The following is a 72,089-nucleotide window of genomic DNA, read 5'->3' as shown; positions in this document are numbered from 1 at the left end:
GAAGATTGTGACTTTTTCGTTTTATATATTCCTGTTTACTGTTTCTTGGTTTGCTGTATTAAGATTTTGATATGTGCATCTTTATTGAGCTTAAGACTCACTCACGTAACTTATATTATATGAACCAACTACGGGATTAACCTTTAACCTTTAATGAATACAACAAAACCACATTACTGAGCATTGTATTATCTCAACAATTTAGTATTTTTGGATACACTCTGGTTGCACAACTTTATGTTTCGTCAATTAATCCTTTTCTCTTCCTCGGTCCCTTAAAAGTGTAACATACCAGGATTCAGTGAATAGTGTTGGATATTCAATGCTAAAAATCTGCAAACAGATGTTTCCTGAATCTGTTGTCTATTTTAAACAAGCAATTTGTGAGCATGAAAGAGAACAAATGTCACCAGTACATAATTATCATCTATTTATATAGCGCCACTAATTCCACAGCGTTGTAAAGAGAACTCATTCACATCATTCCCTGCCCCATTGGAGTTTACAGTCTAAATCAGGAATGTCCAACCTGCGGCCCTCCAGGTGTTGTGAAACTACAAGCCCCAGCATGCTTTGCCAGTAGACAACCAGTTGATAGCTGGAAGGACATGCTGGGACTTGTAGTTTCACAACACCTGGAGGGCCGCAGGTTGGACAGGCCTGGTCTAAATTGCCTAACATACACACACGCACAGACCGAGGGAGAAACTAGGGTCAATTTGATAGCAGCCAATTAACATACCAGTATGTTTTTGGAGTGTAGGAGGAAACCAACGCAAACACGGGGGGAGCATACAAACTCCACACAGATAAGGCCATGGTCGAGAATCGAACTCATGACCCCAGTGCTGTGAGGCAGAAGTGCTAACCACTAATGTACTGATGTAATGTTATTACCTACTGTACATCAGTGATGTAAATAAGATTATGTGCAAATGTTGGCAACACTAACAGAATAGAACTTCCTTCTATTGTGGAGTATGGGTTTCATCCAGGTATATCACTGAAGCCTTAAAAGTACAAAAATAAATAAAACACACTTGGAAGTGCTTCAAACTTGTACCAGGGAACTGGTAAATAATCCTGCAGTTCTGCTCCTACATGCTCACAAAAGTTTCATAAGACTTCCATAGCCCTGGCTACTGTCTTATACTCAGTGAACTAATTAAAAATGTAGCTATTTCAGAGCTTGTTATTTGCAAATACACTTTTTCGTTAATGCATGTGATGTTTTCTATTTGGGGTACTAGGAAATGGGTTTAAATAGTTTTAAAAGCAAAGTACCCTTAACAGTGTCCAGAACACAACCCCCTTTTACAATATTATTATTATTATTAATTTTTATTTATAGGGCGCCACAAAGTATCCGTAGCGCCGTACAAGGACAAACAATGGCACAGTACAAGGTGAAACAGCACAGTACAAGTAACAGTAAGCACTATAACTCTGGGGGCTCAGGCACAGCATGAAAGAGAGGGAGGGGAAAAGTGAGTACAGGCAGGTAACTATGGCCCAAGAGGGTGGGCACGGATGACAGGTTGAGAGTCACTGAGAGTCACTGAGGGTCACTATACATATACCCATACCGATTGTGGTTATTATGATAATGATGGATTTTATTTGCCAGCCAATCAGTTTCAGTAATCTGATGACCTATGTTACAGGCCCCGAAAAGACGCATTAAGGAATGTAAGAACAGTATTTAAATTCCAAACAGGGATTGTTCCATTAGTGAGAGAGCTGGGTGAAATGTTTTGTACCAAACTTGAACAAGTTTATTTATACATACACAATGGATGAAGTAGCTCAAAAGTTGTGCAGCCAGACAACTGCCCGCATAGAATCCTGACAATCCCCTACTGTTCCCTTGGTAATAGTGAGATCATGCCAAAGGTTTTCCAAAAATGTGTCTCTGTGAAAGTTTCGTCTTTAACTAAACAGTTTTGCTATTGTCGTTCACTTTTATGCTATGGTTACCTATGTCACACATGCTGGTTAGCAGCTACTGGAACAGAGCTCCATTGGTGCTCAGTTTAGCAGCAGGTAAAAAAAAATTTGCTGTGCAGTATCTGGAACATTAACTTGTGTACTTAGCAAACAGCTTGGGACTATTCTAGTCCAGCAACAACATTGCTCTTGTCATGTTGCCAAGTTCCATGTCAGCACAGATACTGAAATGAGTTTATATCTGTATTCGACTCATATTCCTCACATATTTGGTTAATGAATCAGGTTGTGTTAAAACTATGCTGTTTTTACATCTGTCTTTTTTCCATTTGCTGGTATTTTATATCATGTAAAAGACAATTTTCTCCCCAATGCTAAACAACAACTCGGTGAAAATAGGAAATGTACAGTTACATTTCTATTTAATTACTACCGTAAGATCAAAATAGAAAGGTGTAAAATGAAATTATGACTGTTCGAAAAGATCCTCACTTAAGAAAAAGGCCTATAGTGGGGTCATGTAGAGATGGACATACAGCTGTTTTATTTGCATTAAGTACGCATATGTGCATATATAGCTTTTGACGTTTCTCACATGTATGTCTCCTTACAACTGGAGACGTGGAAAGGAGGAGGGCATGGGCAGGCAAGCAGCGCCGCCTTCAGAAATGGTGGGTTGTAACAGGCATGACCCCCCTCCTTCCTTCTCTCCCCCACCACCATTTTTAAATTATCTTCTACCCAACATTTTTCAAACCCCCCCCCCCCTTATTCTCTCCAATCACCTTCCATCCTCGGTTCTATCGAACCCCTGCAGTATTTTACTTACCTCTCTGCTAATCAGATTCTTATTGCTGGCTCCATTTGGCTCCTCTTTGTTGAAAGTGTTGTGACATCATTAATTACATGACATTAGTGACACTGCACAGATCCTCTCTGCCTTGAGCTGCTCTCTGGTAGCCAGATACCTCTCTCTTGGGAAGATGTGCTCCTGGGGGCTGGGACTGGACCATATGTGGCCCCCACATCTTAGGAATGGAGGTGCATGCGTTGTATACAAAGGGCTCGCTGCTGAATCCATTAATTCAATGCAGAAACCCCGCACCCCACCCCTCACATCTCAGAAGCAGCTGCTGTCTAGAAGTGGAGCCCGCTACGTCCCTTAATTCACTATGGAGGCCAACCTCCCCTAATAAATCTGTTTGGGCCCAGGGCTGGAGGGGCCTCATACTGCTGTGCTCCCTGTACCTCCCTGATGGTGACCCTGCAGTCAGGCATAAGTTGGTTACAGTAAGACCTGAATGCAGACACATTTACAGCTGGCAAGAAGTGCACCTATTACAGATACTGGAGGACTGGTGCAACAAGGCGCAATGATAATAATGACAGTCGGCAGCTATCTGCTTCTGATCATCTGCAGATTAGCACTGAGGTGTTCCTGTATTATAGTATCAAGTTGATATAATTTAGATCATTAGTGTGGCTGCTATATTATAAGAAGGCACCACCGTCTATCTGTATTATTTAATTGATATTTCCAATTGGACTGTGGCAGGAAAGAAAATTCCCATTTAATTTTCAAAGGGAAAAACAACGAATGTTTATATTTATTTGAATTTAATTTGTATTTGTGTATGTATCACATTTTATATGGTTACTGTAAGTTTTAAATTTATTAATTACACTCAAGACACTATTCTCTCATTACATTATTATATTCTGTAAAGCTATTATACTTTTCACATGTACAATTAACACTGTCAACCATCTCTATGCTTTCTCTATGTAATCATGGGACATAAGAAGTATACATACTTGCTGCTTCTGATGTACAGCTGGCACATATGCTAGCGATGTACGGCACCTCTGACTGCACATATACACATAAATGCACTTATTTTTGCAGGCTTATTTTCCTGTTTATAGTGTTGGTGCCAATGCGTCAAATGTAGCCCCAGATGTATAGAGTCTCCTTCACATGATATTCTAACATTTATCCGCTAATTTACATATGAAAGCAATACTATATAAAAACACTATCAAAAGCCATGATGATAATTAATATGTAATAGATAATAAACATGATGAAATAAATTAATGCTTGACCATACTGGTTTGATTTTAAAGATATTTATGGGTTGTGTATGCTTTAACGTTGCCGAAAATTCCAACACCGAGGAGACCTACAACTAAAATCAAAATTTCTGAAAAAATTATTTCAATATAAACAAACTTAAAAGTGACGCTGCAGATCCCCTATCGCACCAGCATGCTGACCGCAAGTTATTCCGAATGGACAGCTCTCCGGCACTACACTTTCACTACCTCTATGAATCGTAATTTAAAGTGGCAATGTCGGGACACCGCAGGTTAAGTGTTTAAACACATAAGCCGACATTGCTGCTTTAAATTAACATCCACTCACTTATGAGTGTAATCTTTAAAAACATATAGTTACCTTTTCTGTGGATAACATTTTGTAAACAAAGATTTTTGTGTCTGTTTTACTTTTGGATCTGCTGTTGTTTTTTCTGTGGCTTCTCTCCCAATTGACTTGTCAACTCGGCTGGATTTTAAGGGTATCTTGAGCACACTGTGTATTTCCTGGTGTGTCTGCACATTGTGAAACAAATCTAATATCAAAATGTTGTAGTTTAATTTCCTTGACTTTTTTTTCACAGTTTACTTTAAACCAAGATAAGCGATTTGAGCAAATTCTTTAAATAAAAATAGAACTAATTGATCACTAGTTGAAAATCACTTCACTTGAAGAAATGTAGAAAGTTTGGTTATCTAGGCTGCCTAGCTTACATTGCCTTTTCAAGTCCAGCACAGGATAAACTGACTATGACATAATCTTATGTCAATGTTAACAAGGTCAGCAAAATGTAATCTAAGGCAAACTGGCATATCTTGCTGAAATAATTGAAAGGTTCAAAGAGAGACTCACAGGATAACTCTAAAGAGTCAGATAGATCAATGGTTCTTAAACCCAGTCTACCACTTTTAAAAGTGATTTTCTAATAACAAAAGGTAAAGAGATAAGGACAACAGGCCAGGAGCAATCATATTCAAAAAAAACTACTTAATGACTACATGGTATATTGCTTATTTCTATTTCTATAAATTATACACAAAAGCAAAATTTTAGTTTGGCACCAATTCCTCCCATGGAATTCCACCATAACCAATCATATTGTAGCCACTAATTGACAACTAGGAAAGAGATGACAGCAGCTGACAGTACTGGCAGTGAGAACTGGGCTACTCAAATTCTTGCTCAATAGGTAAATAGTGAGTACGTTTCCTGAATTTATGGGCTTCCCAGGAACTGCATTCCCGCACACCCTTCTCAAGCATCTGTGGCTGGTTGGGTTCACGAGCTATATATGTCATATATCAGCGGGAGCAGTGGTTGTATTCCAGTAACTGTGGGAGTGCAAGGAAGGAGACCCGCAATGGAGGGGTACATTGAAAGTGTGGGTTTGGGTGGAAACACCAGATATTGCATGGTTTTAGGAGACTCACTTTACAGATGTAGCCCTTCCACACTGTTCTGATAAGCACTTTACACAAGGTTATTTTGCCAATGTCTCCCGTAAGATTTGTCTGTTTGCAGGCCACATTTTAGAACCTGTATCCAACCCTAAGTCTTCCTTTGAAGCTCTCCATGAAAATTAGTTGCCTTCGGTAAAGTATCTTACTATAAATGACAGTGTTCTCCCCAGAAAATGTTGCCAGACGGGTGGCATTAAGAAGTAGTAGGGTGGAGGCAGTTGTTATACTTTGCAATAATATTGAAAAATTTTGGAGCTTATTGCTCACACCTGCCAGGACTGGTCAGACTGGTGGTCCGTGGTCTAACACGCTGTAGTGCTCACATATTGCCTGTTATACTAGGAGAAACAATGGTACATTGACATATTTAAACTACACATAATGTTCCCATCTTCCTCTTTGCTGGAGAAGCTAGGAAAATAGAAAGGGACTTGACCATATTTATTGGCACTACGCAAGGATCATCACGATTTGATCCACAATATTCCAATCTTCAACTTAACAGGTACCTGTTTTGTCCTGGATATTTCTCTAGTTCTAATCTCCAGTTTCCTATATAAGGGAAGAGGGGGTCCAAACAATGTCCACAAATAAAATAATTAAATGCGTGGCTCATAAATCACTTTAAGAAAATGGTTCAAGCTTAAATCCCTCTTCAGCAGCAGTCTATGGACAATTTACACACATTGGGCCTGATTCATGATGGAAAGTAAGGTAACAAAATGAGTTTGTTTTCTCCTTGTTACAATGCAAGGGGTGCAAATTAGTTTATTATTTTGCACATAAGATAAATATTGTTTGATATAGAACATGACTTACCCAAACTATAAATAGGCCATCAGATTTTAAATTTGCCTCCCCCTCCAATGCAACATGGTTTTGCCAAGGTGCAAAGTTACTCATTTTTCTTTGCTTTACTTTCCTTAATGAATCAGGCCCATGGTCATATGTTTGTGAAATGCTGATGAGAACCTTCGCAAGTCCCTCTGCATTCTCACATTCCTTGCACACAAATAAGAGATAGGTATTGTGACAATGACAGAAAGCAAAAAGGTACCAAGTTTAAACAGGTCAAGGAAATCAAATCTATTTCACAATGTCCTAACAAAAATGCAAGGTCAGCCAAGATACACCAACACCACAGACAAAGAAGTAGTCAAACAAAAAAAAGTTATTGTGAGTTTGGAGACTATTTGCACTTCGTTTGGGAAAATAGCAAGCATTAGATGCACTAATCCCAAAATACAAATTGCCTTACTAGATGAGCTATCATAACCTTCACAAATATATAAGTAAAATAGCAGACAGTGAACTGTTTTCTTTAAAAAAGTGATAGCAGTAGTGTCCTTCAAACCGTCTTCCCTTGATCACAAATTTATCGCAAATATCTTAAATTTTGATAAACTGATTTTTTTATATATATAATATAGAAGGCTTTGTAAACTACACTGTACTTGGGCACATACTTACAATTCCCCCTTAACAGCAGCGATAATAGCGTTGCTTATGTCAGTGACATCATGAAGTCGAGCCAGCTTCTTCCTTCATCGGGATTGGTTCCAGTTGGTCGCCAGAACAGTCGTCATCGATCCTCATCGGGAAGGAGCCATTCGGAGTCAAGATGTCAGGGTAACTCTTGACGAATTAGTCATCAGTGTACCCCGTATATATATATATATATATATATATATATATATATATATGTATATGGATAATATTTGTAAATCTTGATAAAACTTGAATGACATTGCAAACTCATATTTAAGGTTTAGTAGTTACTAAGCTTCAATTACCTGGACCTGAACATAGGTTATTGAAGGACAGAAAATCAGGTAGTGTAAGTATTTACCTGAAGAAAAAAATGGACTCTTGTTCTTTCAAAGCACTTGTTTATATTTCCAATGAAAACTCGACTTCTTTTTAACTGTCTGAAGATTAGTAGGGAGAAAAAAAATCCCAGTTTTCTAAGAAAATGATGCTTAGTCTTGTAAATAATATCTGTATCAATCATTTCTCATGTCATAACCTATAATTAGTGAGTTCAGATGTCATTGTTATACTGTTTATCAGGGAAACCTGTGTATTATAAGCAGTGTTGGACTGGGGCATGAAGGGCCCACCGGGGGACTGCAACGTTAGGGGCCCACCAGAGGGGGTGTGGCCAGCCATCATAGAGGCGAGTCCAGACACTAGAGGGGGAGTGGTCAGCCCACGAAGGACAGCTAGCACCATAGTGTAGTATACAAAGAATACAGTGTGTATATAAAGAGTACACAGTCTTGTCCTGCCCCTTAGATTGGGCAGAACAGTCACCAAAAATCAGGATTGTCCCACTAGACCAGGCTTGGCTAACCTGTGGCACTCCAAGTGTTGTGAAATTACAAGCCCCAGCATGCTTTGCCAATATATAGCAGCTTATTGCTGGAAGCGTATGATGGGACTTGTAGTTTCACAACACCTGGAGTGCCACAGGTTAGCCAAGCCTGCACTAGACGCAGAACATTTGACAGACTGTCCTACCTGTTTTGTCACTTTTACAACCTGTGGCTGCTGGTTTCTTTAGTTGTGGCTTGTCTGGATCCTGGAATGTTGGGGGCCCTATTTGGAAAAAATAATACGTACATTTAAAAAATTCCAACCAGCCCTGGCGTTAAATCAATAGGACTCACAATTAATACTTAGGCGTTCCTCCAGGCCCAACATTAAAGTAATAGTATTCTCATTTAATAAACCTATTTCCCTCCCTCCAGATAGCCCCTGCAATAAGTTAATCGCTTTTACGTATAATAAATATACCTATTTCCCGCAACTGTCACTGCCATTAAGTAATTCATATCCACATTTAATAAATAGACCTCATGCTCTTCAAACTCAGCCCCACATTCCATTAATAGCCCCCAAACCACCCCATCTTAAATTAATAGTCCCCACTATTATTATTATTATTATTATTATTATCCTTTATTTGTTGGGCGCCACAAGGTTTCCGCAGCGCCGTACACAGTACAAACAGTAGTACAAAACAGGGTGACAAAGTACAGAACAATAAACACAAAGTACCAATGCTTCAAGAACTCCAGGAAGACATATGGAGTAAAGACAGAGCAGAAGAACCGGTATGGAGACAGGAGAAGAGGGGGTCCCTGCTCATAAGAGCTTACATCCTAAGGGAGGGTGAAACAAAAACAGGCACGAAAGGGAACCAAAAGCAGGGGGAGAGAAGAAAGGGGCCAGGGGAGAAAGGGAGAACGAAAAGAGTGGATGAGGGTTAGGTGGCTGGTTGGTAGGCTTTAAGGAACAGGTGGGTTTTAAGTGCCCGTTTGAAGAGGCACAGGTTGGGAGAGAGACGGATGGAACGAGGGAGGTCATTCCAGTGTAAGGGTGCAGCTCGGGAGAAGTCCTGGATTCTAGAGTGGGAAGAGGTGATCAGAGTGGAGGAGAGGCGACGGTCATTGGCAGAGCGCAGGGAGCGGACCGGAGTGTAGGTGGTGAGGAGGTTAAAGATATAGGGGGGCAGTAGACTGGGAGAGAGCTTTGTAAGTGGTGGTGAGGAGTTTGAACAGGATCCTGTAGGGGAAGGAGAGCCAGTGAAGGGCGTGGTAGAGAGGGGAGGTAGAGGAGGAGCGGCGTGAGAGAAAGATGAGTCGAGCAGCCGCATTGAGAACGGATCGGAGGGGGGCAAGGTGGGAGAGGGGGAGGCCAGTGAGGAGAAGGTTGCAGTAATCGAGGCAGGAGATGATGAGAGAGTGGATGATTGTTTTGGTGGCATCTTGAGAGAGGAATGGCCATATGCGGGCGATGTTGCGCAGTTGGAAGCGACAGGCTTGGGCAAGGGATTGGATATGGGGGGCGAAGGAGAGAGAGGAGTCAAGAGTGATGTTACGGACTTACCTTATCCCCGCCGCTCCGTCCAGCCGCACTTCCGCATTCAGGACCATGTGACCGCACCCGGAGGCGGTCACATGACCACAACCTAGAGGCGGGGATTTTGAATCCCCTTCTGTATAAAAACCTCACTCTGACACTCGCTGAGTGTCAGAGCAACACTTACCTGTTCCTGGCTCCTGCTCTTCGTGGATTGCAGTGTCTTCCTGTTCCTGTGTCTCCTGTGTGCTGATCTCTGCCTGTTTGACTTCCCTGGCTCTCTATTCCCTGTGTACCGACCCGGCTTGCTGACCATTCTCCTATTCTTGTGACCCGTGTACCGAACCTGGCTTGTTGACTCCGAGTTGCCTTCTGATTCTGCCTGACTCCATTCCTGTGTACCGAACCGGCTTGTTGACTCCGCTACCACCGCTTCACTCCGCTGTACTACATCTTGAGGTGAACCTGGGGACCGCGACCTGCGACTCCTGGCAGCGAAGCCCACCCCGCCTTGCGGCGGTTCTTGGTGAACACCGGGGAGATCGTTAGACTCCGCACCTCAGGTAAGCCAGCGCTAATCAAGATTAGTAATATAGTATCCAGAATCTGTTACAGTTTGCTCTGACCATGGATACCACAGCTAAAGATCTGTTGGAGCATTTAGTAGGAAGGATGGATAAACAAGAAGCTAACCAAGAGCAACTTTTAAAATTCCTCAATAGTCTATCCACTCGCTTGGATGTTGTCCAGAACACCCTAGTGGCTGGTGGATCACCTGGGCCGGCAGTGGCCCCTGTACCTCAGGCCGCAGCAGCAGCTTCTTCCTCGCAGCTACGGTTGCCTAACCCACCTAAGTTCGATGGAGACCCTAAAAATTGCAGAGGTTTTTTAAATCAATGCTCCATACAATTCGAGCTTCTACCTGGGAACTTCCCCTCCGGAAAAACGAAAGTGGCCTATGTGATTTCGTTATTGTCCGGTCAAGCTTTAGCATGGGCTTCCCCCTTGTGGGAGAGGGACGACCCCATTCTACATAACTTCAACCTCTTCTTGTCCACCTTCAAGAAAATATTTGATGAGCCAGGAAGGGTGTCCAATGCCGCTTCCGGCTTACTACGTCTCCGCCAGGGAAACCAGTCTGTGGGGCAGTATGCGGTCCTCTTCAGAACCATGGCCTCTGAACTTCGCTGGAACGATGAGGCTCTAGTAGCTACATTCTGGCAGGGCCTTTCAGACCGAATCAAAGACGAGTTGGTATCCCAGGAACTCCCTACGTCTTTGGACGACATTATCTCCCTCTGTGTCAAAGTTGATTTGCGTTTCAAGGAACGTAATTCTGAGAAGGAACAGTCGCGGCGTAGCATGATTCGCTTGGCCCCCAACTTCCAAACCCCTGTTCTTCCCCCTGAAGAGCCCATGCAACTTGGGAGGACCCGCTTATCAGCCGAAGAGAGGGAGAGGAGATTTCGGAACAAGCTGTGTTTATATTGTGGAGAGAGTGGCCATCTTCTGAGTTCTTGTCCCAAACGCTCGGGAAACGACAGGGCCTAACGAGTTCCGGAGCTGTGTCGTTGGGCCTCTTTTCTCAGTGTCAGTCAGTTCCCAATAGTAATGATTGCCTGTCTATTCCCATTTCCCTTCAGTTAGGACAAAAGACCTTCCCGCAGTCGGCTCTTCTAGATTCCGGAGCCGCAGGAAATTTCATTTCCGCCACAGTAGTTAAACAATTCGCTATTCCCACACAAGCCTTGGAACAACCCATCTCTCTGATGGCCATTGATGGGGGAAGAATCCCTGAGGGGTCCATCCTGGTACGCACTATTCCTCTTCTACTTCAGATAGGAGCACTTCATCGGGAGAAGATTTCTTTTTTAGTAATACAAAGATCTACCAACCCAGTCATCCTAGGACTTCCTTGGTTTCGTGCCCACTCTCCCACTTTGGACTGGAAATCTGGTCACATATTGTCCTGGGGACAGTCCTGCTTCTCTCGCTGCCTACAGAGAGTGGTTCCCCCGAATAGTCCCAGACGTACCCAAGAATTTCCTGTGACTCTCCTGCCTGAGCCATACCAAACCTTCTCTGATGTTTTCTGTCAACAAGAGGCCACTAGACTTCCCCCTCACAGAATCTGGGACTGTGGCATTGATCTGATACCTGGTAAACCCATTCCCAGGGGCCGTGTTTACCCCCTTTCCCTCCCGGAATCTAAGGCTATGGAGGAGTACATCCAAGAAAATCTAAACAGGGGCTTCATCCGCAAGTCTGCCTCCCCAGCTGGGGCTGGCTTCTTCTTCGTAAAAAAGAAAGATGGGGGCCTCCGCCCTTGCATTGATTACAGAGGTCTGAATGCCATTACCGTTAAAAATCGGTATCCACTGCCACTGATTTCTGAACTATTCGACCGGATCAAGGGTGCCACCATCTTTTCTAAACTTGACCTCAGAGGAGCGTATAACCTTATACGCATTAAGGAGGGGGATGAATGGAAGACGGCGTTTAACACCCGAGACGGCCACTTTGAATATCTGGTCATGCCTTTCGGGCTATGCAATGCCCCAGCCATATTTCAGAGCTTTATGAATGAGCTGTTTCAAGACCTCTTGTACCAATCTGTAGTCATCTACTTGGACGACATTCTCATCTTTTCTCAAGATCTAGCATCTCATCGTACTCATGTATTGGAGGTCCTCTCTCGTATCCGAAGAAATCAGTTATTTTGCAAATTGGAGAAATGCACCTTCGAGCAGAGACAAATTCCCTTCCTGGGATATATTATTTCGGGCACCGGTCTACAGATGGATCCCACAAAATTGAAAGCCATACTTGACTGGCCCCAACCTTCAGGCCTTAAAGCCACTCAACGCTTCCTAGGATTCTCCAACTATTATCGTCAATTTATCAAGGGGTACTCCTCTCTCGTGGCTCCCATCACAGCATTGACCCGCAAATCTGCTGATGCTGGTATTTGGTCCTCTGAGGCTATCCAAGCCTTTATATTATTAAAGTCTCTCTTTTCATCCGCACCCATTCTTCAACAGCCAGATTGTTCTCGTCCCTTTGTCCTGGAGGTAGACGCCTCTTCTGTTGGCACAGGAGCCGTACTATCACAGCGAGGTCCTTCTGGAAAACTTCATCCCTGCGGATTCTTTTCCCGTCGCTTTTTACCTGCTGAGAGGAATTATGGGATTGGCGACAAAGAGCTCCTGGCCATCAAATTGGCTCTCTCCGAATGGAGACATTTACTAGAAGGAGCGCAATTCCCTATCACCATATATACCGACCATAAGAATTTGCTTTACTTACGCACTGCCCGATGTCTAAATCCTCGTCAAGCAAGGTGGTCCTTATTCTTCTCACGCTTTGATTTCAACATCACTTTTCACTCAGGATCTAAGAACACGAAGGCAGACGCCTTATCTCGCTCTTTTGATCCAGCTGACATGGAATCCTCGGAAGATAAGAAATTCATTGTAAATCCATGTCAAGTATTGGCAGCTACACACCTGAAAAAGGGTTGTCCTCCAGGCAAAACATTCATCTTGCCACATCTACGCACCCGGCTCCTTCACTGGGCTCATCACTCACTCTTCTCTGGGCATGCTGGCATTCGCAAGACCTGGGACTTATTGTCCCGAAGCTACTGGTGGCCTTCCTTGCTGGAGGATGTGAAGAGATTTGTTGCTGCTTGTTCCAAATGTGCTCAACACAAGACCTCTAGGAAGAAGCCTTATGGATGCTTGCTCCCATTACCCATTCCTGATTACCCTTGGTCACAGATCTCCATGGATTTTATCACGGACCTTCCCCCTTCCAAATCCTGTACTGTAGTGCTTGTGGTCACGGATCGCTTCTCTAAAACAGCCCACTTTATTGCTCTCAAAGGCCTTCCTTCTTCCTCCTCCTTAGCCGATATTTTTATTAAAGAAATATTTCGCCTCCATGGCTGTCCTCAACATATTGTCTCCGATAGGGGATCACAATTCATATCAAAATTTTGGCGGTCTTTTTGCAATAAATCCGGGATCAAGCTTGACTTCTCTTCCGCATATCATCCCCAGTCCAATGGGGCTACTGAGAGAACCAACCAAGAATTAGAGAAGTTTCTCAGAATATTTATCTCTAGTAACCAAGACAACTGGGTGGACCTTCTCCCTTGGGCCGAGTTCGCCCATAACAACCATTTTCATGAGGCCATCTCTAACTCCCCCTTTTTTGTTCTGTATGGCTGCCATCCTAGACTACCCACCTTCTCTCAAGTCTCATCTTCTGAAGTTCCAGCAGTGGACTCTCTGGTTCGTAACTTCTCTGATATTTGGGAACAAACCAAGACAAACTTAAAACAAGCAACTACTCGTTCCAAAAAATTCTACGATAAAAGGAGAAGAATGACTCCAAGTTTTGCAGTTGGTGACAGGGTATGGCTATCCACCCAGAACATTCGTTTAAAGGTTCCCAGTAAAAAATTTGCTCCCAAGTTTATTGGCCCATTTGCTATATCTGAGATTATTAATCCCGTAGCCTTTAGATTGAGTCTGCCTCCCTCCTTACGCATACCCAATGTCTTCCATGTCTCCTTGTTAAAACCGATGGTAACCAACAGATTCTCCACCTCATCCAGAACTCCTCCTCCTGCTGTGGATCGGGATCAAGTGGAATACGAGATTAAAACTATCCTAGATTCTCGTAAAGTTCAAGGTGCCATACAGTTCTTGGTGGATTGGAAGGGTTACGGCCCTGAGGAGCGCTCATGGGTAAGAGCCATTGACCTACATGCTCCCCGTCTACTTAAATCCTTCCATAAAAAATTTCCCTTGAAACCCTATTAGGTGTTCGGAGTCCACCTTTATGGCAGGGGGTACTGTTACGGACTTACCTTATCCCCGCCGCTCCGTCCAGCCGCACTTCCGCATTCAGGACCATGTGACCGCACCCGGAGGCGGTCACATGACCACAACCTAGAGGCGGGGATTTTGAATCCCCTTCTGTATAAAAACCTCACTCTGACACTCGCTGAGTGTCAGAGCAACACTTACCTGTTCCTGGCTCCTGCTCTTCGTGGATTGCAGTGTCTTCCTGTTCCTGTGTCTCCTGTGTGCTGATCTCTGCCTGTTTGACTTCCCTGGCTCTCTATTCCCTGTGTACCGACCCGGCTTGCTGACCATTCTCCTATTCTTGTGACCCGTGTACCGAACCTGGCTTGTTGACTCCGAGTTGCCTTCTGATTCTGCCTGACTCCATTCCTGTGTACCGAACCGGCTTGTTGACTCCGCTACCACCGCTTCACTCCGCTGTACTACATCTTGAGGCGAACCTGGGGACCGCGACCTGCGACTCCTGGCAGCGAAGCCCACCCCGCCTTGCGGCGGTTCTTGGTGAACACCGGGGAGATCGTTAGACTCCGCACCTCAGGTAAGCCAGCGCTAATCAAGATTAGTATTATAGTATCCAGAATCTGTTACAAGTGACACCTAGGCATCGGAGTTGGGTGACAGAGGAGATGGTAGTGTTATTGATAACGATAGAGAGGTTGTGATGGGAGGGGAGTCTGGTGGAAGGGAAGACAATAAGTTCAGTTTTAGAGATATTGATGTTAAGAAAGCGCGAGGACATCCAGGAGGAGATGGCGGAGAGGCAGTCAGATACACAAGAGAGGAGAGTGGAAGAGAGATCAGGAGAAGAAATGTAGAGTTGGATGTCGTCAGCATAAAGGTGATACTGAAGACCAAAGGAGGTGATAAGAGCACAGAGGGAGGAAGTGTAGAGCGAAAAGAGAAGGGAGCCGAGAACAGAGCCCTGGGGGACGCCAACCGGGAGAGGGGAGGCGTCCCCACCTTCATCCTACAAACAAAATAGCATGCATTATTTGGCCACCACCTACCACACACACATTACATTGCCACAAACCCGCTGTGCCATCACACACACATTACTGTGCCCCTTCATCATCATGCTGTACCTCCTTATGATCATACTGTGCCCTCCATGCTGCTTTTGCCCCCCCCCTTCTCATGGTCCCTCTTCATCACCCTATGCCATGCTGCTTTGGCCCCCCTTCACCCTGTGCCATGCTGCTTTGGCCCCCCCTTCACACTCTGCCATGCTGCTTTGGCCCCCTGCACACTCTGCCATGCTGCTTTGGCCCCCCTTTCACACTCTGCCATGTTGCTTTGGCCCCCCTTTCACACTCTGCCATGCTGCTTTAACCCCCCTTTCACACTGCCATGCTGCTTTGGCTCCCCTTTCACACTCTGCCATGCTGCTTTGGCTCCCCTTTCACACTCTGCCATGCTGCTTTGGCCCCCCTTTCTCACTCTGCCATGCTCCCCCTTTGCTTCCGTTCCTTCACTTACCTTTTCTATTGGCTTTCTTCTCTTCTTATTTCTTCTCTTCTGTCCTCTTGCTTCTTGATTGCAGACTCCTCTCGGCGGCGCTCCTTACTGAATGTCGGGTGTGATGACGTCACGCTCGACATTCATTGTGAACGGAGCAGAGAGGACCCGGTGAGCGTTGCGGTCACGTGAGTATTCATTTTTATTTTTTTTTACTTTTTCGCTCCCCCCACCCAAGAAGAGGGGAGTGATCAGGGTCGGGGCCTACCTGGGGATAGCCCGGTCCCCCGGTGGCCCAGTCCGACCCTAATTATAAGGAGTAAAGCTGGGTGCACGCTACAGTTTTTTTACCCGATTATCGTGCGCACAGTAAACGACTGTAAAGCACACAGTAAACGACTGTTAGGTTCGACATCGCATTACTGTGTATGCTCCCATGATCATGTTTAATCATACCAAAGCACATTGTATTGTTTTATTTGGTTTTATAACCGGACCGATGTCGGGCAAATTCTGCAGTGTGTATGCACTCACTACCACCAGTATAGGCAGATCTCCATAGATTACAGAGTCACGACCTTTTCAGCCGATGGTTAGTACAGATGAAGACAATGATCTGAAGGTAAATCTTGTAAAATCGTGTACACATAAATCAGCATGTTGTTCGGGACTTTCTGTCATTCTGTAGCAGGGCCGGACTGGCCATCTGGCACTTCTGGCAAATGGCAGAAGGGCCGATGGGCAGATGGGCCGGTCCGGTCCCTGGCAGTCGGTGCACGGTGTACTGACAGCGTACACCATGCACTGACACAGCATGCATTGACAGCCTGGTGGCTGGCTCCTCCCCAGGAACCAGCCACCAGATCACATGGGCAGCGCTGCGCGCTGCACTGTCAAGACGGCCGGGTCTGAGGAGCGTGGAACAGAAGAAGAAAGAAGACAGAAACAGGAGGAGAAAAGAAGATGAAAAGGTAAGTACAGTAAAACGGGGGGGGGGGGAGATAGCGGGTGACGGATGCCAGACAGAAAGCAGGAAAAGGGGGAAGAGAATGGCACACAGAAAGCAGAAAAAGGGGGAAGAGAATGGCACACAGAAAGCAGAAAAAGAGGGAAGAGAATGGCACACAGAAAGCTGGAAAAAGGGGAAGAGAATGGCACACAGAAAGCATGAAAAGGGGGAAGAGAATGGCACACAGAAAGCTGGAAAAGGGGGAAGAGAATGGCACACAGAAAGCATGAAAAGGGGGAAGAGAATGGCACACAGAAAGCATGAAAAGGGGGAAGAGAATGGCACACAGAAAGCTGGAAAAGGGGGAAGAGAATGGCACACAGAAAGCAGGGGGGGGGAGAAAAGTGAGGATGCCACACAGGGGGGGGGGCTGTATATTCCTACTGGATATTTATATAACCTCACATTTTATGCAAATGTAATTTAGTGTTGTTAATATGTTTACTTTGTGGCATAATATGATTTGGGGCACTACTGTATGGCATAATATGATTTGGGGCACTACTGTATGGCATAATATGATTTGAGGCACTACTGTATGGCATAATATGATTTGGGGGCACTACTGTATGGCATAATATGATTTGGGGGCACTATTGAGGTATAATATTAACCGGGGGCAGTATTGTGGTATAAAATAATTTGGGGGCACTATTGTACGAACTGGGGCACTATTGTGGCATAATATGATTTGGGGGCTATTCATTGAAAGTGGGGCCGTTTGGGGAAAAAATAACGTCTATTTATTAAATGTGAATAGGAATTATTTAATGGCATTGATGGTTGGGGGAAATAGGTATATTTCTTAAACGTAAATGCGATTTAATTTATTGCTGGGGTTTTGTTTGGAGGGAGGTATATAGGTTTATTTATTAAACATGAATACTACAATTTTAATGCTGAGGCTGGAAAGAGGCCTAATTATAAAACATGGGTTGCATTGATTAAACACCAGGGCTGGTTGGAGGTTTCTAAATTAAATGTACCCATTTTTTTTTTCCAAATAGGGCCTCCAGCATTCGAGGATCCAGACAAGCAGCAACTAAAGACACCAGCAGCCACAGGTGGTGTAAGTGACAAGAACACAGGTGGGGAAGTCCCGAATTGTGGTGACTGTCTCGTTTAGTGAGATTTGATCAGACTACAAGGACAGTTGGGAGGTAAGTCCCACTTCACACTGTACTGCTTGTGAAGGCAAAGCTGCGGGCACCTAACAGTATTGCACACAGTATTGCTTGTGTATTTGTCTAACGTGTCTAATATGATAACCATGTTACATAATAGGGGCCCCCTGTCTTAAATAACCCAGGCCCCCCGAGCGTTAATCCAGCTCTGGTTAGCAGGAGGAATCTGATAGCTGCTCCCAGTCCCTGGATAGGACACAGCCTGCAGAGTAAGCCGAGGAGCTCTAGGTCTCACAAGATTTGGTAATCTTGTGAGACTAAGAGCTTCCCTGTTCACTCTACAGGAAGTTCCCACCCTGATGGATGTCAGCAGCATAGATAAGTACAGTGGCCTGGGGGTGTCATAATGTGCCTTGGGGGATGGCGTGATGTGGCTGGGAGGGCATGATAAATGTAATGTTTTATTATAATGTATGTATCAATGCCCCATGTTGGCCACACAATGTGGCCACGCCCTTTTTGGCGCCGCCGCTGCGCGACGGCTCACGATTTTTTTCCTTCTGGACCTGAGGTGGGCCTGTGTACTTTAAATGCCAGGGCTGATTTTTAGTCCCAGTCCAGCCCTGTTCTGTAGTGTATACCCAGCTTAACACAGTCTACTGTAAATTATTACAGATATTAGAAATCACCACTAAGATCCAACAACAAACAGGCAGATATAGGTACACATATATAGGAATGATTTTTCACAAAGTAAGCATGAAAAACAACAAAACACTCAAATACAGCATTATACACTTTGGGTAAACACAACAATGCAAATATAATTATATATAGAATTGCTGTTTCTCTTAATACACAAGCAATAGCTAAAAAGCTAGATATTATGCAACATAAAAAAGTATTGGGCATGGGACGAGGCCATACATACATTGTGGCGGCGGGGCTTAATAACACGATTTTGTGTCATTAAAGCAACGCCCCTGCTAGGTAATAGCGTTAATTTGCCTTTCCCTAGCAGGGCACGGGGCCGTGGTGACCGTGGGTTTCCCCAGAGGGAAGGTTTCAAAGGTTGGCAAGTATGGACAAGGCAAGTTAAAATATATATCCGAATATTACTTAATTGTTTTTCATAAATATATCATTAATAAAAGTAGTGACAATATGCTCTAACTGATTTAACTGACATTCTAGCTACAAATAAAAGTTCTATATACTCTGAGCTATAATACAATTCCGAAAAGAAAGTATCCATGAGTATCGAGTAATTATTTCTAAATAGTTGATGTTCGTTAACTGCATGGCTGCAGTACAATTAATCTTTTAAGAAGTGACAAACTATACTGTGTTAAGTTGTCAGAGAGAAGCTATTTGGAGAAACTAAACTTGGGTTGGTTGATGACTTTGCACAACTGAGTTTTCTCCCTGCAGGATGAAATCTGATCCAACTGGTCATAAATGACTCACATTGATTTTATTATATTTTTATGCAGGGTTTGTGACAGGCTTTTTAATTGTGAATGGGGCAGATGTTGGATGAATAATGAGGGGCTGGTCATCAAAAGGTAAGGAGAATAATATAGAAGGATTGTAAGAAGAGTTATAAGTTGAGGACAAATTAGAATAAAAAGATAACTATACCCAAACAATTATTATTATTATTCAATTATTTTCAAAATCTTCTGAAGTATAACTAGTGTCTCATTGTTTTAATGGTGAGCAATAAAGGTAGGGATAATTGAATTTGTATCAGTGTTTCTCATATATTAAATATTGCTGTTTTGCGGAGGTACCAATTTTAGCGATAGAATCTTAAAGTCCCCTTTTGCTTCACCATTCTGCATAATGGGATTACACAATGTATATCTAAGTCTGCATTTTGCATTTCACCTATAAGTCTATTAATAGAACTGGGGCAACAATTGTAACAATTCATTCTGCTTTCTGTTAGATTCATGGGTGGAGCAAAAATAATAAGGGGAAATCTGTGCTGCCAATTTCAGCTGGAGTAACGCATTAAAAACTTCTAACTATTCTGCAGAACAGTTTTGAAAATGTTGCTTTAGTTATATGGCTTCCCTAACATTATTTAGTCTGGCTGCCCATGCAGTCTTACACTGCAGGAGATCAGCAGCTGAAGGTTGAAACAAATGTTTTCTTTCTTCACTCCACAAAACATCTGATGAACTTAACTTCCTGTCTGTCACAAGCTAAACTGCCAAAAAAAGCTGTCACTTGAAAACTTGAGAACACAACATTACACTGCACGCTGTCTGATGAAAGAGATAAGGCACACATGCTGGAAATTTTATGTTTCTGGAGGTGTAACCTGCATCAATTCTCAGCATATTGCAAATATGTCTATTACAACATTGTTTGAGCTGTTTTTATTCTTTGTACATATATGAGATAATAGGATATCTGGCAAAGAAAGGTTAAATGATCCCTTGTCTCTGTTTCTGGTCACATGTCTCTTGTTTTTTGGGTTGTTATGCTTCAATCTTCTATGCCATCTGTAACTTGAAAAAAAATAAAAATAAACACATTTAACTCCGTGACTAGGAGCAATTTATACTTTTCCATTACGCACTACCAGTCCACATTGAATGTGTCAGTTAAACTAAAAATTGAGAATGATCTATTTAACAAGATACAATGGCAAACTATATATTTTCTTGACAGATAGGTCTAATAGTAGCATTGCGGACTCTTTTATTTATTTGACGTATATAGCAACCAGTATTATTCTGCCCATGAATGTTATCACAGAACTAGTAAGCATATACTTAATATGCAATATCATAAAAGTTATTAAACTAATTCTCTTGTTAACTTAGGTAATAAATATGTGGGCACACTGTCATAAAGTTATTTTCAAAATGAATCATACTTTGTATAAATGTGTCTGCTTCAATTACGCAAAATAAAGATAATAGATATCTTTTTACCGCTAAAGTGCTGATGTGCAAGTTTAACTGTTTCCACAGCTTTCTGACCTAATGAATATTGCGATTGGGTGAGCAAGAAATCATATAAAACTGATCCTAGTCAACCTGACCAGTCTTCTTCAATACTTGAAATCACGTTTAAACAATTTGCTATAATTTGCTATAGCTAAAAGGTTATGATCCATACTTGCCAACTCTCCCGGTATGTCCGGGAGACTCCTGCATTTCGGGTGAGTCTCACGGACTCCTGGGAGAGGATGGTAATCTCCCGAATCTGCCCAGTTCCTAGTGAAGTAGGCAGAATTAGGACCAAAATGCCGCAATTCTCTGGGAATCGCGACATTTGGCAACGCCCCCCGCTGATAAATTACGTCACGGGGGGCGGGTCCAAAATGATGCGATTTTCGGAGCCTCTCACACGCCCACCTCCGCTGGGAGGCTCCCGGACGCCAACTACAAAAAGTTGGTAAGTATGTTATGATCTCTCCCTCATTTTTGTTCTAATTTAGTAATTTTGGCCATATCGCAGACCTCTCATCTATTTCATATGTCCCATATGAAAATAGCATAAATATTTACACACAAATAAGTATGTAAATAATAATAAAAGACTCATAAAAGTAAAGGATCCCTAGTTGTGTGAACAATTGCTTAAAGAATACCGATTCAAGGTCATCTTGATGCTAACAGGATCGAGCGAGATTTTACTAGCTGTTTGATAAATATCAAGTTTCTGTACAGAGGTCAGAAGTGAGAGATTCTGTTAGACAAGATTTTATGATAATTCCAGCAGAGCTTTAAGCTAGTTTCCAGAAACACTTGCTGTTACGTGGTGCACTTGGGCATGGACTACACAGGTCAACAGGACCTGACCAGTGGACATGGTCTTACAACCCTACTGTATTTTATTAATTCTGACTTTCAAAAAAAATCTCAAGACTTCTAACATACAGAATAATGGTAAATAACAGAAGCTCTGTACAGTAGCATTTTCATGGATTGAAGGTTTCAGGTAAAAATCTTTTAAATTTGTACAGTTTTTAAACTGGGATTAATTCGTAATAATGTTTTGGTTTTTACATTCCATGCTTTAAAAGGGATCCATGAGATAAAGCAACCATGTTTTCTTTCTAGTTTAATAGTGCGAGTGCAGTAAATGAGTGGAGTAGGAACACAAAAGCCTTTAAGCATAAAAGGTGTGTTGACATCAAATGAGTGCATCTGACACAATCCAACAGATCGTCCTCTATATCACTTCCCAAAAATTGAACTCCTTGTAAACATTAAAAGAAACATTAAGTCATGATAATTACAACTTGTAGAGACACAGCCCACAATCTTTGCCTTCCTTCAACACAATAATCTAATTTCTCTAATACATCTCCACAGATGGAAAATTGGCATTTTAGCACATTGTAATTCCACTATAAATCTTATATGTTTGCCAAAACGAATAAATAAGCAATGAGTCAGCGCAGTCAGCCTTGAACTTTATCCAAAAAATCTTGCTGGAGTTTACAACATATTTTCATATTTTTGCAAAGCTAACATTTAGGGCCTGTTTATAAATTTCAGTATAGCTACTTGGTTTAGGAATAAGTATAGTTTTGTTAATGAATAAAAGCATGACTTTGGTCTAGGCCAGATTATATAGTTAGGTAGGAGAATAGAAATACACAATGGGTCTGAGTCATTAAGAAAAGTAAGATAAAAAAAAAGTAGTAAATGTTCTCCAGGACAAACCATGTTACAATGCAAGGGGTGCAAATTAGTTATTATTTTGCACATAAGTTAAATACGGGCTATTTTTCATCTAGCACACAAATAATTGATAGCTTTATTTTTACACTGAAATGTAAAGTTGATATAGGACATGCTCTGTCCTTATTATAAAACTGTCCCCACAATTTAAATTGACTTCCCCTCCAATGCAACATGGTTTTGCCTATGTGTAAAATAACTCCTTTTTTTATGCTGTGCTCTCCTTAATGACTCTCCTACATTTATTTTGTTATACAGCTGAACATTTCAACACTCACCACCCTTTAGCCCATAGTACATGGATAGACCTTCCTGCTATTCTCTCACATCTGTCTTCCCCTGATATAATGACTCATTTACAGAAGGATACATTTTTGTGGAAAATAAATATATAAGGGACGGTTTATTGAATTTCCAGGGGAACCTTGGGGGCAGAGCCATCAGAAGCTGTGGGGCCCAGAACTAATTAATCTGGCAGCCCCCCCCCCCCCCACCTCCCTCTTTGCCTACACGCCCCCTCATTACAGTAGCCTTATAAATATAAATATTATTAAGAAAAATAAATATTTTTATTGTAAATCTAATTTTATTTATGATATTTTTTAAAATAAATATAAAATTAATAATAAAGTAAAATAGAAACAAAAATCAATATACATGTAAAATTAAATATAATAAACTAAATATAGGATATATTAGGGATATAAAAAAAGAAAATCAATATTAAAATGTGTCTAATATAAACTATACAAATAAATATAGAATTAATTTCAATTATGAAGAGAAATAAAATAAATATAAGGTAGTGAAGCTGATGGTGATGAATTAGGCTAGAGAAAATCTAAAAAAAAAGAAAAAAGGGAGAGGAAAAAGTTTAAAAGTAGGTAAGGCTTAACTTCAGGCTTCAGTGGTGGTCAGCTGTGTTTCTGTATGGAGCGGCGCCAAGTGCTTTCCAGTTCTGGTGCTTGGAAAGCAAATGCGTTCCAAAAGCCGAATTTCCTGTTTTCTGTGGAACGCACAGGCACCGGTGCGTTCGACTGTCTACTCCCGCTTGTTTCATACTGCTAATGAGGACTCATCAGGGAGGAGGGCTAGGTCACACGGACAGTTCACGTGGGCGGGACAGATGAAGGAGTCTGTCCTGGGCCCTTAGTCTGTCCAGGCCCCTCACAGTCGTACTGGCAGTACCCCACTGATGGCGGCCCTTCTGGGGGGTAGCTGGGGAGGGGGCTGGGGCAAAGCCTGTCTGTGTTGTTTCTGCAGGGTGAAACAGATGGATGGACTGGCCTGGAGGCTGAGTTCAAAGCGTGGTGAGTTTGGGGGAAGCAATGATGATTTACCACTACTATCTTCGATTTACATAGAATCGAATGTTGACATAGACTGTGGGATCATACACATGAATAATATGTATTTATAACAAACCAGTTCTTTCCATTGGACTGATTGAAAAGCAGAGCATAGATTTGCTGTGCTGTGCTCCCAGTACATGTGGAAAGTTAATTATCTTTTTGCCTCTATACAGGTGCATCTCATTATAGAGGAGCATGCATTTAGAAGCATGCCCTTGATGTCACTTTCTTGACTTTTTAATCTTGCTCCAGTGCCTGAGCAACATGTTCTGCTCCCTAGTTGTTTGTAGTCTTTATTGATATTTGCCTGTCTCATTCCCTAATAAAGTACCTTGTTTTGACTATATTTGTGTACCAGGAACCCTGGTCTTGCTTTGTTTAGCATTTATGAATCTGTGCTGCATGCCCCTGACCTTTGGGGACATATTTAATAAAGCAAGATAGTGCTTTTAACGGGTAATTAAGGTCCCACAGTGTCCTCCGCAAATTTATTAAGGGGGCATCGCAGCAGATATCATGGATATCTGCTGCTTTGCACTCCTCTTCGTTTTTGGGAGCAGTCACCATTCAACAGAATGGTGACTGCTCCTGGCCGCAATCTAACAAGTCCCGAAAAAAACATTTTTTTCGGGAACTTGTCATGTTGAAGCTGGCGTACATCATCCTAATTGAGGAAATCTAATGCTGTCAGCTCTGCTCCGGAGAGCAGAGCTGTACAGCGCACGTGTGGAGGGATCACATGGTCCCTCCCTGTCACTCAGCGCTCTCTCTCTGCAACTATCGTTGCAGAGACAGAGAGGGGATCTGTGTGCGCATGTCCAGTTCTTGGAACTGGACATGCGCACTTGAAGAGTGAAGAGAAGACCTGAAGACAGCGCTTCCGAAGAGGGGGGTAAGTATGGTTTTTTTTATCACTGAAACAGCCGTTTTTCGGAACTGCTGTTTCTCTGCACGGCTGTACATAAATGTGAGAAGTAGTTCAATCCTTATCATTGCGATAAGGATTGAAAACTACTTTTCACTTTATGTGAATAATGATAAATGTGCCCCTTGGTGAGTTGTTTCTGCTTTCGATCCTGTGCTGCCAGCCTTGACTTAGATCTGTATTCTGAACACCTTCATGTTACCTAGCAGCTGGCTAGCAAGATTAGCTGGGGGGCTGTAACCACTTCCTGGCACTAACCATTATGATGCCTATATGTACAGTACATTCCTCTTTACTATAATCATTGACAGATTTTAGTACTTTACCACTGGGTGCATTGTTCTGCATCAGAACGCTAAACAATATTGATTGTTCATTGCTAACCTGCCTGAACACTGACCATCCCTGTCTGCAATCTATTCTGAATCTGGCCACTAATCTGTTCTCTGATTTCATACCTGCTTTTTATCTGTTACAGACCTGGCCTATGGGACTATTGCTACTTTGCACATACACCTTGCCTTGCAGACTGCAAACTTCTCTAGTATTGCCATTGACAGCTTCCTGATTTCTGTAAGCCTAACAGGAGGGTTCCATATTTTTGCAGAAAGGCAGAAGACCAACAAGGGTTTTTGGTTAGTCCTGGAGAACTTCTGCATGCAGTTCTAACATTGACATTAGTTAGACCTTTAAAAAGAAAGATGAAACATTCAAAAAAAAGAAGGCATGAGCAATGTTCATCATCTTCATATGTTCCTATACAATGTCTTCAACCCTATATTACTGAGGACCCAATAGAAAGATGGAGATTCAAGACTGTCTCAAGAGTAAGAATTTCAATGTCTTTATTTAGGACTATGTCTTTAGTCTGGAGAGAATATGATATTTTATTGTATCACCTATGTGAATACCTGGCCACTTGAGTAATCATGCTGGTGGGCTTGTCATATCAATATAGTTTGCAACAATATAATTTACAACAATGTGGGAAATATGGATAAAGGTGGAGGCAGAGCAGGAGGAATGGGTAGTGTTGATAAATAGTTTGAGGAGAGACATTTGGGAGAGAGAAACAGGGTAGGAAAGATAAAATGGTCGCAGTGAGAAACAGGGCAGAGGAGATGGGTTTGGGAGTATCAGGTATTACCTGGCCTCATTCTGAGGATGGATTAAGGTGTAATTGTATGTTTTTGTGCATGGAGCGGTGTTTTGGGAACAGGTTGGGTACAAAATCCCGACTAAAGACATACCGACACTTACACTGCCGACATGAAAATGCTGACAGAGTAAATGCCAAAATTTTCATTTGAGCTACACTGACAAAATGCAGCCAGTGTGATTGCCCACTGTGACAATGCTGACATTCACAATGCCGATATTAAATGAGCAATGCTATACAGCTGGCACAAAGCTGTGATAAAAAAAAACAGTGATAGAACTCCCATCGCCCCTCCTAAAACACCTCAAAACTTGTACTTGCAGCCGGTGAACCAGGCAGCAATACAGTTGCAGGCTCCGCAAATTGCTGGCATACAAAGGGTTAAAAAAAAAAAAAAAAATTATCCCCCCCCTCCACCCAGCTGCACAATCAGATTAATCCGGTGGACAAAAAAATGTGAGGTCCCCTTGATTTTACTAGGACCAGCACTGGGCTGTCCAAGCCAGGCTGGTGGCACTATAGCAATGGAACCAGCAGTGTTTCGCACTAATAGCGTGGAAACGCCCTAGGTTATAAAGAGACCTTGGGGTATATTTACTAAACTGTGGGTTTGAAAAAGTGGAGATGTTGCCTATAGCAACCAATCAGATTCTAGCTGTCATTTTGTAGAGTGCACTAAATAAATGACAGCTAGAATCTGATTGATTGCTATAGGCAACATCTCCAGTTTAGTAAATCTAGCCCCTCGCATTTCTTAGTTTTTCATTATATAGCGTGTTTCTTCTGCATACAGAAGCAAGTTTGCGTCATCTTTATGGTTTGTTTATTTTGCCAAGCATGTTCCAGAGGAGTATATTGGTGGTTTCAAGCTGCAAGAACAGAAGATTTTTTTTATCACCTTTAGAATATTGCTATGGTTTTTATATGGTTTGGTCAGTTACAGGACCTTTGGAATGTATATTTTTGTTATGGTTTGAGAGCTACAGGACTTTGGAATATTTTTTGGGGTTTGAAAGTTTTAAAGAAATGTGGATCCATTAAGGCTAACAAGAGTTGGATCCATTACAGCTTACAAGATTTCGATCATAAACAGATGAAGAACACAGATGTTGGTAAGTATGATTATGATTTTTATTTGCAAATAGATGTTATGGTTAAAACGAGGAGCATGGTTTATTTAAATATTGGGTTGGTGCACTACAGATTGCAGCAGGCCCTGGTGTTAAGGCATGCTGGCACTTGTGTTTCACCAAGTGAACCATACTCTGCAATCACACTGTTGGCATTTTCTCATTGTAAGTCAATGGAAATGTTGGCATTTACCCTGTCAGCATTTTAAGTGTCGATAAGCGTCTGTATTTCTTCCATCTGAAATTTGACAGTCACTGTAGTAGACAATAACAATGCAATTAGGAGAAAAAGGAGAGTTATGTTTGACTTCATCTGTAATATATACTGTACACATGTATGTGTGCAAACACTTCAATCAATCTTGAACAGCCTAGAAATAGATAAAAAGAAAAACATCCAGTACGCAAAAGTGCACAGACAAATTCTCAGTGTTCAAAATGTGAATATGGATTTGTTAAATAATGTAACTTCGACTTATACATGTAAAATATGTTACCCTTTGATTCCCATCCCTGATATTTCCTTTAACACTGTGATACTGTATCTGTGCTATGGTATCTCTTATCTGACCAAGCCCCATCTGCTCATGTTTTTCCAAGTTAGATGATTAAGCCCAACAGCCAAGCAAAATCGTTAACACCTCTAATACCATGAGATATCATTGTGGCAATATGTCATGATTATGGCATCAGGAGCTAAGAAAATAATATAACGGTGGTCATGATTACTCCCAATTACATGAGTACCTGTGAAATAACTGTGTTACGAAAAGGGGTTAATGAATACTGAATTTAACTGGTCTCCTGCCACATAGATGATTTTTTTTATATACACAGAGGTCTGGGACTTAGCTGCATGATAAAATCTGTATGTCATATAAGGTTTATAGCCAGCACAGATGTTGTGCCTTCAGAGGTTGAGGATCGCTCCCAGGTCTTTATTTCATATCATGTAAGATAAGTAAATTATTATTTATTTATTTATTTAAAGGTGCCGCAGAATCCGTAGCGCCGGATGCAGAGGCAGTAACAACTAGAGGAGGTAATGTACATAAGTGCACAGATGCGTGTGATTAATGCTATGGGGACTCACACAGAGTGCAGCAAAATCCATGATGTACAAGGTAGTCAGACAGTAGACAGACATTGGACAATAGGTAGAGAGGATCCTGCCCGCGAGGGCTTACATTCTAGAGGGAGGTCTGTTGAAAGAGAGTAGGACTAGCTGGGAGAAAATGGGGATGGCAGGCAAAGGAAGAGGAAGTGATAGATAAGATGGTTAGGAGGTGGTAGGATAGGAGAGCTTGAAAAGGTGAGATTTGAGTGAGAGTTTGAATGACTGAAGCTTGGGGAGGAGTCAAGTGAGTCGGGGTAAGGAGTTCCAAAGAATGGGGGCAGCACAGCAGAAGTCTTGGAGGCCAGCATGGGAGGAGTTAATGAGAGGTGAATTGAGGCGGAGGTCAGAAGTGGAGCGGAGTGGTCAGGTAGGTATGTACCTTGTAACAAGGTCAGAGATGTAAGGAGGAGAAGTGTCAGTAAGCGCTTTGTAAGTGAGAGTAAGGAGCTTGAACTGAATTCTAAAATAGAAGGGGAGCCAATGAAGGGATTTATGCAGAGGGGTAGCAGGGAGGAAGAGGAGAGGAAGATGAGCCTAGCTGCAGAATTCTGTGTTGATTGAAGGTCAGAAAAGTGAGAGAAAGGAAGGCCAGTGAGAAGGAAGTTGCAATAGTCAAGAAATTGGGAGGAAGGGCCAAGGAGAAGATATGACAGCAATACAAAGGTGGAGAGAGGAAAAGAGATGGATAGAGTAGAAGGAGGAGAAAGAGAGGGATGGTTCAGGGGGGATAACACTGAAGGTGTAGCCAGGAAACAGTAGGACACCTACACCACCTTCTTGGTGGTCTCCCGAAGTGTGGGAGAACGAGAGACCCATCAAAGCAATACTTTTAATAAACCATATTTGAGGATATCTCAGTATATATTTGAAGTCAGGAACACTAACTACATGACATATGTGAGAGGTAAAAAGAGAGCCAGTATGTTTCCAAATCATAGTCTAGTCATTTCTCATATACATATGTGAAGAAAACCATAATGTGTTTATTAGGTATAATATTATATATCTGTTGTGTTCTTACGGAAAGATATCTCATTTATAGTATTCATTAATAAAATGAGAACAGCCAGGCAATAAAAAACAGTTATAAAACAGATCCACATACCAACACACCTCTTCTAGTGAAGGGGGAGGGGAGAGACAAAATGAAAATGTTTAAAACTGCTAACATGATGTTAGAAAAAGTCAGTTCTTGGAGAACAGCCAGCTACAGTGTTTTCCATTTTACACAAAAAGTACACGAGTGTGTTACCTGTTTCTGTTTTTATTCCTGCTTATCTTAAGAGAACCGATAGCATTTGTATGTTATTTTATTATTCTTTTTATACAATTAGCATTGTGACTGTCTTTGACATTTTAAACTCCATATAATAATGTTCTGCCTTTGTGTTCTTAAAAGATTAACGTGCTAGATAATCTTGGTTACTTATAACGCTACATTTAAGGCAGATAACTTTTAGGTCACAATGACTTACAGTAAATTAGCTGGATTGGTAATAGTGAGTGTAATATATAACTTTAGTGGGATTGTCAAATAGACATGGTGGTTTTGTTTTGATTAACCCTTTAACACCAACACATCACACATACCCAGCAGATGCTTACACCATGGGAGAAACTATATTGCATTAAGTTTTATTTTCTTCCAAATTACATCATATTTTAAATTTGTATGCTAATAAACTAGTGTAATTTATAACAATTTAGCAATGTTTTTAACTGTTGTTTAAATGTCAAGTATAGAAACTGGACAGTGGGCAGAAATACAGTTAAGTACAGTAATGCATTGTATTAAGGGTTCACATAATTGTGCTAGTATGGGAGTGCCATTCTACTGTGTGCTTTGCTCCTATGCGGCTCAGAAAGGAAGTGAGGTAGTAGGAACACACTTCTTCTCTGAGAAAATGTTACTGATGTGCTAGAATGTGCATGGTATTGTGGGGTATTAACTGTCCCTTCCCTTCCCAGTTCCACCTCTCCTGTTGTAAGGAGTCACAAGTGCAAGATGTAACTAAATCTGCACACGGACATATGCATATACATTTTTGGTGGACATGCACAAAACAGAAATCTGTAATTTACTCTAATAAAGTAGATGTATGTCCCACTCTGTATCAAGCCCCCAGAGTCCACCCAGCATTTCATGGCAACAAACAGATACACATTGTACAATAACACTTCTGTAGTTATTATTATTACTTCTGTAGTTATTATTTATTTTGATAGCACCAACGATATTATACAGTAACCCTGTGTTGTAATGCAGCAATGGTAACCTCTGTGCTACCTTCCTTTTTGTCCATGTATATAATTGCTTGCATGCCTGACAAGCTGAAAATGGCTTTTAAGCTTTGAAGCTTCAGTCTTTTACCATTACAGTCCAACAGGTCTTCTTGGTGAAGTCCTGCACTGGGGGATGTGCTGTCTGTACTTTAATGTTTTGCTATAATAGTACTTCTAAAGCCTGTTATGCACGTTTTGTCGCTATCCAATAACGATTGTCGAATCTCAATTTGTGTTTCCAACGCACAAATATTTATTCTCAAAAAGTAGCAGAATAATTCAAGCGAAATAATAATAAGTACAGCCGTTACTTATCGCAGGCGCTCTGGATCCAGTGAACAGTCATTCAGGTCTGAAGTCTGTGGTCAAGATGACTGAACACTAGATGAAAAGCTCCTGCTTATATGCAGACAGAAATACAGTAAAACAATGCAGATGGTGTGGCTTGCTTCTATTGGTCCAGGCTTCAGGAAGGTCCAGGGGGTTGCAGATCATAGGCTAGTTCAAACTAAAGAATCCAAAGGTGGGGATCATCTCTTCAGGGGATGTGCTCCGTTCTTCTTGCCAAGACTCCAGTTCCAACTAGTCTATTAGCATTTTATAGTCAGCATCATATTAAAGGTTTATTCCCTAACATCAATAACTAGAGTATGCAATGTGCGATCTCTTAACCGAATGAATTGGACAGCTGCTGATGTAAAGGGGATTAATATGATACCAGACATGACACGTTTCCTTTAACCTGTACCATATGTATTACTAATAGGCATATAACTTATAATATTACACATAAACACTACTATATTTCGACATAAATAACTATGTTGCAACTACAATTAATGTGTACTGTTTACAAATGTGTGTGTTTGTGCGAATGTACATAAAAGTGTAAAACTGTTATTGCCACATGTTGCGGCTGGATACGCCCTTCCACGCCGTAGCGTGCTCTACGCATATTTTCAGACAAAGACAACCAAGCTTGCTCGATATTAATTGAAATGACTTTATCCAATTTGCTGACTTCGACAAGCCAGACACACATGAATAACATGTTCATTCTCTGTGGTCAATTTCAGACATAAATTCAAAGAAAATTGCAGCTCAGCTGACAAACCCTTGAAAAACTCCAGAAAAAGGCAAAAATAAAAGAACAAGCATATAAGTCAAAATGTATGTGTGCCATGAAGTATTGTTTTAAGGTTTTTAAAAAAACATTTCTACCAGTTTTTCAGGATTCATTTATTACTCACATACACACTAAACTATGTAGATATGTGTGTGTGTTTTAGGGGAAAACCTGTGTTATCTGAGATACACTTTCTTTCCATTAATCATACCCATACATATATTTTGTACTTTTGTGATTGGCTTAGAAAGGGAGGTGTGTAGCTGTCAGCTTACAGATCTTGTTACTGAAGTCACTTAGAGCACATCTGGTACATGTACAACTGTTTTTTTCAAATAGCTGAATGACATTATAGAAATATATTGCTGTTTTAGTGGACTTGATAATAAATGTATGTTAAGTTTATAGAATTTTCCACATATGTTGCATACAGCAGGGGTCCCACAGTGGTCTGGAGCAGTAACAAAGAACCCTGGCCCCGAAGATGGCAATAATAGTGGAGACAGATGAGCTCCATCTCCCTTGTATAGCCTTAAATGAGGTGCACCGGTGTACAAATGTGTAACCCAGTTTGCAGCCTTCGCCTGTAGATTGTCAACTGAATACCGAACTCCTCTCTTAGAGGCCTTTGGAAAACCGCTCCTTTTGTCACACTATATTTGAGACAATAGAGAACTGTGCTGCCTAAAGCCTTATATTATAAAGTCATGAAGATCTGCAACACAACCCATGTTACATAGTTATAAAAAGTCAGGATATTCATTGTACATTAACAGTTTTGCATTTAATGTGACATAATATTGGAACATTCATGATCCTAAAAACACTGTAGACTCCACTGGATGTGTACTGCAACATGCCTTAGGTTTACATCCCCTCTACGGAGATGCCTCCACAAACTGCAAATACCATGTCAAAGTCCAACTAGGGGATAAATGTATCAAGCTGAGAGTTTTACGGCGGGTTTGAAAACTGGAGATGTTGCCTATAGCAACCAATCAGATTCTAGCTGTCATTTTGTAGAATATACTTATTAAATGATAGCTAGAATCTGATTGGCTTTTCAAATCCACAGGGAAACTCTCAGTTTGATACATTTACCCCTAGGAGTTTAAACCAATTGCTTTCAATAAAATGAACTATTTTCAGTTTCTTTCCTAAACTACTATTTGGCGCTTCTTGGGATTTATAGCTCTATGACATTGAGCAGAGTTCCCCTTGAAATGTGCTTCTTAGCCAAACTGAGGATCTACCCTCATTTAGAACTGGGGTAAAAACCAAGCCCATGTCTTTTTACAGAGATGAAGTGGTGGTGCACCTCTACGCATAAGGAGCTTCCCTAAAGAAAAGGCCACACCGTTACCTTATTTTAATAATCTCACCATCCAAAATTAAATCTAATTACCGCATGGCTCAGAAAAGTTAAGCCCACCAGTACCTATTCAATATTTAGCAAGGAACATTTTTGCTCCAGCCAACTCCAGTGCAAGCTGTGGTGCTCCTCCAAAAATGCCACCATCTTGCTTTGCAAATTCATACAGCTTGGTGAAAGTGAGACACATCTGATACATGGCCTCACCAAACAGGTTTATTCTCTGCACTTCAACCTCTTTGTCAATGAGGCCAGGTATGTTTTGCATATTTCTTCTAGGTGCTTAACACATTTAGACACATTTAAACTCACTGAAAAATAATTTGCTCATGTTGATTGGCACAGCTGAGCACAAATTACACTGTATCTCAAGATATTTTACAAATTGGATAACCACCCCTCAACTTACCAGGGTGCACAAATAAAATCATAAGAAAAATTGGTGTCCAATGTGTCAGACGCCGTCCCCGCTGATTCCCTGTCAGTCGGGGAACGGACGTCTGACCCTCCGTGGAGGCATCGGCTTCCGGCTCCTTAGGTTGATGTCGGGTGCATGCGCTCTGCCTTCGTCCCGTTGCTAGGCAACGGGACGCTTCTGCTGCCGATCAGCGCCGCCTCCTGAGCTCTCCTATCAGCGGCTTTCCCCCATTATTTAAACCTGGCTCTGGCGCCATTAGGGTGCCAGAGTAACAGGTTATCAGTCTGTGCTCCTGGCTTGTGCCTTAGTGCTCCTGTGTGTTTCATCTGTTCCTGCTCTTCGTTGTGACCCGGCTTGGCGACTATTCTGTTATCTACTTGACCCATATTGTACTGTGACCTCAGCTTGGCGACTACTCTTTGGATTTCCCTTGGCACCGTATTATCCCGTTTGCTGTGATCCGGACTGTCTGACTCTTCTACACAATACCGGCAACTGGCTAGTAGGACCGTGACCTGCGTACCCTGTGCAGCGAAGTCCAAACCTCCTTGCGGGGGTCCCTGGCGAATACCAGGGGTACGTTAGACTCCGCACCTACCAGTTCAGTAGTGCTAATTCCGGTTAGTGTTCTGCTCCATTGTATTCTCCAGAAGGCCTCCGGCCTGACACAATGATTAGCACAAAGAAAGGTGTCTAGTAATGTGATAAATAAAATGAGTCATAACCATTTTTTGCTCTTCATTGGGGCTTAAATGGGCATGTGAATATTAGGCAGCACGGTGGCTTAGTGGTTAGCACTTCTGCCTCACAGCACTGGAGTCATGAGTTTGATTCCTGACCATGGCCTTATCTGTGTGGAATTTGTATGTTCTTCCTGTGTTTGCGTGGGTTCCACCGGGTGCTCTGACTGCCTCCCACACTCCGAAAACATACTAGTAGGGTAATTGGCTGCTATCAAGTGTGTGTGTGTGTGTGTGTGTGTGTGTGTGTGTGTGTGTGTGTGTGTGTGTGTGTGTGTGTGTCAGAAATAAGCCCCTCTAGCCACTCCCTGATTTAATATCTTATAATATATTCCACCAGTCATACAATATGTCACCTCTATTTTGTCAGGAAACCGCTCATGAACCCTGTCACAAACCGCCCTCTGCGCACTTGTGACTTGGAAGCTTACTGTAAGGGAACACACAGGATTCCAGCCTAAACCTCACACTCACATCTCTTTCAGGCTACAGATATCGCTGGTCCCTTTCCCAACAGACGCATGCTCCTCACCTCTCAGCAACTGTCACCAGCTATGTATAATGCCTGTAGCAAACCTATGAATTAATAACCCAATTGCGCACACTCTGTGCTCTGGTAGCAAAACATTTAACCCTTCACACACTAGTTTCTAAAGAGTTAATCCAGCCTAGCAATCTGTCTTGTCTAAACAGGCAATGGATTCATTTAGAGCAATAAGGACAGTACTATTAAATTGTCAGATTTAATATACAAAAGGTACAATACTTACAGAGAATAAAAAACAAGTAGATAATTTGACATGTAAATACAAATATTGAAAACAAATAAATGAGATGAAAGTACAGAGTCTCACTCTCACGAGATCTCCTCAGTATGGAGTTTACAGCACGCAACGCAGAAAGACTACAGTGGCAGGACAACAGAAAGAGGTAAGCGCTCGTGGTTGGGGGTGGCGGGCGGCTCATGGGGGGGCCTCACGGGGAATGGAGGCCCCCTTAGCCCAGGGTCCTCCTTTCCTTTAATCTGCCCCTCTCAACAGGGAAGGAACATAATAAATAAAATGCAATATAAAGTGAAGGTTTTTTTGTATTATTTATTTTCATTACTTAAGATTTATTATTTATATTAATAAAGTACTGCTGTGTTAAGCACTACTAATATAGCCTCTTTTTTATATTGGTAAACAGATATTGTACCAAAACCACTCTTTAAGGATGAGCCGCTACTTATAGGCCAGTGCTTGCCTCCCAGACAGCCACTGTATCTTGGTAACAGTCTCTTTTAAGGTCCCAGAACAAAGCCCACTGACATATGGGAGTAAAAGATAGATTATCACTTTGCTACTATTTCAAACTTAGTATGTAATTTTACTTATTTACATCAACCACCTTATCTGTGGATGAAGGTGGATGACTATACATTTGTTTTAAAAACTTGAGATCGTCACAAATGCTCTTCTTTTATAAAACCTGGTCACTGATATATAAAATACATAAATAAATGAAAGGTTAGTTGTCTGTCCTTTCCACACCTGGTAAATATGTCAGTGTTGCAGTACCATTGTTTTTTTAACATCACCTCCAACAGACAGGTCTTCAGCATAAAACATGTATCCATACATTCCACAGATATTTCTCACTGTGATATGCCACCTTTGTCGTAACAGCAGATGTAATCCAGCAACAGCTGTAGTGACATATTTCACTTGTTTCAACTGTACCGTATGCTCTTATTATATTCACCAATATTCATTCATAGAGTACCTTATATGTAGCATTTGGCAAGTATATTAGAGCAGTTAGTGTAGGCATAAGGCATTAGCGATAACTGTTATAAATGTTCTCACAGATACATGGACAGTTGACCATGTTTTGATTGGATATTTCTAGTAGTTATTGTAAGAACTGCATCCTAAACCATACAGTGAAGAGAGGACCTAGAAATATCCAAGTAACAATTGTACCCCAGCAGGGTTTTTCACTGAAGCCCTGTATGAGGGGAGCAAATGGACAATAATTGATAAATGAAGATAGGGAGGGTGGAATATGTATTTATATAGAATTAAAAATAGTTTAATAATTCACTATGGGAGTGAAAATTGTAATCTATTTTGTTCTGTCATCATTTCACCCACAAAGGATGCCTTCATTAGCACTTCAGCTATGAAATGTCTATTCTCTTTTCATGCTAAACACCAATTGCTAGACACCTATAATATGAATGCAAGCAGGGGCACAGAGAGGTAGGACAATGATGGTAGATGTGGGTCTGTTTTTATTCGCAGTTCCATAGGAGCCGCATTTTGGGCGAGGAATGTGACTGAACAAATAATAGCCATAGCCATAGCCCTCCTCTGCTGTGCACACATCACTGGCATTTGCTGAAGCATCCAGTGTAGCCTAGGGCATTACGCACAATTATTCCCAACTAGGTTGCACGCACACATCACTAGCTTTCACAAAAAGGTCGCTCGCGCAATCTAGAGCAACAGCAACCGGAGGGCCGCCGAGCCTTCACCTGCACAACCATCCTCCTTCCAGACAACTGCTCCCAATCTTATCAAAATGGGGGCAACCAACTTCTACTTCACATGACCTCCACAGATAGGCCACACAGAATACACAATAGAGGAAGTGCAGTGTTCTCCCTTCTTTCTCTGTTCAGCCTCTTTCACTAGAGCTAAAAGAAGTTAATGAGAGTGGTCCTGTGGAAATAATTATTTGCTATATTGAGGGATAGCCAGGAGTAGGTAAGGACCAAATGTAAACATTCCATTTTTAGTTATTTCAATTAGACATTATACCCAACGTTGTGTTATAGTAGTTGATTTAAGAGCTTGTTCAAGGGTGCATGGTAAAGCTTTGCTTTGTGAAGTCCTGGTCACAGCAATTTATAATCTACCCCCAAAACACATTAAATGTACCTGTAACTGCTAGGTAACTAGAGGCTTTCCTATTTAGTCACCATATAGGACAGGGTGCAAACATCTAATAAGTTAAGCAGTTATGACTAGCCCAAAGAGCAGATAAGTCATTGTGATGCACAAGACCATATATAAGCGAGTTATACCGACTGGAATGAAAGTTCAAATTAATTCAGTAATGCACTATATAGGAATTGTATGGTCACTTGATGTTTTACTTTCAACAAAAGACAATATAGGCACAGCAAAAGTGCAATGTTATTTTTGTATGGAGATCTCTCGACGCCTGCTGCAGATCCGAGTTGAAATTATAGTACATAGTGCCAAATTAAATTAGCCTGTGTCACTCTTACAACTGCTGAAGTGCAATGTTAGGTGTAGCACAGCAGGGCACAAAGGTAGTTACCTGAAATTGGAAGCTATGAGGTTTGAAGTATACGACAATGTACCCTGACAGCATCCTATTTAGTTCTATTAACGCATACTCACGAGCACCACATTATGCAGACATAAGCCTCCAGCTCATGTTTTATTTCAAGTTTGCAAAGTCAGCTGCACAAATACAAACCCCAACAGATATATTGTGATAAAATTTGTGCTGTGGGCCCTTTTGCTAGTGGTAACTTGGTGGGCTCTGTATACCCCAATCAGAAACGGGTGAAATGCATAGTAACAGACATAGAATACACTTTAATTTGTGGTGAATTCATTTTGATTCCATTGGTAACTTAGAACTGAAAAAAAACCTTGTGTTTATGTGAGTTCAGAGCTTAAATATGTAACAGTTGTGCATTCTAAAAACAGGCCTACTCTGGATCAAATTACAGGCCTTGGCAATTTCTATTAATTTTGGTTGTAGTCATTAACCCAATCATTACTCAATGTGCAAGGAAAGTAAATGTTCTACATAACGTGACCTCAGAAATAAGCATGTCATTTTAGAAACGGAAGTTGCAGATAAAAACTGGAAGACGAATGTTCATGGCAAACTAATTTCAAAGTGTCTTATATTTAAAGTTACCCCCATACACTGGCAAATGCAGTCACTCAACCCAAGTGCCAAGATAAATGTTCAATTTGGCAAAGTAATTGTCTTCCAGAGGCAATCATTTGATTAAATGTTGTAGTCATCTCAACACACAAAAAAAAACGCAAAAAGATGTTGATTAGGAGTCTTTTTAGGCAAGTTACACCAACATACAGGCAATTAAATATCTAAAAACTTAGTTTAAAGATGCCAATACATTCTGCCAGCAATCTGACATAAATGTAGTTGTATGAAGTGATAATCTGAGATGATTCCATTACAACCTAGCTACACATTTCATGGTCCAAGTTACACAAGTCACTGCACTTGATTAAAAAAAAGGGACAATAGAAGTGGGTTGGTTGGGAGAGGTCTCCACACACCAGAATTATCCCAATCATTGTATTGCACTAGCTGGAGCCACATCAGGAAAATATGTTTGGAAATGATAAAGTTGATAAATCTGATAATCCATGCGTGGCCAGCTTGGTTCTTACATACAATATATGGAAAAAAGTATTTGGCCACATCTGCTAATCATTGAAGGTGTTTCCAGTTGCCAGAGGTGTATAAAATCAAGCACCTAGCCATGCAGTCTCTATTTGCAAACATTTGTGATACAAAATGGGTCATTCTGAAGAGTTCAGTGACTTCAAGCGTGGTACTGGAATAGGATGCCACTCTTGCAATAAGACGGTTCATGAAATGTCATCCCTGCTATATATTCCAGTCGACTAAGTGATATTAGAAAGTGGAAGCGTTTAGGAACAACAGTAACTCAAGCACAAAGCCGAAGACCGCGTAAAATCACAGGCAGGGTCAACGACTGTTAAGGCACATGGTAAGTAAAAGGTCGACAACACCTTGCTGATTCCATAGCTGAAGAGTTCCAAACTTCCATTGGCATTAATGTAAACACAAAAAACGAGCGGCAGGAGCTTAATGGAATGAGTTTCCATGGCAGAACATCTGCATGCAAGCCTCACATCACCAAGACAAAGCATCAGATAGAGTTGTGTAAATCACTGGCCTGTGGAGCAGTGGAAACGACGTGTTCTGTGGAATGACGATTCACAATTCTGTTTGGCAGTCAGATGGACAAGTCTGAGTTTGGTGGATGAAGGGAGAATGTTACCTGCAATATGCCACATTTGAAGTTTGGTGGAGGCAGGATAATGGTATGGGGCTGTTGGTTTCGGTTAGGTCCCTTAGCTCCAGTGAAGGGCAATCATAATTTAGCATACAAAGTCATTTTTGACAATGCTATGCTTCCAACTTTGTGGCAACAGTTTGGGGAAGGCTATTCCAACATGACTGTGCCCCATTGCACAGAGAAAGGACTACAAAAGACATGGTTTGATGAGTTCGGTGTGGAAGAACTTGACTCTTGTCAATATTTCAATTCACTTGCCAAATTTAGTGTAAGGATGACAAACTAAAATCAGTCCTTCATTGTGTTAAATCTATACAATAGTGTGTAGGGCTTGATTGAACATTGATATGGACAATATATACATAATATATGTTTAAAAAGGTTGGAATTAAGTTACCATTTAAGTTGGATTAACTAAAACGTTTTTAAAAAAAAAAAACACGCTTTCCAAAAACATGGAGAAAGATTTTTGTTTAAAAAAAATATACATATATATTTAAATGTAAACTGTTTATTTATAGACCTCTTGGCAAAATTCCACAAAATGATATAGTCAGCAATATTTGCACTGCATACATTCGTTACACCTGCGACTGCAGATAGCAGAAGGCAACAATGAACACATTGCTCTTTGGCAAATAACCAAAATAAGCCCCTTAAAGTATATGCAGGGTGAACATGTAGAATTACAATCAACACTTCACTAAAACGCCAACATTTAACAAACTGTTTTGCGGGTTTGAAAAGAGACTAGTTAGAACTTGAGTGATAGTCTGTTTAAGAACAAAACTCATAGTTTGCGTTATTAAAATACACCAATCAGCCTCAACATTAAAACCACCTGTCTAATATTATGTAGGTCCTCTTCATGCCGTCAAACAGCTCTGACCCGTCAAGGCATGAACTCCACAAGACCTGTGAAGGCATCCTGTGGTATCTGGCACCAAGATGTTAGCAGCAGACCCTATAAATCTTGCAAGTTGCGAGATGGGGCCCTAATGACTCTAACTAGTTTTTCCAGCACATCCCACAGATCATTAATTAGATTGGAGATCTGGGGAATTTGGAGACCTAATCAACACCTTAACCGCTGTTATTTTTCTGAAACCATTTTGACAATTTTTTTGCAGTGTTGCAGAGCACATCCTGCTGAAAGAAGCCAATGCCATCAGGGAATATTGTTGTCATTTGTCTGCAACAATGTTTAGGTAGGTGGTACATGTGAAAGTAACAGCCACATGAATGCCAGGACACAAGGTTTCTCAGCAGAACATTGCCCAGAGGGTCACACTGCCTCCGCCAGCTTGCCTTCTTTCCATAGTACATCCTGGCACCACTCTGCCCCAGGTAAGTGATGGGCACATACCCAGTCGATCACATGGTGTAAGAGAAAAAACATGATTCATCAGCCTAGGCCTCCTCCTTCTATTGCTTCATGGACCAGTTCTGGCACTCACATGGCCGCTTTCGGTGGTGGACAGGCAAGGTGTAATGTACTGTGTTGGACATCTTTCCATCATAGCCAGCATTAACTTTTTCAGCAATTTGTGCTACAGTAGCTCTTCTGTGGGATTGGACCAGGCAGGCTAGCTTCCAAAACATCAACTTCAAGAACAGACTTCACTTGCTGCGCAAGATAACCCACCCCTTGACAGGTGACATTGTAATAAGATAATCAAAGTTATTCACTTCACTTGTCAGTGGTTGTAAGGTTGGGGCTGATTGTTGTATATCATTACCAGTAATAAAAAAAAGTGGGAAAAGAAATAAAGTGTAGCTGAGGTCATCTTTTGCCAACCGCACCACTGATTGAACAAACATGGCACAATATTTTTCAAATACCTATCATACTCCGTTTATCACATACAGAGACATTCTAAAAGAAAAAGTCCACCTTTAGCAAAAGGTCTAGATAGTTGAGCAATAAAAAAAAAAGCACACGTAGCAGCTTACACATGTATTTACAGTTTCACAGTTATACAAGTTGTATATCTACATTCCAATTTCACCTCGCAAGGATGTAGAACACTCACATTTAAAGCTCAGCATAATAAGAAATGAGTCAAAATGTTTAAATACTGCACTTTAAATATTCAAAGTTGTAACATTTAAAGCTTTAAGCTTGTAATGCATTTGGGTTTGTCATCTGTTTCAACAACAGGTTACTGGAAAAAAGTTCCCTAAATAATTTGGTAAGAAAGAAACTCCATGACTTTTGGAGGCACTGGCAGCTTCTGGACTTGATTTGTCGTCATTACTCTTCTTATTGCCATACGACATAAGTGCTGAAGGCTGGAAACATATGTGGGAGTAGACCAGAAATGTACATTTCCATCCTGAGTTCTGCAAGAACAAAAATAAAGAGTTTGACTGTGCAGGAATGACTGTAGCTCTTACACTTTGCAACATGCTCATTCAAACATTACATTTAGGGAATATAGATATAAAACAACATTTGCAATAAGGCAGATTTTATTTTTTTTAGGGAAATAACTTCCTGTCAGAATTATTGAATTATCAGAGGCAGCCTTGGCAATACTATCATGGAAGTGGTAAAGGTTAACTTAAACTTCACCAGGCCAATCTCGGGGGATACCCCGCAAATATGTTCCCCGTCTAGCTAGTTCCCACATGTACATTGAAAATCCAGGTTTACTTCTTTTTGGGAGGGCAAAAGATGTTCACACCCTCCAATGACATTAACTCCTTCCTCATATAATCCTTAATTACGATCATATTTGTTGCAGCTTGTAGATCCCCAGTCATGACTGATCACAATATCAAGTTCTATTGTTTATATATGCTACCCAATTGTTTTATATGTCACGTTAACCCCCAAGACAGGACATTTGTTTAGTATATATTTTGATTGGTTTTCTTTCAATATTGCCATCTGAGTTGGCAATAACAAAAAGACTGCGGTTTTGCATGCAAGTCAAAAAGGCTTCCATATGCTTTTGCAAGAACTGGCGAATCATAACACTTGCAGGTACCACACAGGTTTAGGCCAGATGTATGACCTTTTGTCCTTTCATAAATAGACCCATTACACTGTTAAGTAACTAGCTTACTTCCTTCAAATTTTGTATTAATTACATTGACAAATTCTTACCCAGCAGCTAGAACACTGCCGTCAGTAGAAAAGGCACAGCAAAGACCTTTATTTAGAGGTGCAACTTCTACAGGGAATGGACAATCAACCCGCCAAAATCTCACCAACCTAAAATATTTAATAAGAGAAATAAATACAAATTAGAATTTTTTAGGGATTTATACTTCATGTTTCTTTTAAATATGAATAGGTACATGAGTACATGACGCCTCCTACAAATCCTTAAGCAATATTTTTGAAAAATGGTGTCAAGTGGTGGACAGCATATAATAGATATTCGCCTATTCGATATTATGCAGTTAATCTTATAGAAGCTCTAAATAAGCATCTCTTGTATGCCTAGTCACTTTCAAACGTTCTGGAACAAGTCATGCCAAGTAGATGTATTGAGGAAAACTAGCTCAGATAACTGAAAAAGATGGGAAGAGAGAGATTACAGAGAGATACACACACCCTGTCATTGAATGGATTGCTTACTGAATATCAATAATTTCCTACAAAAAGGATGTCAAATACAAAGGGAAACATGTTCAGAGTGCATTTAAACTATCAGTGAACAAACTCATAATTAATGGCAAAACAAAGTTAACATACTAGTCAATCTCATTTTCGTACAACAACCCAATTATCCTTATGAAGGAAAGAAAATGAATAAAAAATAAATAAATATATAGCATGAAAGGTAAAAACTTACTTATCGTCAGCAAGACTTGAAATGTGTACGCCATCATGACTAAAAGAGACAGATTTCACCCAACGACCATTATCTCCCCCAGCAAATATGGGTGTTGGAGGAGGAAATAAGTGCCTGGAGAAAAAAACAAAAAACAAACAAAACCATTTAATCCTGTGACAGATTCATGTTGGGAGAAGGGGTTGAGAAAACATTGTGCCCGCCCTCCCAAATTAAAATAAAAACAAAAACACTTATCAAAAAGAGGTATGTATAAAAGAACCACCCCCTCCCCCCAAGCGGGTACCTGCCCTAATAATCACAGGACACTGTTTGAACAATTAGATTCAATGGACTGTGGAGATTTTACCTGGTGTTCACTACACCAGGTAAAGGAGAAATTATGCAATTCAACACAATATTCAATTTTTAAAGCAATGATGGGAATAAAGGAACAGTCCTGGCACCCATTTTTTGATATAAATAAAAAGCAGAGTGGAGAAAAAGAAACATAGCTCAGTCTACTTTAAAAAAAAAAAAAAAAAAAAGGGAAGAGGACAACAAGCACATTTTGTAAACATGTAAAAAAGGGAATAAATATTCAGATCAACATACCCAAGTTCAAAAAGAATACACCCAATATGGGGATCCCAGACATATACTCTGGTATCATAGGATGCAGTAGCCAACAAAGCTCCATCAGGAGAAAATTCACAAGCTACTACATCATTGTAGTGTCCCTCTAGTTTACGGATCATAGTGTATTTATCCATGTCCCACAGAAACACCTAAAAAGTAAAAACAGCTGTTATAGACTAGGAAATGGTAGTACACTGGACAGGCAGGTCTAGAAATCTAATACTAATTTAAAATTCACACTACCAATTAAAATTACAGAATTTTCTCAGTGTCATACCCAGTATATTAATGGGATAACATTAAAAAGGGTAAGCATGCAAAAAAAAAAGTATTAAAAAAAAAATAAAAAATAAAATCAGCTCAAGTTAAAATGGTTACTGCTAAAAGCAAGTTCTAGTAAATGCACAATATAAAAAACAAAATATTGAATTCAGTTGCTTTTAAGCCTAAAGATATTGAACAGTCAGGTTCAGCATTACAACCGCTGTTTACAGTATTTACAAGTATAAAGTTAATTATACGAACATAATATAATGTTATCATATGATTACTCCAGTTGTACCCCCTTTGAGAGAATAAGTTCACTTGTTTACAAAAGGCTTGAATCACCGTGAGCCCAGGAAGAGTAACAGATACTGCAAGAAAAGAAAGAATTGACAGCCAAAAGAAAACACTTTTGGCAAACAAGACAATAACAGGTCACAAACTAATTCCTCATTTTATTTAAACATAGTATTTTAAAAACGGTCACTATTTAAATTGCTGACTGATGTTGTAATAACAGCTTTCAAGGAATAGATAGAGGGGTTATTTAGACTGAAAGCACTATGTATATTTAAAATGAATACATTTTATATTTAGTCAGCAAGATTTGCTTATTAGTTAATTAGAAACTTCCATTTAACTGGAGTAATAAAATTATGCAATGACCACAATAAAAATAAAAAAAAAAGAAAACTACAAACAATGAAAGAAAAGAAAGGAAAAGCAGAAAGTGGACATCAACCAGCACCTGCGTACGTACAGTACACCTTGCAGTCGAATGCAAGGTTACTTCGTCCTATGGCATTGGTCGTCCCCAGCCTGGTAGCCAGAGATGCCACTCTCTGCCAGCTAACACCACTGTGCTCTCCTTTGTGTGGTGCCAACTTAACCTCAATCACACCCATATTGCTGCCACCACCTGTGACAGGGAAAGCAAGAAGCTTATGGAAAACACAAGCCTACAATAGCATTGTGTTAACAAATATGAATGTCAACAACCAAATATGCTACATTTTTAGGCGTGAACTGCTCCTTTGGAGAAAAGGCTGTTAGCTGTCTAATTACATTGCCAAAAGAGGTTACAAAAACAAATCCAGACATTCCTATTATATTTAAAAACAACCTATTTATCAGTGCCATAGGGGCATATAACAGGAGCAGCACCTGCACTGCTTTCAGATACAGCAGTTGGTCAGACTTGGAATATGGCAACTGCCAATGTGATCACATAGCAAAATATAATGCAAAGGCATTACTAAATGTGCATTTTCAGAACTATTTGCCATATACTCAGGTGTATCTTAATTATATTAGCATATGCAAAGCAAGGGATGAGGCCGATGACACTGGGAATGGATGCTGGCCGTCTACTCTTTAAAAAGTATCTGAAATGGATCAGCTTGCCAAAAGCAGTGCAAGTTATTTTTGCCAGATTATATTTTCATCAAGTTTTATCATGCATCAAATGACTTGATATCAAGGTACTAAATCATTCACGACACTAAGCACAAGCTTATTTTCAAGACAAGAGAGAAAATAAGGAACTTTGAAACCTACAGCTTTTCCAGCACCAACAGAACACAAAATGGAGGAGTCGGGGGAGAATGCACAGCAATAAACCCATTTCTGGTGTCCCCTTAACACCTTCATCATGTTGCCTGCAAAACAAGAAAAAAAAAAAAAAAAAAAGTTACAAAATCAAAATTAAATGTTAAAGTCACAATCCCTATACAAATTTTAGCATAACTTTGCATTGGGCACAAATTAAGCTCACATGCATCTATACAATCCTACCTATCGTTTCAGTATTTAATTTCCCACTGGTAACCTTTATCAATAGGACATTGATATAGGATGCTACAATAAATCACTTGTGTATCTTTTAAGTCCTAATTTTTTTCCTTTGTACTCGTTTTGCATGTGCACCCATATGTTTTAGGACTGAAGTGCACTACATTGATCTTCAGTAAACCGTTCACATAACCAGTCTTGCTAAACTCCCTTAATTCAATACAACAATGCTTCTATTACCCAGCTGTAAGAGAACAGGAATCACTAGTGAGTTCAGGAACAGGAAATAGGAGAGAAAGATGTACCGCAAATATACAATTAGGTTAAAATTCAAAAATAGTTTGAAAGAGCCTAAACATAAAAACATTATAGGGGTAGACATAAAATGTAAACCTCTTTAAACATACCATCATCTTTAAGGTCCCAAACCCTGAGAGTTTTGTCTCTGGAAGCAGAAACAAGTATAAGGCTGCCATCTGGTGCAAACGTCAAATCTCTGACAATTTCAGTATGATCCATTAGATTAAGGAGGAGCTTCCCTAGGATACAAAAATGAATTTCATGTTCAAATATCAGTAACATTAGAATTATTAATATTTAACTGTACCTACATATGGGAAACTATATTTTTATTTTCCATTATGAGTTTGTGATAAATCAGAGAAAACCATTTGCTTTTTCATACAATTCTAATCTAAATATATGCAGCACAGCAGATAAAAGATGGTAGAATTGATAATTAAAATGTGATTGAAATAGTGTCTGGAATATTGTATACATAGTATAAAGAAACACATGTTTCTAACTAAAGTTGGCCAAGAGCTCAAATAATTCAAGGCTCAAAGTGCATTGCCTTGTATTTACCTTCCGATGCCTCAAGGCTATCGGTCTGATTATTATGTAAACAATTAGCACAAAAAGCTTATCATGAAATCTTTAAATACCATTATAATAACGGCAAACACAAATTAAATTTGTCAAAGAGTGAATATAACCAGGCACATTAAAACAAAAAAAAAAAAAAAGATTCAGCAAACATGTCTAAATTATTTTTGTTTAAACCCCTTGACAAACTCCCCCTGCTGCCCAACTACCCTGGCTGTTCTGGGCACCAGTCAAACGGTCGGACAAATCGTTACTCCACTCTGCACATGGCTGATGTGCGTTGCCTGCCCTTCTCCCAGTCTCAAGACAGGGTAGGCACCAAAGAGAGGGCCATCTGCTCTGCAGGACTCCAGCAACTGTTAATACACTGTGCCTTTATAAGTAACTATATCTTGAACATGTCCTACTGTTGTTGAAAAAAAACTGACAAAGCTCAGCTTTTCATCAGTTATACACCCAAGCAAGCCTATATACTATTATTGCAATGCAAAAGCACCTGCATATATTGATGAGAAAGAACACAGCCACCTCCTACATTTTATCTGCAGTGAAAGTAGTCTGAAGCTGCTGTACTTAGAATACCAGAGCACACCATAACCAAGTACTTATTTTCTTGCAGGGTTACTATGCAGACACCCTTGCACAGCATATAACAGCTGAAAAACTGCTCAAGAATAGCAAGATAAGAATTATTTTGTTCTTAAATACACAACCACTACACCACCCATAGCGCTGCAAAGATAACCCCTTTAAGACAAAAAAAATCAGAACAGTGCAGATTTCATGCTAACCATTTTTTAAAGGTACTCAGTGGCACACGCAGGGGGGTTTCTGAGTCTCCAGAAACCCCCCCCTGCGCTAACTAAGTGGCCGCTATAGCTGCACTGACCTATACAGCAGCCGCGGCACTGTCAAAGAAGCGTCCGCGGCGGCGCGGACGCTTCTTAGACAGCGCCGCGGCTGCTGTATAGGACAGCGCTGAAGAAACGGAGCTGCTGCACATGCGCAGCAGCTCTCGCGGGGGGTTCGCCCCTGGTACTGATGCATATATATGGGAAAGCAGACCACAGAGCCAGAATAATACAGTAATTAAAATAAAGACTAAATTTCTTCTAAGCCATTATAATCCAGCAGTTTGGACAAACAAACAAGTGGAAGGCTAGATTCTGTTTGTTCATTTAGTCCAGTTACTGTAATGAACAGATATAGGCAGTCACTTGGCAGATGACTGTCCTTTAATCATACATATTTATAAATATTTCAATACCAGCCTAATGCTATGTTGGGCATGGACACTCTGCAAAGCTCCTTCTAAGAAACACATCATGATAATGCAAAAGTTAGCTCAGGTAACCCAGCCCCATTTGCATACTATGGTTGAGCGGCAAATGCTTACTGTTTGGGGAGTAAACGGGGCTGTTTAAATATAGTTTGACGATGTATAGAAATGTTTTAATTCATGGCAATAAGTGTACTTGTGAAAGAGACATAAGTTGTAGAAAAGACATAATTATATTTTATAAACTGTATTTTTCAACAAAAGTATAGTACTAGAAGTACATGCATAAAGCTCAGTGTTTGCCATAATAAAAAAATATATACACCTGTGTAAACATCCCATATCTTGATGCGCCCATTGCTCAGTCCTGTAGCAAGGAGAAGCTGATCCTGACCAAACTTGAATCGGTGCCATTCTATATTCACACAGCGACTCTGTTTTTCTGGGACGGAGGATCCAAAAGCCAGACTCCAGACAATGTCCCCACAGTCTATTGAATGCTCCTGTGGCTTGTCTCTCTGTGCTACATCACTGTTCTGCCGTGACAGTCTTCCACTTGTCAAGTTTACACTATTCTTAGCACTGCCAGCAGCGCTGGAAAGGAACAAACAGATTTTCAGAAGAAAAAAAAAAATAAATGCACAGAAATTAAAGAAGAGCCAAGAGCAAACATTAAGTGTATCCCAGCATTTTCCCCACTAATCCACCATTAGTTTTCCAGGAAATAATGGTCATACTTATCGTAATGATTTGAAGAGACACATGCATACTAAATAAAGGGACAATCAATTGACAAGTTGCATATATTATACAACAAGATTGTAAAATATTTATGTGGGATGGTTTGGGAAGTGAATTAAACAGCCTTTTAGGAACATAAAAAAAACAAATAGTAAAAGGATCAGAGACCAGTTTAACGGACAAGTGACTATATGATAAGTTGATTGTGAGTAGATATCACTATTATATTGAATTTACATGGTAATCACCGAGCCCCACATTGATCATACGAAACAAAAAAAATCCATTTGGATTTACATTGTATTAGCTCAAATGTTTTATACACTATATATCCCCATGACAGCTGTTACTTACAAATTTTTAAGGCACTGAGACCAAGGAACCAATTTCACAATACGATGACCCTGAGACCAAGCAAAGTAAGAACCATCTGGAGCGAAAGCCACTGTCCAGTTTTCACGGCCATACTTCTGCTCAAATGGAGAAGTTGGTGATATAAGCTCCCCAATGCTCCGTGATCTTACTAAAAAAAATAATAATATCAAGTATCAGCACAGTATCTCTAACATTTTCAATAGCTTTTACTTACAGCTCAACTAACATTAAACATTTATGGAAGGTTTCATGTTCAAATATTTACTTTAAATAAAGGCTTAAAAATGCAATACATCCTTTATATTTCTGTACATTTGTGACATGTCATTGTTTTATACTACCTAAAACATACAAAAGAAAACTACAATAAGATTGTAAGTTTCTAAAATTGAGCCATCTCCATAAGGTTATCCTTATGGATATTGAAAATTGAGTGAAAAAAAAAAAAAAAAGTATACAGTGTGTATGTTATGTTAAATAAGCACTCATTCATGGTTATTTACGTGAATGGGGAAATAGCAAAAGCAAAATAAAACCAATCTTTAAATAAAAATGCATAAAGTAACCCACGTGCCCATAAATGAATCACTCCTGCAGCATTCCATATCCTAGACAAGAGGATATATTGCTCCTCTCAGAGAGGGTGGTGCTCACGGATGGGTGTGTGTGCCAGAGTGTCATATGGGGGATGGTAGGAAGGGGGAGGGAAAGGGGAGGGAAGGAATGAAATGGTTTGGTTGGCTGAGTGTCAAGCAACAGAAATAGGTGAAGTAAATTCCAAACAAAAAAAGTGGGGGAGGGAAGCACAAAGTAGTGCTGTAGACATGCAAAACACAACATAAGCAATGGCAGCACTAAGTACACCAAGAAACCAATTACAGGAACTCCAGAAATAAAGCCATCTCTCACAAACTGTTAGAGTAATGGAAACAATATTTATAAACAAAACGACTCATGAATTGTTCCTCTGTCCAAAAAAATATATACTAAAATAATCATGCTACAAAAAGTTTCATTTTTTGAGATACTTTTAAAAACAATTGAGAGGGGTATGGGTGGGCTCAGGTTAATCTGAATGTATACATTAGGTATCAGAACTATGATACATGGTTACACCAGACAATTACAATTCTGAAAAGCAGGTCAATGGATCAGTTCTATAATGTGGGTCATTTCTATGTAGGACAGTTCCAACATAGCAAACTAGGTACCAAAGCCAGCAACACACATCCCAGAATAACAGTTTTCTGTGTGTATGTAGTAAGGCAATATAGTGCAGTGACAAAGATTAATAGCATGCCCCTATACACCACGGATACAACTGCCCCAATCTCTTCTTTGTACAGCTCAAAAATCAATACAAAACTGGAGACACCTTTGGAAGACATTATTTAAGCGATATAATAATTTAGCTCTCATGTGATACACGACTTTCCCCTTTTACGCCAGGAATTATACGAGCCGAATTACTCACCTATTTCATTTTCGTTTACAAAATCGGGAAAGCTTGCCATCTAAATAGAAACCAGACGTCTAGAGCAGAATGTATCTCGTGAAATGAGACTACTGAGGTTATACACCAACTGCCCAACCCAGCCGCTCGCACTACAACTGAGCTCAAAATGGCTCACGCCGAACAGCAGGAAAAAAGGCGAGGGGGCGGGGCCTGACGTCTAAGCTCCATCACCTCTCCAAGAAGCGCTCGAGGCGTTGGCTTGGGGGACACATTGAGGACAGCGGCCATCTTGAAATTGGGCAAACTGCCATACACTGGTGTGCAGCACTGGCAGAACTATGCTGTCTGAAATTGAACCAATTCGATAGATGAATAGTGGATTCTGAAGACGCACCTTATAGCTTTCGCGTTCAAACAGAGGTCATTTTGAAATGCTATAGATACTAGTAACTAATGATGATATGTGAAATATGTATTCATTGAACCCTTTCTTTAATTTAAAACTCAATAGTAATTATATATATTTTAATTCCTTTAATCTAGTGTATGTTGCACGCCTCCCACAAACTCTCTGTCCATTTGACATAAGCACCCCACCTTCACATTATGCTCCATCCATACTGGGGAGTTTGCATTCCACTTCCAACAGTACTGTGCAATGGTGACAGTGTATCAAAAGATTTGTTACAGGTCACAGTATTTTACAGTTAGACATAACAATGGGTTAGATGAGATCCACAACAATCTTTAACATTTAAACCCCCACTATTAACTGCACCTTCAATAACATGGCCATCTTAACATGACTCTGAAGAAGGAACGTTTTGCATTTTATTTTTCAGTCTGTTTGTCCTGTTTCTCTGCTCTGTACTCATCTGCACTCCGTAACCCTCTCTACTTCTCTGCTGCTTTTAGTTTTGTATCTTTTCGCTCTGTTTACTATTCAACCTATGTCTTTCAAGTGGAGTCACCAAGCGGCAAACCTGAGGCAAATGACGTTGGTACGAAACACCTCCTATTTTACCTCATGCATTATCCCGTAGCAATGAAGAGATGGCACTCTCATTGCCGCACCCTAGTGTGGATGGAGCAGATGCTGTGGTTCTATGGCCAGGACCAGTGTCGGACTGGGGCATGAAGGGCCCATCGGGGGACTGCAACACTAGGGGCCCACCAAAGGGGGTGTGGTCAGTCATCATAGAGGCGGGACCAGACACTAGAGGGGGAGTGGTCAATCCACAAAGGACAGCTAGCACCTTAGTGTAGTATATAAAAAATGCAGTGTGTGTATAAAGAATACACAGTGTTGACCTGCCCCTTAGTTTTGGCAGAACAGTCACCAAAAATCAGGATTGTCCCACTAGATCAGGGTTGGCTAACCTGTGACACTCCCGGTGTTGTGAAACTACAAGCCCCAGCATGCTTTGCCAATATATGGCAGTTTATTGCTGTAAGGGTATGCTGGGACTTGTAGTTTCACAACACCTGGAGTACCACAGGTTAGCCAAGCCTGCACTAGACTCAGAACATTTGACAGACTGTCCTACCTGTTGTTGTCACTTTTACCACCTGTGGCTGCTGTTTTTTTTAGTTGCGGCTTGTCTGGATCCTGGAATGTTGAGGGCTCTATTTGGAAAAAATAAAGGCGACATTTAGAAACGCCAACCATCCCTGCCATTAAATCAACAGCACCCACATTTAATAATTAGGCCTCTCTCCAGCCTCAACATTAAAGTAATAGTGTTCACGTGATAAATAAACCTATTACCCTCCCTCCAAACAGCCCCAGCAATAAATTAATAGCATTTAAGTTTAAAACATCCATTTCCCACGACCATTCATAGCATTAAATAATTAATATTCACATTTAATAGATAGCCCTCCTCCCCACACTCTGCCACACAGTAATGCCCCAATATTATGCCACACAGTAGTGCCCCAATATTATGCCACACAGTAGTGCCCCAATATTATGCCACACAGTAATGCCCCAATATTATGCCACACAGTAGTGCCCCAATTGTATGCCACGCAAGTGTCCCCAATTCACACACACACACATTATATATGGGACTTCTCTGCCGTTTTGTGTTTTAAAAAAAACAAAAACCAGGCTGTCTGGCAATGAGTCTCTTACCTGTGATATCTCACAGGATATCTCCGGCATGCTGCTCCTCTGGGCGGCCGCGACAGGCAAACAACTCCTCCTCCCCTGCTGAAGTGTAAAACACACTACCGCGCAGGTGCAGAGAGTCCAGACACAGCTCTCTGCACCTGCGCGGTAGTGTGTTTGTTACACTGCCGCCGCAGACGTCCGGGACCATCAATTAGGGGCTCCCTGCAAGCTTCACCCCAACAGCGGAGGGGGCGGGGCTTAATCGCACCCTGGCCTACCGGTGTATAGCCCGGCTGGCCGGCAGGCCAGTCCGAGGCTGGCCAGGACCCCTTGGAGCTGTGCCCTCAAGCCTCCCTTTCCCCCACTTTGCTCCTTACCTTGTGTGGAGCAAGCGGGTAATGGAGGAAGCAGCATCTTCTTCTCCTCTGTATCAAGCTTGGTGTCAAGGTTCTCTTGTATATAACACAAAAACAATGGTGATGGTGAACTAAAGTAATGTTTATTGTTCACTACAAGCACGGTCGGACCTCATTGGTTGAAGGGCCAAGCCCGACAGGCAACAAAAGTCCTTTAAACTTGCCAGTCATGATTCCAGAAATGCTGAACAGCCAGACTTGCTGCTGGTCAGGAATAGTCAAGGTCAAAAGCCAGGTATAGCAAGGTGCTTGAATACAAGAACCAGGAATGTCAATGATCCAGAGCTGCACTACAAAAACTGCAAAACAATGATCCAGTCTGGACTGATTGCCAGAGGTGAGTATTTATAGGCAGCCATCAGCATTGACAGTTTACAACTGAGTGAGGCAAGACACATAATCCCCATAGTGGCCACTAGTGGGGAAAATGCAGAACTGTACCTGTAAATACTTAGTTCCACAATAAGTCAGACTGTAACACTTGGTGTATGGTGCTGGGTTCTGACCTCATAGCCAAGCTCCACACTCCCATGACATCACTGACATGGAGGAGCTGCAGCTGCCAGCTTCACGGGTAAGAAGGTGCTGACTGTTGCAATTCTATGTCAGTGAGGGCGCCACTGGGAAAATAAAAACACTGAATCATAGACATTATGCCACTCATTCAATGTTTCTGGTACACTAGGCGACCACCTTAGGACACTTAGTTAACTTTGTCAGTTTTGTTGGGTAATCATTGTTTTTATTTTATAGGGCACTTTGTAAGTGCTGCCCTATCCCTGAAAGTGTTGGTCCCATTGCCAGGTCTGTACATATATAGCATAATAAACATCCTGAGCATTGATATAGGGAAAGTGTTTGGTCTTGCTCGATAGATGCACCGCCTCCTGGCCTGGCCCCACACTTAGTAGAGTTAACATATGGGTCATGTTGCCGAACTCCAGTATGAATGTGCCCAACCAGCAACTCACATGTGCTAATGTAGATGCAACACCTTCCAAGGGCATATTTGGCTACCAAATTGGTGCATGCACTGCCTAATCTGTTGTACAGGTAAGAAAATCACACATCGCTGGACATTCTGTAATGTTCAGTAATATGCAATGGTCGGTGTGGAAATTTAGAAGTGGCTAAAAGATGTTTGTTAGATTATTAGTATAGGGATGTGGTGGGCAGATTACAGCGTACTGTTTGTGTAATTTTGTTATTCTAGACCAGGAGGGAACAACTCAGATCTATATGGGAGTTAGTAGTGAATATGCGATGGAGTGTTAGTGTTGAGTAGGCGTGCACAACTCAGATCTGTGTGAGGGCCATAATTGGAGATTTCTGCATGCCGGAAGGCTTCTTACTATACTCACCCCCTTAAGAGTGACAAGGTGGTCACCTATGTTGAAATCCACTGGACCAGCTTACTTACATTTCATAGTTCTCGGGGCGACATCACGGGAGGGGAGAAACATTGTCCAGCTGACCCTAATCCGCTCCTGGGTCTCCACACCAAATTTACACTACTTCATATACCTCCTATTGCCCCCACCCCATGCCAGGTATAGTATGGCAGTGTCTTGGGATTTGGCATGGGTTGGAGAGCTTTAGGGGCATACAGTCACGGCTAAAATTATATGCACTCTTGCACTTTTATTCAAATAACTCACAATTTCCTCTAAACATAAATTCAAATAATCAACAGTTTTTGGTCTTAATTCTTTCTTTGTTAGAACCTTTGTTTTTTATTCTGAATTCAATACTGTATATCATTTTAAATCAGAAAAAGGAGAGATGGCACTGACAAAATTATGGACACCCAAGACTTAATATTTGGTAGCACAGCTCCTGCAACTCTACTGGCAGTTTGGTTAATCCTTCTTGTGCAAAATGTTCCAGTATTCCCAGATTTGAAGGGTGCTTTCTCCCATCTGGGGGTAAATGTATCAATATGCGGGTTCTTCAACACCCGCGTGTTCAGCCTCTTCCGCGATTAAATTTCAAGCGGCGCTGCATTGTAAAGGGTTAACTTCCCTTTACAATGCAGCGCCGCTTGAAATTTAATCGCGGAAGAGGCTGAACACGCGGGTGTTGAAGAACCCGCATATTGATACATTTACCCCCAGCTGTTTCCTGACCTCTCCATAGGTTATAATGGATTTAGATCATGGGGTAAATTTATTATGCTGTGGGTTTTTCAAGTTTCTGATATTCGGCGATGTTGCAGGGCAAATTTAAAATGACAATAGTTTTAAAGGCAAGTTTTACATTTAGCCCCAAGACTCATTGTTGGCCACTTCAGAACAGTCCAGTGTCTTTTTTTTAACCAGATCCTGGGTACTTTATCAAGACATATGACCTACAATGGAGATCCAGCTTTCTGACACTGGGTTTAATATTATGCTCCACAATGTAATCCAGATTTCATGATGTAATGCATATGTTCAAGCAGCACATCAACCCCAAATTATCATTGATCAACCTCTATGACTGTAGGGAAGGTGTTCTTTTAATTTTGCTTTGTGAAAACATAGGGATGATGTACTTTACCAAAAAGTTCTAATTTGGTCTCATCTGTCCATAGTACATTGTCCCAGGAGGTATTTGGCTTATCTGGTCAGGTGTGTTTTGGCAAACTCCAGTTGGCCTTTCTTATGTCACTCCTCCTTGGACAATTCTCTGACTTTTTTTTATTTCTCCATGCTCATTACAGTACAGACAGTGACAATAAACAAGCTCATTTAATGAGTGATTTTTATATTGCAGGCACCTGCTGCTCAATACAGGTGAGTACAGATCCAAAGTGAAGCAGATTCACCTTGAAATCTAATTATTTCTAACTACTTCTAAAAGGTGTCGATAACTTTATCCAGCTAATTTAAGGATTTCTGTGTGAAATAATCTACAGCTTAGTTATTTTCTCTGGGGCTTTTTTTGTGTTTTATTTCACTGCAAACCGAAGAAATACATGGTGCTTTATTAGAAAAAAACTGCAAGGGTGCTAATATTTTTGGCCACAACTGTAAATATTACTGCTCCAACCTCCTCCAACTCACTCTAGTTTTCCGTAAACCTAATATTAGGAATGGTTGTGGTCATAAGGGAGGCAAAATAGGCTACTCTTACCGCAAGGAGCATATCTTAGCTAAAAGATTTATATCTGCTTTGTGTATATGATGCTAATTAGAAACAAATAAGCCATAAGTGGTACACCACTTGCACCAGATCAATATGCACCAAACCATAGTTGTTAAAGCTAGTGCTAAGACAACAAGACTGAAACATATCTCATGTCAATTATTATTATCATTTATTTGTATAGAGCAACCATATAGCACAGAATTTTCCAGAGAATATTGAATAATTCACATTAGTCCTTGCCCATTGGAGTTTACAGTCTAAGTTCCCTACCACTCAAATGAAAATTAACTCCTTTTGTCAGAAACCAATTAACCTACCAGTATGTTTTTTGGATTACGGGCGAAAACCGACGCAAACACCGGGAGAACGTACAAAAACTACATATGCCGCCCAAATCCATATGAATATGAAAATTGCTGTGGAGACATAATACAGGACACAAAGATTGATATATTTACATAACTTTTTAAAATTAAAGTTTTATACCGAGATTCTACAAAAACAATTTAAGTTGGTATGTATATTCATAAGTGCATATGTTTTATTTTTATACAATATTTGCAATGGACAAGTAAACACCAGCTATTTCATTATATACAATTTTCAATTTTAGACCAATGATAAATTAAGAATAATAGCACATATTCAATAAATATATGAGGCATAAATATTGAATTGTATTGATTGTGGTATATGTATTGAGTCTATCTCTGGTGTCCTCCGTTCTTTTGTTTTATGAACATGTCAGAATTTCTTTCTCATGGAACAATAATGATTGATTACTACTTGCTTGCATTGTTCACACCTTACTGTGAAGCACTAGTTGAACTTACAGTTATTGTTACTGCGCCAAATTTTTACCACTTTGGAGGCACTTCTGTCCTTCCGTCCCATGGATCACTAGAGTGGCATTCTTTAACAATAATCAGGGGCGTCTTCCAAGGAATTAAGTACAGACTAAGGCTAGGTACACATTGGAGGTTTTTCAGACGATTATCGGGCCAATCACCCAATAAACGACCGCTCGGCCACATATCATGTTAGTGTGTCTAATGACACGATAACTGAGAATCGTTCCAAAGTGCCGATTGTCGTTTTATTTGGCTAGTTGTACTGTTTAATAATCTCGCTTCAATCACCTACCGATGATGTAGTGTGTATGCACTCACGATCATGATATCCATAGAGATTACAGAGTCATGGTCTTTTCAGTCGATGCCAGCAATGAAAATGTGACTAAATGTAGAAAGTGCTGTAGATACAATAGTTTGTTTGTTCGTTCATTCTGAGATTGAATATTTCATTTTAGAGTCACAGAAGCTATTGAAATTCGTAAGGACATGTGAATAGCTATAACAAGGCGGTTTTAATCAATGTGACAGGAATGAATGAGTGACTATTATGCTGTCATTCTTTAAACGATGAGAGGACCAGATGAAGAGCACAGACCTGAAGGTAAATCGTGTGTAATGTGTTTGCAGGAATCACCTGACAGGTCGGACCTTCAGTCGTAGGTACAAACGTTGAGGATAACAGATTGGTCGGAAAATTCTCCAGTGTGTACCTAGCCTTAGCTACAGAGGCAAAGGCGTTAGCTACAGTAAAATGCTGAGCCATATATGGTACCAAATGGAGAGAATTGAGCAATGTTATGTGCTGACAATAACATTCTGAGCCATATAGTATCTATACTTCTGCAGAAGCTTCCTCTGAGAAAAGATCACCTTCTGGTTGGCCGTTCCTTCATTCTGCAAGCTGCTTAAACATCCTACCTCATCACATTGGCAATAACAAATCTAGCAAAAACACATTCCATTGGTTGCCATGACCATGTCTGGAAGGTAAGGTCTGCACGTCCTTGGGGTTACATTACTACATGAAAAAGCTGGAGATACGGTTTCTAAAATTTAAATTTTTTTTTACTGTTATGCATGCAATGTTTGTTCTGGTTTTGTTAGTTACTAATTACCAAGAGATTTGGCATTTTTTATCCCTGTCTGTAATGGATTTTATATTAACTTTTATAGCCTGTTGGCAAAGTATCTTAAAGCAAATAGAATCTAATCTACAAATAAAAACTGCATAACATATATTTTTGCATATCTGATCATTACATATAATAGCTTTGAATTTCAAAGTTTCAAAAAGCTTCAAATGTAAATAATTGATATATTTATTTTCCATAATTATACGAAAGATGACAGATTTGTGAAATATAATGCTATTAAATTTATGAACACTAATCAAGTCTTGAAATTGGTAGCTGGTTGGCTTGAATATTGATCAAATTTATCTGCACTTTTATTTATTATAATATTGTACAATTCCAAATTTAAACATAAAAATACTCAGATAAGTGGGACCTATGTAAATCTTTTTACATAGGTCACACTTTTGGATTAATTAACTTAGTATCTTAGCTTAAAATAAATGTGTTTTGCGCGCTAAAATTTCTGGGAATTGTCCTCAAATTACAATAAATACATGCTGTAACATACAATTACTTTATATTTCTGTAAAATCTGTCCCCTTTAATTACGAGTAATAAAACCCTAGATGTTTTGTTTAATTTAAAACCCATTTTAATATGTGTCTTTTGTATCTGGTTAAGAACTTATAGGCTCTGTTCTGTATCACAGTTTTTGTTTACTCTCTTTTCTTCTGTTTAACTAGTGCTTACATGTTTACAGACAACAATACTCTGAAGTGATTCACCTGGTCAGGATTTGTATGGGATGAGTATGATACTTGTGGATGTAATTTTAAATAGTTGGTGGTACCATTTATCTGATTTTTTGAATTCAGATTTAGCACATTGAAATTGTTAGCTGATATCTACCCGGTCCTGATGGAGAGTATAATTCTTGATTTTCTTCATGAACGATGGATCAGTTGCCTTAGAAGTGTTTTCTGCAGTCCTTGTGCTGCGTGCTGCTGTCCCTTGTTCTATAGTATACTCCTCTCTGCTGCACCTTATCAATCCCTGCCTTTCCCTCTGGACTGTTCTACTCTCTCTGCCTGAGGCATCACTTTCTCGGTTTGAACTTCTACTCTGACAAAAATCCATCCTTCCAGTAGCTAAAAATCCCCGCACTCTCTCCTTGTCTTGTTTCGCTTGTCTAACTCTATAGTTTCAGTTCCGTCTCTTCAAGAAGTTCTTAAATCACTTTCCTTTCCTACAAACCTCTCCATATCCTATATTGTTCCTGTGTCTTTAAATTTTCCTGTTTAATATCTCTCTCTCATGTTCTGTATCTTAAAATTTTCTGCTTATTACTTTTGTCTTTTTGTGCTTGGTATCTTATCTTTCCCTTTTGTGATCTGTCAATCTATTTTCTCTATGCATCATTTTGGTTCTGCTTATTTTTTAATCTCAATTCCTTTTATTTGCCAATAAATCTCCATTTCTATTTCTCTTTTAATAACTTCTGCCAATTGTTTCTCTTAAGCTGGGTACACACTACAGAGTTTGCACCCAATTATCGACCAATCACATGATAAACGACCACTAGGTCCGATATCGCATTAGTGTGTACGGTCCAACGATCATGTTTTATCGTACCAAAGCACATAACATTGTTTGATTTGATCTTATAAACTTTCTAAAACTCAGTATAAACGATGGAACAATGTTGTGCCAATTTTGCAATGTGTACGTACTCTTTATCGTCTATTAAAGTAATTCTATCGTTTTAAAATAAGCATTGCCCAATCAATTGTATGTGTGTCCAAAGCACAAAGTGATTTATTTTTAACAGATGTAAATAGTCAACAATTCAATACATTATTATATCATGATAAAGTACAGTACAGCACAGCCAATACCAAAAGATAAGTACATACCAAATGCAATCGCTTGCGCACGCTGCGCACCCACCGGACCCGATGGACAATATTCTGTATAGAATATTGTGTCAGAGTTGACTGAGGCCCCAGTGAGATGCAACTAATATATATACAGTCAGTGTTTCATTGTGAACAATAGAGATGACGTAGATTGTTTCTATAGGTCCAGACGTTGGGTGGGTCCAGGCCAGACAGGTAATAGGTTGATTCAATCTAAGGAATCCAAAGGTGGGGGTCTTCTCTCCAGGGGGTCTGCTCCTTTTCATAGCCAGTATCATACAAAGGTTTTACTCTCTAATATCAATAACTAAAGTATCCAATGTGCGATCTCTTCGCCGACTGCACCGGACAGCTGCTGATGATTAGGGCTTCAATATGATATCAGGCATGACACCTTTCCTATTACCTAAACCTTTAATAACACTACAATGTACATATAATCAACATATACATATATATATAGACTAATAATAAACCGAATACTATCTGCTCTTCAATTACAGTGTAACAGAACCAATATGAAATTATATAAATAACTAACTGTTGTAATGCGAGTGTGTGCGTGCGTATTTTACCGTGCGAACGCACCACGTCACGTAACACGTGGCGTACGCTTCGCAATACGCACGGCAAACCAATATTAAACCAATATACTTTCGTTCATCCAATTATACGACTTCAACAGTCCACCCTTTGATAGTACAATAAACTATCACCTTAAAGATGTTATAAGCAGGATCTCAGTACCACGTTTCATTGTTATGTAATACAAATCCCCCTTGGTGTATGTCCACGCTGTTCGTAGATCTAAACAAATTATCATGAGAGAGAGTCTTAATCCTCTAAACGACTTCTTCTTTTACTATAAACCGTACACTTCTGGAGCTTGGAGATAACTTTTTGTATGCCCTTCAAGGGTGCAATAAAACACTTAATACATTATTTGGAAAGGTACATGGTACAGTAGAACGTGTATCAGCTATACAGAATTCTCTACTACAGTTCTTCAAGTTTAACAGGTTCTTCTGTCCAACGCATGTCTTTAAGCTCAGAATACATTTAAACACTTCATGTTCATCAATAGCATCATCCTATGTCTATCAATAATGTCATATGCAATCTCTTTCAGCTTGCGTTAATATACACACATCTCATAATGTCACCAGTTCTTGTCATCAACACTTGTGGGCGGGCTATTGTCTGTTCGTTCTTCCCAGTCTCTCAATACTCAGATTTAACAGTAATCGGCTTGTAAAGCATTGGGAGACTTCAGACTAAGGGACCTAGGTGTCCTACTTTTTCCCCTAGTGACCTCCCACCCATAGTTCGGGTACCTCAAGAATATTTAGTGGAAAGAGAACTAATCCTACTTGATATAATCACTGAGGCACGCGTGAGCACGCCCAGCACTTTGTTTGGTCTAAAACCTTACCCTCCCAAGAATGATTATCATTCTCAAGGATGCCTGCTCAAGTCCGAATATTACTGGACTGGCATCGCTGGGTGTGTCTCTTTTTTTTTTCTATGGGGTCGCCGTACTTACGGACGTAATGCTACTCAGACAATAGCCCCTCGCACTTTCTCCAAGCTCCAAGGTTTCCAAATTTTCCTTTACCCCTGAATTGAATAGAGTAATTGGCCGGACTGATTATGCTACTAACTTCTTCCTCCCCAATACCTCCTTATCATTACCTGAACCAGTCTCTGTCACCTGCTAATAATCAAAAGAATTAACCGTCCTGAGAAGAGAGTGAAATGAGAGAACACAAATGAGGAAAAACTACAACTTCATGCTGGACAACAGTCTTAGCCTTTGGCTCAGGTGCTACTAACTGCATTCGAGGCCTTCCAGTACAGACTCATGAGTGCCCTTGGACCCTTCTCTGAGTGTTGGCCCCTCTGCAGTGGGTGGTATGGGCACCAGTGTGTCTCTGCTACCCTTGAAGCCGTGAGGCTGGTAGCCTACACCTGGTACCTGTCTGGCAAATAACCTAAGCTTAAGAAATTTCTGCTCCACAACTTACTCTCCCGATCCAACATCCTGACAGTTAGTGTGACCTTTCAGGAAACAGTGTTTTGGACGTTCTTGGTTACTGTCTCGCTATTTTACTTCTCTCAAGGTCTGACCTAGCCTCCCAGTTACAATCTCATCTCACGAGGGGTCAAGAACATTTCAAAAACTGACAGGTTAGGAGTCTGCCCAGGGGTGATCTCTTGGTAGCGGGAAAGGACTAGTGGCACTTCAATCAAGTTCCAACTCTTATTCTATTCAATTCATTCTACCGAGTACCACTTCTTTATGTTCACACTGGTTTATGGCTAATTGAAAGTATGTGATTTGTTACCACTACTCATACATTATACATCTATTATCAATAACATGAATACCCCTATCATCTATTATAACTCTAGGACTATCACATTAAATAACAAAAGCTTTGAGTATGAAACAGTAATACATTAGACACATTTCAATACACCTCTACCTAGACATATTTCATTGGTACACCTGTGTATACTTGAGGATCCTGCATGGTGGTAATTGGATGACGTGTATTTGTTTTACCTGGAGGAAAACCCATCAGCAGGAGGGATATGGGATGGCTCTATTGGTCTACCTTGTCCATCTCTCCAGAGTCCACCAGACTCCTCACCTTCCAGACAGTTTATCCCTCGGGTAACACAAATCTTCCTATATTAACCAATATGTGTATGCGTGCATGTGTGTGTGTGTTCACCTTTTTAAAACTAAAACAATACAACGAAAAACAAAACAAAACATAGATTTGTTAGCTGTCACATAAAACCCTGCTGTCTATTTGACAGCTATGTTCTCCCTGGTGTGACAGCCATGTATGGTTGTGCGTGTAAGTGTGGACCTTACTAGCAGCTACTTCCGTTGGTAACTGTGTCCCTGTATAAAGTCCTCTATGTAGTGTCCTAATCATGTGCTGGTATTGCTATAAAACGATTTCTCAGTCACCTCAACATCGCCCTCTAGACTAGAAAAATGCTAAAGACCAATGTATATCAATCGATTTTCCCTCTGCCAACTCACATGTCATTCTCAGTACCTCATATTTAGCTACTTGACTAAGTGGGAAAGGCAAAGAGCTCTCTTTCTATAACACTTTCTTCAAATATAACAGTATCCAGTACATGCCTGTCTAACAGTGAAAATTATAAAACATGAAAATTCTACATTTTCTAGGGTTTCACATTATGTCGTATCTTGTGGTAAAAATCCTACTCCAATGTTCTACACAGAGATGCATATCTGTATGCCTATCCTCTAGCAATCTCCTGTCTCCACCCTTTGTGCATCCATAAAAAGGCACATTTTTGTACAGGAGGCACGAACCAAAACGACAAAAAAACAAAAAACAAAACAGATATGCAATCTATAAACATGACTCGTATTTCCACAACAGAACCTTTCTGCTTAAAAATCAGCAGTTTCTATACACATGAAAACAAAACCCCTGACTGTTTCTGTAACTTATGTCAATCTAGTGTGTGTATCTCTGAATTTGTCTTATGTAAAAACATAAAAATATGTTTTAGCCCCATTGTTGAGACTGTCTGATTTTATCTCTACCAGAGCAGAGAGAGAGAGGGAGAGAGAGAGAAGTAGAGAGAAAGAGAGAGCGGGAGAGAGAGAGAGAAGTAGAGAGAGAGAGAAAGAGGGAGAGAGAGAGAGAGCGGGAGAGAGAGAGAGAGAGAGAGACACTAGCGTTTGTGTAAAGAATGAGAAATAGGAAAGCAATGAATGATGGGAATACAAAAGTTTAAATACAAACATACATGTAGAAAGGGAGATTTTTACAACAAAATGACAGCTGGATTGGACTCTGACTCTATGGGGAAATGGCTGTATTCATTCCACTGTTCCCCTTAGCTATTTGCTAACTATGACCCCTCCCCATACTTGACTAGGGGTTCTTAACAGTGCAATCCAGTGTCGTCCGTCATTTGTTCATTAAGAACTCGGTATCTCATTGACTACATACCTTTTCAACGGACTTTTCTAACTTATAATAGGGAAATGTAAAAATGTACTCTTAGTGACTCATATTTTCTCTGAAATACATAAAACGATATTTTGGAGCAAAGTATGTACATACTTCATTGTTGGATAATGATTCTCAGCCAAACAAATTATCATGAGTCACTGCAGCCTAAAACAAAAGAGTGTTCCAATTGTCTATTGTTAATTAGTCTTTCAAGAGTAATTCTTCTATTTCTCTATCTCACCCCTTTTAAACACTTGTCTATACTTCTTTTGTGTCCCTTTTATCTGTGAAAAGAAAAACAAGATAGTTATCTTAAAACAGCATACAAAACAAACATTTCTATTCTTTGCCGTCGGCTAGCATTTTAGGACAACAAACATTTCACAACATAAATGAACAAACAAAATCAACCAAGGTTACCTTTTAGAAATCAGTTTCTTGTACACTACTACTTACCACAGTTTAAACCCCACCTGTTTGTAGGACTACAGGTCTGACCTAACCTCCAGGGTTGACTATGGTTCTCCCCCAAGGCATTGGCTGCTATGAGGTGCACAGGAAACTGTTGAGAAGTCTCCGAGACTTGTGTGCGCCGTCTCTGTGGGTGTCTATGTGATTCCCCCTTAGGTGGGCTAAGTCTCTTTTCTTCGTGTCCCATTTTCTTAGCCTTGGCTCTAATATTTTCTTTGCAATCTTTCCTCAAATGTCCCTTTTTAAGACAGTTAAAACACTTCAAAGATTTCTGTTTCTTTCGTCCCTTATAGTGGTTTTTATAATTCTGAGGTTGTGGATGTAGTTTTTCTAATGCCTGGATACTCAACATCATTAACCTATCACTCTGTGCTTTTTCCTTTTTACATATATTTTTGTCATGTTCTATAGCATGCTCTCTAATATCAGTTACCGTGAGACCTCTCCAATTAGGAAAAGAGGTTTGTATCCAAGTCCTTAGATCCTCCCGGAGGCCGTCCATTAGTACTGCAACAGTTACCTCCCTGTAATGTGGATTTACCATTATATCCCATATTCCTGTGTACTTAATAATGCCCGCTAGCGCCCTTGAAAAATAATCAGTTGTATTCTCATTACCTTTTTGTTTGATGTTGCATATTTTGCCCCATTCCACAGTCACTGGAAAATATACGGCCAACTCTTTGATTATACATCTAATATTATGCTGATTGTTATCCTCAGTTAAGGGTTTATCCTTCTCCAAATTACAACCCTCAATGAACTTCTGTATATCAGTATCGAGAGGAAGACAAGCTTTAAACAGCACTCGCCAATCTTTATTAGTAGGTTCATGTGCATTACCTAAATGTCTAATAAATTTCTGACACTTGGCCAAATCTTTTCTAGGATCAGGGAAATCAGACATAATTGTAAATAGTTCCGTCTTAGTCCATGGAGAATACACTGCTACTTGTTTCATGGGAACTACACCATCTCTGTCTGCTTTCCCATTGGGAACTGCTGTTCTGCGGATGGGATATAAGCCTACCAAATCACTCTGTTCTGACCTAGTTGCTGGAATTGCTGTTGCAGTACAATGAATGTCTCCCCCTGTGTTAACCTTTTCATTATTCTCACCATTTTCAGCAGCTGCCCCTGCTGGTGGGACTGTTCCTCTTCTTTGTCCTGAAACATTACTTTTAACATTACTTAAAACACCATACAAGTTACTAGTTACCATTTTTACATTTTTGGTATTGGCTGTACTTCCCGCCCCGACCGAATTTATCGGGGGCGTGTTTGCGCTCAGTTCGCCACGCTTTGCAACGCACACTTCCGGAATGCTTGTTTCCGGTACGCTTACTTCCGCTGAACACGTGTTTTTCCTTACACTCACTTCCGCTGTGCGTTCGCTGCTCTGCCACGTGTTACCTTCCATTTGCCACAATTTTAAACAGCCATCATGTTTAATTCTCGTTTTTGTTGATTTAATCAACCGCACTTTATCTCTAACATTATTTAACACCTCTGAGTCAAGAGTACCTATATTTGGGAAAGGTTTCACACACTCCCGGGTCATCTTGACCCATTTGTCGCAGTATGCCGTAGCATACGCACCGTATTTATTATACATAACATATTTTGCCGAACCAACCGGCCATTCATTAGGCAGCACAACATGAACTATCTCTAGCGTTTGCTTCATATCCATTGTGAAAACAACCTATTTCTCAACGCTACACAAAAAGACTTTTACCTGTTCTCTTTCGAAACAGAACTTACTAGAGATTTTTTTTTATTCATGGACGTTTTCAACAGGCACGTCCCCTTAAGATATCAATGCCCTTCCTAGTTTGAGTACTTTACCACTGTCAGCACCAGATATCAATCAAGAATATCAGTGGTTGCAGCGTATTTCCTCCCACATCTCCCAAGTCCCAATCACGGCTGCACTAAATCAACCATGCGGTCCGATCGCACCGCCTACGGATACTAACTATCGGTAAGCTTTGCGATTAATATTTGGGAATGCCGCGAAAACCTGTTATTTTCGCTTTGAGTATACCTGCCAAGTATACTCTGTGGTGTCTCTTTATCACCTGCTCTTTGTTAGAACAGAACACCACTCACACAAAGGTTTCTTTATATCCTGCTCAGCCCTAGAACAGAACCTTTGTTGTCAGGTTTTTTTTAACATGCCCCGTCAGACACACCTGAACTAAAGCGCTATCAATTTTCAAATAGTACCACACTGCCCTCCCAATACTCAATCACGGCCTTGCCATGCGGTCGATTTGCACCGCTCAATGATTCATTATGCGGACCACAGATAACACCGCAATGCTCTGTCCCTTCCAGCAAACAATACCCTTTATCAGTGAATGTCGTGATTAGTATTGGGTGCACGTGCGAAAACCTATAGTTGCCTATAATTTCCAGTATACTTTTTCCTTTATGTATTTATTCACATACACACACATAACCTTTGTTTTCTGTACAGAAAATAACTTTCCCAAACAATGGCACTATCTTTTCAGAGACTTTACCAAGTGCTTACAGTATGCATATAACAACTATCAAAACTATTGTTTAACCACGTGGCAAATCTACCGGATTTCGCGTACGCACAGCAGGAACTACACATACGCACAGCAATGCAATACACTTTTAAAACATAAAACGACAATAAAAAGAAACATTTTTCTTTCTTGTCCCTAGATTCTAATTAGCGTTCCTTCAGTCTATGCAACAACGGACATTCGGTTTCGCAACACACAGTGAACCACAGGTATTAGACGTATTACGTACTTTCCTGCTTTATACGACGCGTCCGTCCATCCACCCTTTGTTGAGGAACCGAATATCGTAAGCGTTGCATACCTGCCGGTAACGTAATTCCTAACTCACGAGCCCCCAAATTATTAAAGTAATTCTATCGTTTTAAAATAAGCATTGCCCAATCAATTGTATGTGTGTCCAAAGCACAAAGTGATTTATTTTTAACAGATGTAAATAGTCAACAATTCAATACATTATTATATCATGATAAAGTACAGTACAGCACAGCCAATACCAAAAGATAAGTACATACCAAATGCAATCGCTTGCGCACGCTGCGCACCCACCGGACCCGATGGACAATATTCTGTATAGAATATTGTGTCAGAGTTGACTGAGGCCCCAGTGAGATGCAACTAATATATATACAGTCAGTGTTTCATTGTGAACAATAGAGATGACGTAGATTGTTTCTATAGGTCCAGACGTTGGGTGGGTCCAGGCCAGACAGGTAATAGGTTGATTCAATCTAAGGAATCCAAAGGTGGGGGTCTTCTCTCCAGGGGGTCTGCTCCTTTTCATAGCCAGTATCATACAAAGGTTTTACTCTCTAATATCAATAACTAAAGTATCCAATGTGCGATCTCTTCGCCGACTGCACCGGACAGCTGCTGATAATTAGGGCTTCAATATGATATCAGGCATGACACCTTTCCTATTACCTAAACCTTTAATAACACTACAATGTACATATAATCAACATATACATATATATATAGACTAATAATAAACCGAATACTATCTGCTCTTCAATTACAGTGTAACAGAACCAATATGAAATTATATAAATAACTAACTGTTGTAATGCGAGTGTGTGCGTGCGTATTTTACCGTGCGAACGCACCACGTCACGTAACACGTGGCGTACGCTTCGCAATACGCACGGCAAACCAATATTAAACCAATATACTTTCGTTCATCCAATTATACGACTTCAACACGTCTGTCCGCCAATTATGCCAATAGTTCCTCCAACAGCGACGCCTTTGTGGCCGTGTATATTTAAATCTATGATGTTCTCTCCCACGTACTGTGTTGTCTAAATGTAGAGCACATGGAAATAGTGATCTTTTTTACATGGTATTAGTTAGAAGTCAGATGCAAGGATTTTGTTTATGTTTTGTTTTCATGCTAGTGAATTAAACTAGCTGAGGCTATTAAAACTGAAGCACTGGACTGGTGTGATTTATTTGGCTGAAGTGAGCAAAGTGCAGTAGTCTACCCCATAGGACGGTAACCCCAATACGATCTTGTGATAATATATACACACTATATATTTTCAATCTGTAGCTAAAAATTTTAAGCTATTATGTCCATTATCACCAGCCTGCATCTGTACCATAGCACCTGTGAAGTGGACGAAAGTATATTGAACATAAAATGCGTTGCTGCCATGGAGATAAGCAACAAAGCACAAGCTTTTCGTTTATTTGAGTGAGTCATTATATTAGAATAAATCATAGCAAGTGTACAGTTGTGAACGGAGTTCCCTAAAGTATTCTATCCACAAAGCAAAACAAAGCAATGAATGGCGATGATGGTATTTCCTGTTTCTGGATGTTTGGGTTTTGTGTGTGCTGAGGTTCAGCCCTTTATTTAAACAATGTTCGAATATTGCTGCATATATCTGTAGAGTGTATACAGAGTTATGATAGTTTGATCCAGTTGTAATGACAGACAAAAATCATAGATCTGGCGGTAATTCGTGTAAGTGTGTATGCATGTTGATCAGGACTTTCACTGATTGATAATATCGTTAAAGATATCGGTTGAATTTTTGTAGTGTGTACACAGCTTTACGCTATCTCTGCCTACCTGACTGACTTATCAAATGTCTAAATAAATTACTAATGGAATATATTTACTTTTCTCTTTTCTCTCTCTTTATCCCCTCTTCTCCCAATTGTCACTTAGTGGTCTATTTATGACCCATTAAATTTGCTCACATTAATTGTCATTTCTTATTGCGATGATAAGAAATGAATTAACATGGCTATTTATCAAAATTAATTAGATGGGACAGAAGCTCTACTAGGAGCCTGTCCCTGTGAGTAAAGTGATCCAAACCGTGATCCGTTTACTTACAGGTTCTTATGGCCTTGGACAATTTGCGGTGGGGAGAAGCATGAAACCTACTGTGGAGGGATCCTCTCCTAGAATGCTTTACCCATAGGATAGAATGCTAGCACCATCTGAATCTGTAGGGGTCAAGCTCTGAATTTTGATAAATAGGGCATCTATGAGGACAGCATTTGCGATTGAAGAGGCTTGGACCGCAGAAGATATCTCTTATATTTAATACAATCCTCTGATAATAAATAAGCTTGTTATTTTAAAATGTGTTAATCCCCTGAAAACTGCAGCTTTTGAGGTGTTCAAACCTATTAGGAGGTTCATAAATAATCCCCTCTACCTCATACCCACATCTCAACCACTATTTATCACTTCTCTAAACTAGTTTCATTCTATTACTGCCCTTAAATCCTTAGGCTAGGTACACACTGAAGCGTTTTCGTCCAATAATCGGGCAAATCAGCCGACATACGGCCGGTCAGATATCGTGTGAGTGTGTATAGTGACACGATGGTCGAAAGTCGTTCCAAAGTGCCGATCATCTTTTCATTTGGTTGGTCGTACGGTTTAATATTTTCCAACCAATCACCGACCGATCTTGTAGTGTGTATACACTCATGCTCACGATCTCCATAGAGTTTACAGAGCTGTGTTATTTTCAGCCAATGCTAGCAATGAATGTCCCGGTGAATAAATGTAGAGAGTGCTGTAGATGAAATAATTCATTTTTTCGTTCTGAGACAGAATGTTTCGTTTCTGAGTCACAAAAGCTAACAAAATTCATTAGGACATGTGGATAGCTATAACAAGGCCATTTTAATTAGTGTGACAATGTGACAAGAATGAATGAATGATTATTGTGCTGTCATTCTCTGAAGTCTGAAGGACCAGATGTTTTTCCAGACCTGAAGGTAAATTGTGTTAGTGTGTATATATGAATCGCCAGACTGATCAAACCTTCAGTTGTAGGTACAATCGTTTCAGATAACACGTCAGTTGGAAAATTCTTCAGTGTGTACCTAGACTTATTTTACCTTCTCCTAATCTCTTATTCCTTCTCTATCTACACCTCACCCCTCTTTCTCATTGTCTTTCTCACCACTCCTAACTCCTTTCTGCTTGCTCTTCAACTCATCAACTGTTGTCTCTGCTCTGTCCTTGCTTCATTCTGTGTTTTTTTTTATTTTGTTATGTCTTGATCCAGCTGTAGACTAACACAATGAAGAAACTCAACTGATATTAATAGAAAAGAATTAAACTCAAGAGAATACATCTAAATCTTTGTTTTGCATGAAACATGTTTAAATGTAACATATATAAGCATGTATAGCATGTATAAGAATAAAAATAAAAAAGTTACATGGAAACAAATTTGGCATCTTTTGTGTATTTTTCTATCTCTGTTGACACTTTGGAACTGTATGAGATACTTTCAAACACTAACATGGATTTAATGTCTAAAGCTGGGTACACACTACACAGTTTTCATACAATAATCGGCCAGGGGCGGATCTAGAAAATTGCTATACCCCGGGTGATTTAGGGGGGGCGATTTAGGCCCCACCCCCTTTCTGCCATCTAAGGCTGCCGGCGGCTGCACACTATGTGCAGGTCCGCTCGGCAGTGACAGTGTGCTGCCCGGCTGCTATGATTGTGTTTTAAACACAATCAGAGCAGCCGGGCAGCACACTGTCACTGCCAAACGGACCTGCACATACTGTGCAGCCATCGGCAGCAAGTCGCTGCTAGGGGGGGGCGATTGCCCCGATCGCCCTCCCCCCCTGGATCCACCACTGTAATCGGCTAAATCAGCCGACATACGACCGCTCGTTCAAAAGTCGGGTCAGTGTGTGCAGTGACACGATGGTCGAAAGTCTGCCCAAATGGACGATTGTCGCCTCATTTGGTTGGTCGTACCGTTTACTATTTTTGTTCCAATCTCGTTTCCACTGTGTAGTGTGTATAAACTTCCGACCGATCCACAACAGTGAGTATGAAATTACAGTCATTGCTCACGACAACATGGCTGTAAAAAGTTGCTAAAGGGACGTCCGCTCTTCCATTTATCGTCCTAAACAAGGCTAGTGTGTATGCAGTCCATGGACCGAGCGATCGGAACATTGATCGCATGTAAAATCGCTCGGCATAAAAAGTTGGTTGTAATTTCTGTAGTGTGTACCCAGCTTTATACCTATTTAGGGCTCCCATGTGTCTTCTTTTCTCACAGCAGTCCTCTTTAGTCCCCATCCCAAATTTATACTATATGTTTATTTTTCCATTGTTTAAGCTCATAGTAAGCCCATACTAACTGATAAAAATGGAGAAATAGGTCCCGTTACAGTTGTACCTTATTTGGATTTAATAGCTAGTGATGACATGGCTGCTTTCATAAATGGTATTATTAAAGGATTGCTAAATCCTAAAGTAAATATATATAAAGCCTAAAGTTAGAACATAGTTAGTTTACTTTCTAGGCACCACCCTTCCTTCTACTCTCCATTCCTTAGAGATGTAAGATAAGGAAGCCCCACCCCCACTTAAACTGGATGAAACTGATCATGCTAAAGCTAAGGAATAAGATAGACAATGTGTTGGACTGACATTCTCATCCTCTATTTAATTATATATCATTATGTATGAAATTTCACTGACTGCTCCCCAGAACCGGAATGGGTGCAGTATGTAACAAGTTCTCTCTGCCTGACAAATACAAACATCTCT

The 72,089-nt window shown here is 40.4% G+C and overlaps 1 protein-coding gene across 1 annotated transcript; it reads right to left on the bottom strand.

Annotated features, from left to right (window-relative positions):
* Positions 1-39,764: 39,764 nt before the first annotated feature.
* Positions 39,765-50,655, bottom strand: WSB1 (WD repeat and SOCS box containing 1). Its single transcript, XM_075194952.1, has 9 exons — positions 50,503-50,655; positions 49,008-49,176; positions 48,238-48,506; positions 46,156-46,287; positions 45,515-45,615; positions 43,670-43,842; positions 43,076-43,189; positions 42,382-42,489; positions 39,765-41,612 (listed from the first exon to the last, which is right to left on the bottom strand). Exons 1-9 carry the CDS (start codon positions 50,540-50,542, stop codon positions 41,450-41,452), a joined length of 1,269 nt encoding a protein of 422 aa, XP_075051053.1. The 5' UTR covers positions 50,543-50,655; the 3' UTR covers positions 39,765-41,449.
* Between the last annotated feature and the right edge of the window lie 21,434 nt (positions 50,656-72,089).

This window comes from Mixophyes fleayi, chromosome 2 (assembly GCF_038048845.1).
Source record: "Mixophyes fleayi isolate aMixFle1 chromosome 2, aMixFle1.hap1, whole genome shotgun sequence".
NCBI classification, from domain to species: domain Eukaryota; kingdom Metazoa; phylum Chordata; class Amphibia; order Anura; family Limnodynastidae; genus Mixophyes; species Mixophyes fleayi.
This window is presented reverse-complemented; position numbering and strand designations above follow the sequence as displayed.

Bases quoted from the DNA above. Each gene is read 5' to 3' on its own strand.
- WSB1 (XM_075194952.1), bottom strand. From the start codon at position 50,542: ATGGCAAGCTTTCCCGATTTTGTAAACGAAAATGAAATAG. The intron at 48,507-49,007 runs GTAAGTAACAGC...GTTCCTTTCCAG, and splicing joins TCTCAGTGCCTTAAAAATTT to CGCTGCTGGCAGTGCTAAGA. The intron at 42,490-43,075 runs GTAAGTTTTTAC...TAAATATTTTAG, and splicing joins TCAAGTCTTGCTGACGATAA to GTTGGTGAGATTTTGGCGGG.